Source organism: Chlorocebus sabaeus, chromosome 6 (assembly GCF_047675955.1).
Source record: "Chlorocebus sabaeus isolate Y175 chromosome 6, mChlSab1.0.hap1, whole genome shotgun sequence".
In the NCBI taxonomy this organism is placed as follows: domain Eukaryota; kingdom Metazoa; phylum Chordata; class Mammalia; order Primates; family Cercopithecidae; genus Chlorocebus; species Chlorocebus sabaeus.
The window spans coordinates 51,052,840-51,122,712 of NC_132909.1; the positions used below are offsets into that span (position 1 = coordinate 51,052,840).

General features: G+C 48.5%; 3 protein-coding genes and 1 pseudogene across 8 annotated transcripts in view; 2 read left to right on the forward strand and 2 right to left on the reverse strand.

The window, feature by feature from the left end:
- Positions 1-971: 971 nt before the first annotated feature.
- ZNF627 (zinc finger protein 627) lies at positions 972-31,412 on the reverse strand. The gene is made up of 4 exons (XM_007995340.3): positions 31,265-31,412; positions 9,376-9,502; positions 9,142-9,202; positions 972-7,007 (listed from the first exon to the last, which is right to left on the reverse strand). Exons 1-4 carry the CDS (start codon positions 31,265-31,267, stop codon positions 5,813-5,815), a joined length of 1,386 nt encoding a protein of 461 aa, XP_007993531.2. The 5' UTR covers positions 31,268-31,412; the 3' UTR covers positions 972-5,812.
- A 3,951-nt stretch (positions 31,413-35,363) lies between these two features.
- On the reverse strand, positions 35,364-38,369 carry LOC140711976 (glyceraldehyde-3-phosphate dehydrogenase-like; annotated as a pseudogene).
- A 6,857-nt stretch (positions 38,370-45,226) lies between these two features.
- On the forward strand, positions 45,227-49,807 carry ACP5 (acid phosphatase 5, tartrate resistant). Of its 3 annotated transcripts, XM_007995335.3 has the most exons (8): positions 45,324-45,360; positions 45,550-45,621; positions 46,007-46,116; positions 46,512-46,598; positions 46,860-47,120; positions 47,343-47,470; positions 47,599-47,944; positions 49,220-49,807. In XM_007995335.3, the coding sequence occupies exons 5-8, from the start codon at positions 46,860-46,862 to the stop codon at positions 49,460-49,462; spliced, it is 978 nt and encodes a 325-aa protein (XP_007993526.1). In that variant the 5' UTR covers positions 45,324-45,360; positions 45,550-45,621; positions 46,007-46,116; positions 46,512-46,598; the 3' UTR covers positions 49,463-49,807. The 3 variants fall into 3 exon arrangements, with proteins under 3 accessions (XP_072873027.1, XP_007993526.1, XP_007993530.1); XM_007995339.3 differs by lacking the exon at positions 46,007-46,116 and having other exon boundaries at positions 45,328-45,360; XM_073016926.1 differs by lacking the exons at positions 45,550-45,621; positions 46,007-46,116 and having other exon boundaries at positions 45,227-45,360.
- A 16,394-nt stretch (positions 49,808-66,201) lies between these two features.
- ELOF1 (elongation factor 1) overlaps positions 66,202-69,873 on the forward strand; it is a 6,311-nt gene continuing 2,639 nt past the window's right edge. Inside the window, exon 1 of one of the 4 annotated variants that reach the window (XM_007995333.3) lies at positions 66,202-66,310. The gene's annotated coding sequence lies outside the window, so the exon portion shown is untranslated. Of the gene's footprint in view, positions 66,535-69,873 lie in introns of all 4 variants that reach the window. The other 3 variants (XM_007995332.3, XM_037992069.2, XM_007995331.3) reach the window with 3 other exon arrangements.

Sequence of the window (69,873 nt, forward strand, 5' to 3'; positions counted from 1 at the left end):
AAGGTTACTCTGTTTGTTTATTTATTTATTTAAGACAGAGTCTCACTCTGTCGCCCAGGCTGGAGTGCAGTGGTGCGATCTGGGATCACTACAAGCTCCGCCTCCCGGGTTCACGCCATTCTCCTGCCTCAGCCTCCCGAGTAGCTGGGACTACAGGTGCCCGCCACCATGCCTGGCTAATTTTTTGTATTTTTAGCAGAGACAGGGGTTTCACCATGTTAGCCAGGATGGTCTCGATCTCCTGACCTCGTGATCCACCCTCCTCGGCCTCCCAAAGTGCTGGGATTACAGGCATGAGCCACCATGCCCGGCCTATCAGGTTACTCTATTTATTAAAGAACTTTTACAACCTTAAGCTCGCTCTGGACTTTGCAGCCTTCTGTTGCAAATATAGCCATCAATTTATGGGGTCGAGACTTACAGCAAAATAGGAGACTTACAAATGAAAACTTTGATAACCCAGGATTTAAAATGTTGAAGAACATAGGATATCAGAGTGAAAAAGGTTTAGGGAAATTTCTACAATGAAATCCTAACCCAATCTCAGTAACTGGAAAAACAGATAGAAAAGGGTTAGGACACCAGGATTTCTGACAGGGGTCATTGATATTTGATATTTCTCCTTCGCCCACTGCCTTACCATTAGAATGGCTCAGTGACAAACCTGTGTGGGTGGATCGATGGCCCCTAACACAAAAGAAGCTAGATCAACTTCATTTGTTGGTAAAAGAGCAATAGAAGGCAGGACATGTAGAAAAGTCAGCCCCTGGAATTCTCCAGTATTTGTTATTCCAAAAAGGTCCCAAAACAGTAATGACCTCTGGGGTTTCAGCCAACACTCAGAGCTAATTGCAGTCATTCAGGTTTTCCAGCTCACAGCTTCAGATCCTGTCAACATTGTCTGTGATTCAGCTTATGTTGTACATGTAGCCAGTTGCATAGAAACTGCTACAGTTAAAAGTACACTAGACCCAGAACTGCTTAATTTATTTCACTTATTCTCATATGCTGCATGCTACATGCCAAACAGGTGACACAGATGGTCATGTACGGTGACATTGTCTGTCATCATTTGCTCATATGGGAATACCTAAACAATTAAAAACAATGGACCCGCTTGTACTAGTCATGCTTTTCAAAATTTCTTACAGCTTTGGGCTATAACCCATAAAACAGATATTCCTTATAATCCTAGAGAACAAGGCATTATAGAGCAGGCACATCAAACATTACAACGCATGTTGAAAAAAACAAAAAGGGGGTATAGGAGGCCAATTACCATCTCAATCAAAACTACATTTAGTCTTATTTACTTTAAATTTTCTGACTCCTGGTACGGAAGGTAAGACTCCAGCAGAAAGACACTGGCAAGTGTTAAAGGAAAAGAGGAAAGTTCTTCCAAAAGTGTTACGGAAATCCCCAGAAGAAGGACAATGGAAAAGTCCAGTGGATTTACTGACGTGGGGAAGAGGGTATGCTTGTGTTTCTACAGGAGATGGACAAATCGTGTGGGTGGCACCCTCAAGGTGCGTGTGACCATGGAACAGGAGACTGGAGGAACCCACGGTGGCCAATCATGGGCCTGGTCCCTTCAGTACGAGCCATGAGCCAGCTGGGCCTGAATGCAAACACAGAGAGAAAGCCTAACAGAATCATGACACAGTTCTAATGCTGTTTTCTGTAAAATCGAATGGACCGCCAATTGGATAATGAGAGCTGCCCAGCCTGACCTTACATTCTCTCAATTAATACATAAAACAAAAAGGGGGATATGCAGGGAGCCAAAGGCCCGTGGGACTATGACCAACTCAGCATTCCGCTGGAGTCTATATGATCAAATAGCAAACTGTTTATCATGAATGCAGGATGTGGGCAAGCTCACACTGCCCTGCCACCAAAAGGTTTGCTGAGGGACATCACTCCCTGGCACCCAGCTCCTTGAAGTTATCTACTTGAGAAATCTAGCCCCTATTGTGCAAAGGATGCAGTCCGCAAGACTGCTGTGGACCCCAACTGACAATTACCTGCTTTTCTCACTATCACTTTTGCCTAATAAATACAGAGGGCTGTGTAAAGCTTGGGGCCCTTGTCCACTAGAGGCAAAGTGCCCCTTGACCCCTTCTTCCAAATATACTCTTTTGTGTCTTTATTCCTGCGTTCACCCCACTTTGTTCAGTCCAGTAGGTCCAAGGCAGGTCAGGCTGGTCTTGAACTCCTGACCTCAGGTGATCTGCCCACTTCAGCCTCCCAAAGTGCTGGGATTAGAGGCATGAGCCACTGCACCCGGCCAGCATTGCTTTTCTAATCAGATGAAGAACAGTGTATGCTGTCAACAGAGCATCAGGACTCAAACAGAAAGCGACATCACTGCCTTCCAAAAGTGGTGGCCTTCTGGTTTATGAGCACTCTCTGAGCCTGTGCTACGAGGTCCTCTCTGGGGTGTTTGTGAAGTATCAAGATACTCCCAGAGTCAAGGCCAATAATCAGGCTCAGCTGTGTCCTGTTCATCTCCCTCACCCTGTGCTTCCAATGTCCTCTACCTTCGCTGGCCATCCCAACACAGCACCTGCATCCTGGGCAAAATCACATTTGGAGTCACGTTGACGGTGGGGTTTCTACTCTGTGGCCCCCACTATCACTGTGGGTGTCGCCTTCAAGGGAGGAGGAGAAGAAGGTTGGATTCAGTAGCACCTAACTCTGTATTGCCCTCTCTAATCCAAATGACTGTAGAATCTGACAGGCAATGACTCCACCCTTCACTCATGTGAATACATCATCTGGAGCTGAATATGTCATCTCCACGTACAGTCATGGTTTGGTCACTGATTGCTACTCTATCCTGTGATACCTGGGCTTTTGACTCTGAGAAGTTTCAACAAGGATTTTCTCAACAAGTGCTTGCTGGACAGCTTCCATGAAGTGATTGGACTGTTCCATGGAAGTGTTCAGACAAAAAGCTGACTTTTGCATGTTGCTTTTTAATCTACTGTGCCGGCATAAGAGGCCTATTGATAAATTAGAAGCAAAGACATATATGCCAGGAACAGTGGCTCACACCTGTAATCCATTCCAGCACTTTAGGAGGCTGAGGCGGGCAGATCACCTGAAGTCAGGAGTTTGAGATCAGCCTGGCCAACATGGTGAAACCCTGCCTGTACTAAAAATACGAAAAAAAATTAGCCAGGTGTGGCAGTGGGCACCTGTAATCCCAGCTACTCAGGAGGCTGAGGCAGGAGAATCACTTGATCCCGGGAGGTGGAGGTTGCAGTCAGTTGAGATTGCGTCACTTCACTCCAGCCTGGGTGGTAAGAGTGAAACTCCGTCTAAAAAAACAAAAACAAAACAAAAAAAGCATATTATCTGAGCAACAAAGGCTTGGTTGGAATATTGATGCTGACTTTGTTCCTTCCTAGGCTTGCATTCAGATAATTTGCATAAATATATTAGTCTCATTAGACTCATACAGGAGCTTTTTAAAAGTATTGTACAGCCAAAAAAACTAGCCGGGTGAGGTGGTGGGTGCCTATAGTCCCAGCTACTCGGGAGGCTGAGGCAGGAGAGTGGCATGAACCCGGGAGGCGGAGCTTGCAGTGAGCTGAGATCCGGCCACTGCACTCCAGCCTGGGTGACAGAGCGAGACTCCGTCTCAAAAAAAAAAAAAAAAAAAAAAAAGTATTGTACAGCTTGCTAAGAAGTAAATTTACATATTTTAACTGAGATATATAATGGAAAACAGCGTCCAGTACATCACAGGAACCACTTCAGTGTTCACAGAATAAGTAAGGCAAAACAGGTCCACAAGTCCAGGAGCCAGCCTCCCCTCACTGCAAGGTCAGGTCTGGCACTGTTGGAGACAAACACGTCAGACACTGGCAATGTGAGACCATGCTCCTTGGTGGCTATGATGAATCAAGACAAAAAAAGGGCATTCTGTAACCATGTCTTTAAAACTGGTGAAAGAGAGCATGTTCCAAATCGTAAACATGACAAAAATTCCCCTCTTCTCACTAATATGACTGAGTGGTATTTCTCATGAATTACGTTTACCTCCACTCCATTCCTTTTCCTTCTGGATGAGAATAATTATGATGACCAAGTTTAGAATTAAGTTTACCTCATCACTGCATCAAATACAGAGAATCATCTTGCTTCCTTGAATAGAAATCAATCGACCTGGCCGGGTGCGGTGGCTCATGCCTGTAATCCCAGCGCTTTGGGAGGCCGAGGCAGGCAGATCACAAGGTCAGGAGTTCGAGACCAGCCTGACCAACATGGTGAAACCCCGTCACAACTAAAAATACAAAAATTAGCCGGGCGTGCTGGTGTGCACCTGAAATCCCAGCTACTCAGGAGGCTGAGGCAGGAGAATCACTTGAACCTGGGAGGTGGAGGTTGCAGTGAGTTGAGATTGCGCCACTGCACTCCAGCCTGGGCGACAGAGCAAGACTCCTTATCAAAAAAAAAAAAAAAGAAAGAAAGAAAGAAATCAACCTAAAACAAGCACAAAACTTGTAAGAAATTCTTCTGAGCAGCCTCTTACTGATACATCACACAGCCCTTTATGGTTTGTGGTCATAATTATTATTACAATTTATTACACCCTCTTTGACAACAGGTATGGTCTCTGTGGTCTTTAGCAAGAGAGCACACAAAACAGCATGACTTAACTTTTGGTATTATGAGTAGATGAGAAATTACTATGAAGATAAAAGTTGAAACTATATAAGCATGAAAAGTAAAATTTACATGAGGAGGAAAAAATTCCTTAAGTTGTATGCACATGGTTAACACTGACTTCACAGTGTCTTAACAAATAATTCGCCAAAATTATAAACTTGATGTAATCTAAGACTGAAGACAGTTAATAAACCGTTTCTAGGAAACATGTACAGAAGTCTTGTTTGAATAAAAAATACATATTAGTCACATATAATCAAACAACTGAAAATGAACTGAGGCATTACATTGAGCTATGAATAATAGGAAACACTTGAAATTTCCTGATAGAGGAAGGTGCTTATTCTCATATCAAAGTCCTGGGTGAGGCCAGTCACTGCACAGTACAGCAGAAGAACAAGCTCCCCTCTGGTTGGTTTTGACAGCAGCATGGTAGCTGTCAGGCTCAATCAAGAATACAGTCACTACTGGTAAGAACAAAGGTGCTTACCACACATATTAGACCTTCTGCTAATTCAGTCTACAGACTAGGGGAGTCAGAGCATCAGAGAATATTCCCAACCAGGACAGTCTGAATTAGTTGCCTAGTTCACACATGATAATGTCTGAAGGAAAACCAAAGTGTGGATAGATATTCAACGTGGGGCTTCTGGAGACCTGTGTGGAAACCTATCACCTCCGAGAAAATTAAAGTCAAGTCGTTTTGAGGATACTCTTGATTGGCAACCCAAAGAAGCAGGAAAATGGGATGGAAGCAGATGTCCATACAGCCTGTATTCACATTGCTGTCTCCCTGTATGGTGCTTCCAAACCATGACTAATGCCTTCTTAACTTCCTTCCAAACCTCATGTAAGATAGGTTACTGGTGAATTGCATCATGGAATCACAAATGGAATGGATTCTGGGAAATCTAGTTCCTAACCTACCAACACTGACATGACACAACCCAGAGATCCAACTCCAACTCTAGGTTTTACTGTCCTATCACAAGTCTCTCGTAATTTAAAGCCAATTCTCTTACAGGATCTTTCTCCACTGTGAATTCTTTCATGTAGTTGAAAGAAACAGAAAGGACTGAAGGCTTTCCCGAATTTCTTACTTTCATGGGGTTTCTCTATATGACTCCTTTCATGCTCATGAAAGAACTGGGACAAATGAAGGGTTAGGGTTGGGGTTCTCATAGGGTTTCTCTCCAGTATGAATTCTTTCATGTACTCGAAAGTAAGTGGATCGACTGAAGGCTTTCCCACATTGTTTACATTCATAGGGTTTCTCTCCAGTATGAGTTCTTTCATGGATTCGGAAGTAACTGGAACGACTGAAGGCTTTCCCACATTTTGTACATTTATAGGGTTTCTCTCCAGTGTGAATCCTTTCATGTTTTCGAAACGAACTGGAACAACTGAAGGCTTTCCCACATTGCTTACAGTCATAGGGTTTCTCTCCAGTGTGGGTCCTTTCGTGGATTCGAAATGAACTGGGGAAATCAAAGGCTTTCCCACACACCTTACATTTATAAGGTCCGTTGCCAGTGTGCTTTATCATGTGTCTTCGAACACTTGCGAGACAAGTCAAAGCCTTGCCACATTCCTTACATTCAAAAAGTTTCTCTCCAGTGTGAGTCCTTTCGTGACTTCGAACAGAACTGGCGCACCTAAAGGCTTTACCACACTGTTTACATTCGTAGGGTTTCTCTCCTGTGTGAGTTCGTTCATGGATTCGAATGTACTTGGAACAACTGAAAGCCTTCCCACATTGCTTGCATTCATAGGGTTTATCTCCAGTGTGAGTCCTTTCATGGATTCTAATGTAACTGGAACAACTGAAGGCTTTCCCACATTGCTTGCATTCATAAGGTTTCTCTCCAGTGTGACTTCTTTCATGTATACGAAATAAACTGGGATAATCAAAGGCTTTCCCACACACCTTACATTTGTAAGGTACACCTCCCCTATGCGTTAACATGTGTCTTCGAATGCTTACAAGAGAAATAAAGGTTTCTCCACATTCCTTACAATCATAGGGCTTTCCTCCAGGATGAGTCCTTTCACGTACTGGAAAAGAGCGATGATAACTCAAGGCTCGTCCACACTGGTTACGTGTATATGACTTCTTTCCAAATTCCCGATATGCATTTGGTTCACGTCCAGTGTGATCTCTGATGTGCCTATTAAGGGATGAAGGACCCATGCCAACTTCTCCACACACGCTGCGTTCGCATGGTTTTACTCCAGGAGTTTTCTTGTTCAGAACACCATCTGGAATCAGGCTGAAGGTTTCTTCACCTTGACTACCTTCTTTACTTTCACAGAGTCTCTCTGGAATATGACTTGTGGGAAAAATGAGAAGCACATTATTAATGTTTTGTTTATAAATGATTTTATATTCATTAATAGGTATTAGACTTACATTCACTTTTTTAAAACACAGAGACAGAATCTCACTATGTTGACCAGGTGTGAACCCTGAACTCCAAGGCTCAAGGGATCCTCTCACCTCTGCCTCCCAAAGTGCTGGGATTACAGGTGTGAGCCACTGTGCCTGGCCTTGGACTCACATTTTTTTTTTTTTTTTTTTTTTTTTGAGACGGAGTCTCGCTCTGTCACCCAGGCTGGAGTGCAGTGGCCTGCTCTCTGCTCACTGCAAGCTCCGCCTCCCGGGTTCGCGCAATTCTCCTGCCTCAGCCTCCCGAGTAGCTGGGACTACAGGCGCCCGCCACCTCGCCCGGCTTATTTTTTTGTATTTTTAGTAGAGACGGGGTTTCACCATGTTAGCCAGGATGGTCTCGATCTCCTGACCTCGTGATCCGCCCGTCTCGGCCTCCCAAAGTGCTGGGATTACAGGCTTGAGCCACCGCGCCCGGCCCTGGACTCACATTTTTAACATTATCAGGGAAAGTGTACATTTTATGCCTGTCTCAATTGTTTGAACATGAATGGACTAAATGGTCTGCAATAGGTCACAACCATACCTATTATCAAAAAATGATATTCATGGCCAGGCGCAGTGGCTCATGCCTGTATTCTCAGCACTTTGGGAGGCCAAGAAAAGCGGATCACCTGAGGTTGGGAGTTCAAGACCAGCCTGACCAACATGGAGAAACCTTGTCTCTACTAAAAATACAAAAAAAAAATTAGCCGGGCATGGTGGAACATGCCTGTAATCCCAGCTACTCAGGAGGCTGAGGCAGAAGAACTGCTTGAACCCAGGAGGCAGAGGTGCAGTGAGCCGAGATCATGCCATCATACTCCGGCCTGGGTAACAAGAGCAAAACTCTGTCTCAAAAAAAAAAGAAAAGAAAAGAAAATGATATTCATGGCCAGGTGTGGTGGCTCACATCTGTAATCCCAGCACTTTGGGAGGCTGAGGCAAGTGGATCACCTGAGGTCAGGAGTTCGAGACCAGCCTGGCCAACATGGTGAAACTCCATCTCTACTAAAAATACAAAAAATTAGCCAGGCGTGGTGGCAGGCGCCTGTAGTTCCAGCTACTCGGAAAGCTCAGGCAGGAGAATTGCTTGAACCCAGGAGGCAGAGGTTGCAGTGAGCCAAGATGGCGCCCTCACACTCCAGCCTGGGCAATGAGTTGTGAAATTCCCTCTCAAAAAAAAAAAAAAAAAAAGATATTCATATTCATATGAGGTTTCTTAATACTGTCTACAAGTGAACTATTTTGCAAACACTGAACATCTATATTACACTTAACTATGTTTTTGGAAAAGATTTTCTTTTCTTTTTTGAAACGGAGTCTCACTCTGTTGCCCAGGCTGGAGTACAGTGGCGCGATATCGGCTCACTGCAAGCTCTGCCTCCCAGGTTCACACCATTCTCCTGCCTCAGCCTCCCAAGTAGCTGGGACTACAGGCGCCCACCACCATGCCCGGCTAACTTTTTTTTTTGTATTTTTAGTAGAGACGTGGTTTCACCGTGTTAGGCAGGATGGTCTCGATCTCCTGACCTTGTGATCTGCCCACCTCAGCCTCCCAAAGAGCTGGGATTACAGGCGTGAGCCACCATGCCTAGCTTAGAGAAGATTTTCTAAAAACAAATCAGTTTGAAACTGGGCTTATATGTTGTTTGCTTGTTTTAAAAAATTCCTGCCAGGCACGGTGGCTTACATCTGTAATCCCAGCACTTTGGGAGGCCGAGGTGGGCAGATCACAAGGTCAAGAGATCAAGACCATCCTGGCCAACATGGTGAAACCCTATGTCTACTAAAAATACAAAAAATTAGCTGGGCGTGGTGGCACGTGCTTATAGTCCTAGCTACTCAGGAGGCTGAGGCAAGAGAATCACTTGAACCTGGGAGGCAGAGGTTGCAATGAGCCGAGATTGCACCACTGCACTGCAGCCTGGCAATACAGTGAGACTTCATCTAAAAAAAAAAAAAAAAAAAAAAAAAAATTTCCTAACAATATGAAATGCTCTCAAGGAACAGAGCTTTCTTTTGTGAGTGCAAATTACCTTATATTTCTCCTGGGAATTTTGAATGGGTCTTCAATGTTCTGGTCTTCCCATTGTTTTCCTAAAATTTAGACCCAGAAAAGTCATTATGAATTAGTACAAAATTATGAAAAACATGTTAGATTCTGTATTCACAATTCCCTGCACCCATGCCTGGTTTATTCCCCAAAGAGTTAAGGAGCTAGAAACACCTGTTCTCTAGTTTACTAAGTGAAGGTATATTGTCACCCTTACCTATAGAAGCCAGGTTCCTGAAGGTTTCCCGCATCACATCCCTGTAGAGATTCTTCTGGGAAGGATCCAGCAAAGCCCATTCTTCCAGGGTGAAGTTCACAGCCACATCCTCAAAGGCCACTGAGTCCTGAAACATCCCACATGTGTGGAGGAGGAAGGTTGAGACTGACAGCACTGGGGTCCTAGACTTTATTCCCAAGAAGTTCTCAGGATGCTGTGCTCTCCAAACATTTATTTCAAGATTCCACAGTCATCAAACTTACCCTCTGTCTAGACTCACTTCCTTCCACAAAGCAATTCTGCTGCTAGAACTGAACTGGCAACAGCAGAACAGGAACAAGCCTGTCTGGTGGGAGAAGTATGTACTGCCTGGGCCACCCCTAATGTCTCTCTGTAAGGTGGGTCTGTAGCATCTGTTGTAACAAACATGTAGTAACTAGTGTGCAGAAAAAAGTGAGCATTAGCCACCCTGAGACTGTGTATCTTTAGAAACGCTTGTGCACAAAGTTTGAGCTTTGACAGTATCTGGGTACTGGATTTTAGACAGGATCCCACCAACCTAACAGATAAAGAGTCATAACTTACTAGAACAGACTCCCATAGCAAAATCTCTGTGAGAAGCAGTACGGGGTAGGAAAACCTAACTTGCAACTGATGAATTACTGAAGGCTAAGTGTGGATAAATTTAAGAAGTAAAAATCTGGCTGGGCACAGTGGCTCATGCCTGTAATCCCAGCACTTAGGAAGGCTGAGGCAGGTGGATCACCTGAGGTCAGGAGTTCGAGACTAGCCTGGCCAACATAATGAAACCCTGCCTCTACTAAAAATGCAAAAAAAAAAAAAAAAAAAAAAAATTAGTCAGGCGTGGTGGTGGTTGCCTGTAATCTCAGCTACTCGGGAGGCTGAGGCAGGAGAATTGCCTGAACCCGCAAGGCAGAGGCTGTAGTGAGCTGATATCGCGCCAGTGCACTCCAGCCCAGGCAACAGTGTGAGACTCCATCTCGAAAAAAAAAAAACAAAAAAAAGTAAGTAAAAATCTGGCCAGGTGTGGTGGCTCATGCCTATAATCCCAACACCTTGGGAGATGGAGGCAGAAGGATCACTTGAGCTCAGGAGTTCAAGACTAGCCTGGACAACACAGCGAGACCTCTTGTCTACTAAATATTTTTTTACATTAGTCGTTTTAAAAAAAGAGGTAAGGTCGGGAGTGGTGGCTCACGCCTGTAATCCCAGCACTTTGGGAGGCCAAAGACCAGAGGATGGATTGAGGCCAAGTGGTCAAGACCAGGCTGGGAAACGAAGTGAGACCCTATGTCAGGAAAAGAAAAAGGAAAGGAAAGGAAAGGAGAGGAGAGGGGAGGGGAGAGGGGAGGAGAGAGGGGAGGGGAGAGGAGAGGAAAGGAGGGGATATGGGAGGGAAGGGGAGGGGAGGGGAGGGGGGAGGGGAGGGAGATGGGAGGGGAGAGGAGAGGGGAAGGGACACGGAGAGGGGAGGGGAGATGGGAGGGGGAGGGAAGGGGAGATGGGAGGGGAGGGGAGGAGATGAGGGGAGGTACACATACATAAATGGTAAAATGACTTTTGGCAAGTGTGCCCAGATTCATTATTGGAAAAAAATACTTTTCAAAAAATGGCGCTGGCATGGGAACAAAGATGAGAACAACAGACACTGGGGCCTACCTGAAGTGGGAGGGTTGGAAGAGGGTGAAGGTGGAAAAGAAACCTATCAACTACTATGCTCACTACCTGCGTGATGAAATACACCAACCCCCAGTAACACACAATTTACCCATGTAACCAACTTGCACAGGTACTCCCTCAACCTAAAATAAAAGTTGAAAAAAAAAAATGGTTCTGGGAAAACTGGATACCTACACGTGAAAAACTGCAGTTAGGGCCGGGCGCGGTGGCTCATGCCTGTAATCTCAACACTTTGAGAGGCCGAGGTGGACAGATCACCTGAGGTCAGGAGTTCCAGACCTGCCTGGTCAACATGGTGAAACCCCACCTCTACTAAAAATACAAGAAAATTAGCCGGGCATGGTGGGCTCGTGCCTGTAGTCCCAGATACTTGGGAGGCTGAGGCAGGAGAATCGCTTGAACCTGGGAGGCAGAGGTTGTAGTGAGCCGAGATCGCAGCACTGCACTCCAGCCTGGGCAACAGAGTGAGACACCGTCTCAAAAAAAAAAGCAGTTGGACCCTCAACTCACATACAAAAATGACATCAAAATGGATCAAAGACCTAAAGGTTAACAGCACAAACTAAACAACTCTTAGAAGAAAATAGTAAAAATTCAGCAGGCCAGCTGGGTGCGGTGGCTCACGCCTGTAATCCCAGCACTTTGGGAGGCCGAGGTGGGCGGATCACCAGGTCAGGAGATCAAGATCATCCTGGTTAACACGGTGAAACCCCATCTCTACTAAAAATACAAAAATATTAGCCGGGCGTGGTGGCGGGTGCCTGTAGTCCCAGCTACAAGGGAGGCTGAGGCAGGAGAATGGCGTGAACCCGGGAGGCGGAGCTTGCAGTGAGAGGAGATTGCGCCACTGCATTCCAGCCTGGGTGACAGAGCGAGACTCCGTCTAAAAAAAACAAAAAAACAAAAAATTATACAGGCCGTTTTTGGACTAAGATCCTATACTAGGCCCCAAGAAACGAGACCAAACAAAAATGGAGTCACTCATGCTAAGTGCCACATGATTAAACTAAAATTTTTAAAGAAGCAGGTAGAGCCTCAAACATACCCATTTCTTCCCCAAAACAGGAGACTCACAGCAACCAATAGGAAAGGGCCCAGTCAATCGCAGCTGGCATAATAAGGCCATCCCCTCTGCTTTACCCTTTTTTTTTTTTTTTTTTTTTTTGAGACGGAGTCTCACTCTGTCGCCCAGGCTGGAGTGCAGTGGCCGGATCTCAGCTCACTGCAAGCTCCATCTCCCGGGTTTACGCCATTCTCCTGCCTCAGCCTCCCGAGTAGCTGGGACTACAGGCGCCCGCCACCTCGCCCGGCTAGTTTTTTGTATTTTTTAGTAGAGACGGGGTTTCACCGTGTTAGCCAGGATGGTCTCGATCTCCTGACCTCGTGATCCGCCCGTCTCGGCCTCCCAAAGTGCTGGGATTACAGGCTTGAGCCACCGCGCCCGGCCTGCTTTACCCTTTTAATAAAAGTAACCCAATGTTAACCAATCTGCTTTGTTGCTGTTCTGTGTCCCTTGTTCCTTACAAAAACCACCCTTCTGTCATGCCCAACAGGAGCTCTTATTCTATTTTATAAAATGGGATGGTACACCAATTCATCAATCGCAAATAAAAGCCAACTAGATATTTTAACTGTGTTCAAACTTTCCCTTTTAAACAAAAACACAGGACAAAAGTTTCTATTGGGTTTGGCATTGATTTCTTGGATAAAACACTAGAACATGGTTCGCAAAAGAAAAAAAAGACTAATTTTGGCCGGGCGCAGTGGCTCACACCTTAATCCCAGCACTTTGGGAGGCTGAGGCGGGTGGATCACGAGGTTGGGAGATCGTGACCATCCTGGCTAACACGGTGAAACCCTGTCTCTACTAAAAACACAAAAAATTAGTCGGGCATGGTGGCCAGCGCCTGTGGTTCCAGCTACTCTGGAGGCTGAGGCAGGAGAATGGCGTGAATCCAGGAGGTGGAGCTTGTAGTTAGCTGAGATTGCACCACTGCACTCCAGCCCGGGCAACAGAGCAAGACTCCGTCTCAATAAAAAAAAAAAAAAAAAAAAAAAAGCCGGGCGCAGTGGCTCACGCCTGTAATCCTAGCACTTTGGGAGGCCGAGACAGGCGGATCACGAGGTCAGGAGATCGAGACCATCCTGGCTAACACGGTGAAACCCCGTCTCTACTAAAAATACAAAAAAAATTAGCCAGGCATGGTGGCAGGCACCTGTAGTCCCAGCTACTCGGGAGGCTGAGGCAGGAGAATGGCGTGAACCCGGGAGGCGGAGCTTGCAGTGAGCTGAGATCCGGCCACTGCACTCCAGCCTGGGCGACAGAGCGAGACTCTGTCTCAAAAAAAAAAAAAAAAAAGACAAATTTTATTTCATCAAAATTAAAAACTTGTGTGGGCCAGGCAGCTGGGGGAAGAGGATTCCTTGAGTCCAGGAGGTTGACACTGCAGTGAGCTGGGATCACATCATCACTACACTCCAGCCTAGGCGATAGAGAAAGACCTTGTCTCTAAATAAATAAAAAATAAATAATTCTGTGTGTCAGAAGACACTATCAACACTGGGAAAAGGCAACCAGGGAATTGTAAAAAGTATCAGCAAATCATATATCTGGCAAGGTGTTAGTATTAAGAACATATAAAGAACTCCTATGACTCACAACAAAAATTAACTACTCCAAAGAACAAGTGTTGGCAAGAAGGTCAAGAATTTGGGGTCAGGCACAGTAGCTCACACCTGTAATCCCAGCACTTTGGGAGGCCAAGGCAGACAGATCACTTGAGGTCAGGAGTTGGAAGACCAGCCTGGCCAACATGGTAAAACCATGTTTTTTCTACTAAAAATACAAAAACTAGTGAGGTGTGGTGGCACACGCTTGAAGTCCCAGCTACTCTGGAGGCTGAGGCAGGAGAATCACTTGAACCTGGGAGGTGGAGGTTGCAGTGAGCTGAGATCACGCCACTGTACTCCAGCCTGGGCAACAGAGCAAGACTCAGTCTCAAAAAAGAAAGAAAACATTTCAACAAAGAGTTCAGTGATCTAATTGGCTATTACTAGCGAGTCATGAATCAAGAAGCATCCCATCTATGAAACAGAAAGGCACTCCATAAGTTTGTTCATCTAAAAGGAAGAAACTTAGGTAAAATCAATATAAATGGATAGTCTACTGGGGCCAGAGCTGAGGACTGCAACCCAGGAATACAGATTCAAGTTGCCCTGAATATATACTCTAATTAGCAGCAGTTACACAAGGTTTTGTTGTTGTTGTTTTAGACAGAGTCTCACTTTGTACCCATGGTGCTGGCATGGGTACAAAGATGAGAACAACAGACACTGGGGCCTACTTGAAGTGGGAGGGTTGGAAGAGGGTGAGGGTGGAAAAGAAACCTATCAGGTACTATGCTCACTTGGTCATCCAGGCTAATATTCACTCGGTCACCCAGGCTGGAGTGCAGTGGTGTAATCACGACTTACTGCAACCTCGACCTCCCTAGGCTCAGATGATCCTCCAACCTCAGCCTCCATAGTAGCTGGGACTGCAGGTGCACACTACCACATCTGACTACTGTTTTATTTTACTTTTTGCGAGTCTTGCTTTGTTGCCAGGCTGGAGTGCCATGGCGCAATCTTAGCTCACTGCAACCTCCACCTCCTGGGTTCAAGCGATTCTCCTGCCTCAGCCTCCCGAGTAGCTGGGACTACAGGCACACACCACCATGTGCAACTAATTTTTGTACTTTTAGTAGAGATGGGTTTCACCATGTTGGCCAGGATGTTCTCTATCTCCTGACCTCGTGATCTGCCCGTCTTGGCCTCCCAAAGTGCTGGGATTACAGGCATGAGCCACCGCACCCGGTCTGTTTTATTGTTTTGTAGAGACAGGATCTCACTATGTTGCCTGAGCTGATCTCAAACTCCTGGGCTCAAGCAATCCTCCCGCCTCAGCCTCCCATAGTGCTGGGATTATAGGCATGAGCCACTATGCCCGGCCACACGGCCACGTGTGGATTTTTAAAGGCAAAAAGGGGACAAAGGGAGTGGGCTGATACAAAGTTGTCAGGAATTCCCCCTGGTTTACAGAAATTATATTCATTAATGACTGGCTATATACACTGTTATGCTATAAGGTGTAGGATAGGATGTCTGTGTGGCATTAGGTTAATTTATAGCTAGTTTTAGCAATAGCAAGCAGTTCCAATGAATGAATACATAGCTCTGAGGCGGCAGAAAGCGATTGCTGTCTCATTTCAATGCCTCTGGGCCTAATTTGAAAGAGCTCACGTTATTCAAATGAAAATTCTTTGCTTTCTTCAAATTGAGTAGAGGAGGTGGGCTTTACAGGCAGAAAAGGGGTGAAGAAAGCAGAAATAAAAACAAAAAGGGCTGGAAGCAGAGGCTCATGCCTGTAACCCCAGCACTTTGGGAGGCCAAGGTGGGCAGATCACGAGGTCAGGAGATTGAGACCAGCCTGGCTAACACGGTGAAACCCCATCTCTACTAAAAATACAAAAAATTAGCCAGGCGTGGTGGCACATGCCTGTAGTCCCAGCTACTCCGGAGGCTGAGGCAGGAGAATCGCTTGAACCTGGGACGCAGAGTTTCAGTGAGCCGAGATGGCGCCACTGCACTCCAGCCTGGGCAACACAGTGGACTCCATCTCAAAACAAAAACAACAACAACAACAACAGAGTCATATCATTTCAAAATTATTTTCCTTATAGGACTAAAGCAGAGGTGACCTCTTTATCATGTTGACTCAGGTTAGCTGGGACCCTTCTGATTGGCTGCTATGAATCCCTGGTGTTTTGGAAAACTGGCCTATTTTAAAGTTTCGTAGGATTATGTGACACCCTCCACGAGACGCCATTCTCGTCTAGGCTGTTTGGGCCTAGTGCAGACGCTTAGTTCAAGACAATGGCCTCCCATAAATTGTATTTAACAATACATACAATGAGATTTTTTTTTGAGACAGGGTCTTGCTCTGTTGCCCATGCTGGAGTGCAGTGGTGTGATCTCAGCTCACTGCAGCCTGGGCCTCCCAGGGCTTACACAATCCTCGCACCTCAGCCTCCCAAGTAGCTGGGACCAGGGGCATGCACCACCACAACTCGCTAAATTTTTTATCTTTTCTAGAGATGGAGTCTATGCGGCTCAGGCTGGTCTCAAACCCCTGAGCTCAAGGGTTCAATGATCCTCCTGGCTCAGCCTCCCAAAGTGCTGAGATTACAAGCAGGAGATACCATGCCCGACTTGAGATATTGTTTAGTATTTTTATCTAGGACAGGCAGTGGCTGATGCCTGTAACCCCAACACTTTGAGAGGCCAACGCAGGAGAACTGTGTGAGCCCAAAAGTTCAAGACCAGCCTAGGCGATATAGTGAGAGTCTGTGTCTACAAAAAAAATTTTTAAATTTTATTTGGTGGTTGGGGGTGCATGCCTGTAGTCCGAGCTACTCAGGAGGCTAAGGTGGGAGGATCCCTTAATCCCTAAAGGTTGAGGCTGCAGTGAGCTATGATCATGCCACTGCACTCCAGCCTGGGTGACAGAGTGAGACTCTATCTCAAAAAAAAAAAAAAAAGACATCTGTCACATGCTATAAAATGGATAAAATGGATGAACTTTCAGCACATTATGCTAAGTGAAATAAGCCAGTCAAAAATTATGTATTATATGGTTCTTCAGTAACTCCTGTGAAGTTGTCAAACACATAAAAGCAGGAAGTGGATGGTAGTTGCCACCAGTGCAAGGAGGGGGAAAGGAAGTTGCTGTTCAATGGCTATAAATTTTAACTTTTTTTTTTTTTTTTTTTTTTTTTTGAGGCGGAGTTTCGCTCTGTCGCCCAGGCTGGAGTGCAGTGGCCGGATCTCAGCTCACTGCAAGCTCCGCCTCCCGGGTTCACGCCATTCTCCTGCCTCAGCCTCCCGAGTAGCTGGGACTACAGGCGCCCGCCACCTCGCCCGGCTAGATTTTTGTATTTTTTAGTAGAGACGGGGTTTCACCGGGTTAGCCAGGATGGTCTCGATCTCCTGACCTCGTGATCCGCCCGTCTCAGCCTCCCAAAGTGCTGGGATTACAGGCTTGAGCCACCGCGCCCGGCCAAAAATTTTAACTTTTGCAAGATGAAAATTTTCTGCAGAATAGTTACATGAGATAAGTATAATTAACACTACTGAACTGTACACCTAATTATGGATTAATTTTCTGTTATGCATTTTTTTACAATTAAAAGTTATTTTCAAAAACCCAAACAAATAGATTTTTAAATAGGCAAAGAATTTGAATAGCCATTTCTCTATGAAATACACAAGTTGCCAACTGGCACATGAAAGCCAAGCAGGGTTAAGAACTGGCAGCAACTGGCCAGGCGCGGTGGCTCACACCTGTAATCCCAGCACTTTGGGAGGCCGAGACAGGCGGATCACGAGGTCAGAAGTTCCCGGCCAGCCTGGCTAACATGGCGAAATCCTGTCTCTACTAAAAAATACACAAAATTGGCCGGGCGCGGTGGCTCAAGCCTGTAATCCCAGCACTTTGGGAGGCTGAGACGGGCGGATCACGAGGTCATGAGATCGAGATCATCCTGGCTAACACGGTGACACCCCGTCTCCACTAAAAAATACAAAAAACTAGCCGGGCAAGGTGGCGGGCGCCTGTAGTCCCAGCTACTCCGGAGACTGAGGCACGAGAATGGCGTAAACCCGGGAGGCAGAGCTTGCAGTGAGCTGAGATCCGGCCACTGCAGTCCAGCCTGAGCGACAGAGTCAGACTTCGTCTCAAAAAAAAAAAAAATACACAAAATTAGCTGGGGTGGTGGTGGACACCTGTAGTCCCAGCTACTCAGGAGGCTGAGGCATGAGAATGGCGTGAACCCCGGAAGCGGAACTTGCAGTGGGCTGAGATCGCGCCACTGCACTCCAGCCTGGGCAACAGAGCAACACTCCGTCTCAAAAAAAAAAAAAAAAAAAAAAAAAAAAATTTGGCAGCAAGTGCTTGAAATGTCATAAAGTAAACAAAAACCCTGAAGCTACCTGGGCCAACAGATTATGGCTGAGACATATGATAGACCATCTAAAGCCTCGGAAGAAAAGCTGAGGAGAAAAATTTCTTTCAGAAATTAGGATACTCAAAAAACCCAGGTATGCTGGGGAATTGAGAATGCCCCCTTCATGCCCAGGAAAGAATGCATCTCCAGAAAAGACCTTTTCTGGGTTCAAAAGAATTCAAAGGAATTGAATTCAAAAATAATACAAAAGAATTCAAAAGAATTGCTTGAACCCGCGAGGCAGAGGCTGAGATGGCGCCACTGCACTCCAGCCTGGGCAACGAAACAACACTCTGTCTCAAAAAAAAAAAAAAAAAAAAAAAAAAAATTCAAATCCCATTTTTCAACAAAAACAAAATCACAAAGAAGACAGAAAAATATGGCTCATCAATGGGGAAAAATTGAGATAAACCATCTCTGAGAATCCCCAGTTATTGAGTTCACTAGAAAAGACTTTAAGCAACTGCCTTAACTATGCTCAAAGTAGTAAAGACAACCATGGAGAAAGAAATAAAGAAAACTAAGAAAAGGATGCATACAATAATATCAACAAAAAATTACAGGCGCGGTGGCTCACGCCTGCAGTCCCAGCACTTTGGGAGGCCAAGGTGGGTGGATCACAAGGTCAGGAGTTCAAGGCCAGCCTGGCCAACATGGTGAAACCCCATCTCTACTAAAAATACAAAAAAATTAGCCAGGCATGGTGGCAGGCGCCTGTAATCACAGCTACTCGGGAGGCTGAGGCATGAGGACTGCTTGAACCCAGGAGGTAGAGGTTGCAGTGAGCTGAGATCACACCATTGCACTCCAGCTCTGGGAGACAAGACAAGACTCAGTCTCGGGGGGAGAAAAAAAAATACATACATATATATATAAATTATTTTTTAAAAGACTACACTCAAAGTATGGATCTGGAAGATGCAAAGCACAACTAAAATGAAAATTTCTCTATAGGTGTTCAATGGCAAATTTGAGCAAGCAAAATAAGAATCAGCTAACTTGAAGATAAAATTAACCACCTTGAAGAAAGAAAAAATAAATTTGAGAGAATGGGAAAAATTGTTGGAGTTTGGTTGCATAAGATGAGAATAGTTAACACTACTAAGCTGTGCACAAAAATGCTTAAGATGGTAGATTTTTAATTATTTTTATAACCACAATTAATAATAATAAATCATTGGATGTGGTGGCTCATGCCTATAATCCCAGCATTTTGGGAGGCTGAGGTGGGCAGATAGCTTGAGCTCAAGAGTTCAAGACCAGCCTGGACAACATGGCGAAACCCTGTCTCTACAAAAAATACAAATATGAGCTGAGCATGGTGGCATGCCCTCTAGACCCAGCTACTCAGAAGGCTGAGGCAGGAGGATGGCTTGAACTCAGGAGGCGGAGACTTCAGTGAGCCGAGATGGCACCACTGCACTCTAGCCTGGGCAGCGAAGCAAGACCTTGTCTCAAAAAAAAAAAAAGAAGAAAAAAAGTAAGTTATTGTAACAAACCAGCAAAAAACACATTGATTAGAAAATGGGCAAAATTGGCTGGGCATGCGGGAACACACTTGTAATCCCAGCTACTCAGGAGCCTGAGGCAGAAGGATCTCAAGCCCAGGAGTTCAAATCCAGCCTGGGCATCGCAGCTCTTACAAAAAAAAAAAGTGAAAATAAAAATAAATAAATAATAAATGGGCAAAGAACTTGAATGGACATTTCTCCAGGATATATACAAATGGCCAATAAGCACACACAAAGATGCTTAACACCACAGATCATTAGGGACACATATTTTACACAATGTAATTTCAAATGGTTACTCACCACTTGAATAGCTTTTGTCTCATGTAAAATATACACTGACAAAAAGATAAATCTTTAAAATGGCTATTTATTATTCTATGGAAAATTATAAACAACTAAAATATTACAACTGCTTCAAATCTAGCATAGGGGAGACAAAATTGAAGATCGTGTCAACTGGAGAGGGGAAGTTGACATTTGGGATTGTGGCAAGGGAAACCAGAAACTTAGGAGCCTATTTTGAGCCTGATATGGTTTGGCTGTGTCCCCACCCAAATCTCATCTTAAATTGTAGTTCCCATAATCCCCACATGTTGTGGAAGGGACCCCATAAGAGGTAATTTAATCATGGGGGCAGTTACCTCCATGCTGTTCTCATGATAGAGTTCTCACAAGATCTGATGGTTTCATAAGTGGCTTTTCCCCCTCTTCGCTCTACGCTTCTTCTTGCTACCACCATGTGAAGGACACGTTTGCTTTCCCTTCCATCATGATTAAGTTTTCTGAGGCCTTCCCAGCCACGCTAAACTGTACATCAATTAAACCTTTTTCCTTTATAAATTATCCAGTCTTAGGTATGTATTTATTCGCAGCATTGAGAATGGACTAATACAGTAAATTGGTACTGGGTAGTGGGGTACTCTCCCATAAAGATACCTGAAAATGTGGAAGCAACTTTGGAACTGGGGAACAGGCAAGGGTTGGAACAGTTTAGAGGGCTCAAAAGAAGACAGGAAAATGTGGGAAAGTTTGGAATGTCCTAGAGACTTGGAGGGCTCAAGAGACAGGAAGATGTGGGAAAGTCTCAACTTCCTAAAGACTTCTTGAATAGCTTTGACCAAAATGCTGACAGTGATATGGACAATAAAGTCCAGGCTGAGGTGGTCTCAGATGGAGATGAGAAACTTGTCGGTAACTGGAAGCAAAGGTGACTCTTGTTATGTTTTAGCAGAGACTGGCGGCATTTTGCCCCTGCCCTAGAGATCTGTGGAACTCTGAACTTGTGAGAGATGACTTACAGTACCTGGTGGAAGAAACTGTTAAACAGCAAAGCATTCAAGAGGTGACAGAACACTGAAGTTTGGAAAAATTGCAGCCTGGCAACGCAATAGAAAAGAAAAACCCAGCCAGGCATGATGGCTCATGCCTGTAATCCAGCACTTTGGGAGGCCTAGGTGGGCGGATAACCTGAGATCCGGAGTTTGAGACCAGCCTGACCAACATGGAGAAACCCTTTCTCTACTAAATATACAGAATCAGCTGGCTGTGGTGGCACACGCCTGTAATCCCAGCTACTCAGGAGGCTGAGGTAAGAGAATCGCTTGATCCTGGGAGGTGGAGGCTGTAGCGAGCCAAGATCGTGCCATTGCACTCCAGCCTGGGCAACAAGAGCAAAACTCTGTCTCAAAAAAAAAAAAAAAAAAAAAAAAAAAAAAAAAAAAAACCACACAAAGAAAAGAAAAGAAAAGAAAAACCCATTTTCTGGGGAGAAATTCAAGCCAGCTACAGAAATTTGCATAAGTAATGAGGAGCCAAATGTTAATTGCCAAGACAATGGAGAAAATGTCTCCAGGACACATCAGAGACCTTCATGGCAGCCCCTCCCTTCACAGGCCCAGAATCCTAAGAGGAAAAATTGGTTGGTTTCCTGGGCCTGGTCCAGGGCCCCTTGCCGTATGCACCGTAGGGACTTGGTGCCCTGTGCCCAGCCACTCCAGTCACTGCTAAAAGGAGGCAAAGTACAATTCAGGTCATGGCTTCAGAGGGTGCAAGCCCCAAGCCTCGGCAGCTTCCATGTGGTGTTGGTCCTGTGGGTGCACAGAAGGCAAGAACTGAGGTTTGGGAACCTCTGCCTAGATTTCAGAGGATGTGTAGAAATGCCTGGATGTTCAGGCAGAGCTGTGCTGCAGGGGCAGAGCCCTCATGGAGAACCTCTGCTAGGGCAATGCAGAAGAGAAATGTGGGAGTTGGAGCCCCCACACAGAGTCCCCACTGTGGCACTGCCTAGTAGAGATGTGAGGAGAGGGCCACCATCCGTCCTCCAGACCCCAGAATGGTCAATCCATTGAGAGCTTGCACCGTGCACCTGGAAAAGTCACAGACACTCAATGCCAGCCGTGAAAGCAGCCAGGAGTGGGGGCTGTACCTTGCAAAGTCACGGGGGCAGAGGTGCCCAAGGTTGAGGGAGCCCACCTCTTGCATCAGCGTGACCTGGATTTGAGACATGGAGTCAAAGGATATTATTTCAAAGCTTTAAGATTTAGTTACTGCCCTACTGGATTTTGGACTTGCATAGGGCCTCGACCCCTTTATTTTGGCCAATTTCTCCCATTTGGAATGGGTGTATTTACCCAATGCCTGTACCCTGACTGTATCTAGGAAGTAACTAACTTGTTTTTGATTTTACAGGCTCATAGGCAGAAGGGACTTGCCTTGTCTCAGATGAGTTTGGACTTGTACTTTTGAGCTAATGTTGGAATGATTTAAGACTTTGGGGGACCGTTGGGAGGGCATGATTGTTTTATAATGTGAGGACATGAGATTTGGGAGGGGCTGGGGGTGGAATGATATGAGTTGGCTGTGTCCCCACCCAAATATCCTCTTATAGTTCCCATAATCCCTGCGTGTCATGGGAGGGAGCAAGTGGGAGATAATTTAATCATTGGGGTGGTTACCTCCATGTTGTTCTCATAATAGTGAGTTCTGATGAGATCTGGTTTTATAATGAGCTTCCCCAACCTTTACTCTGCACTTCTCCTTGCTGCTGCCATGTGAAGAAGGACATGTTTGCTTCCCCTTCCACCATAATTGTAAGTTTCCTGAGGCCTCCCCAGCCATACTGACCTGTCAGTCAATGAAACCTCTTTCCTTTATAAATTACCCACTCTTGGGTATGTCTTTATTAGTAGCATGAAAGCAGACTAATACAGAGCCCTGGGAAAAACTAGGCTGAAGAGGCCAGATGCAGTGGCTCACGAGGTCAGGAGTTCAAGACCACCCTGGCCAAGATGGTGAAACCTTGTCTCTACTAAAAATACAAAAAAATCAGCCAGGCGTGGTGGTGGGTGCCTGTTATCCCAGCTATTTGGGAGGCTGAGGCAGAGAACTGCTTGAACCTGGGAGGTGGAGGTTGCAGAGAGCCGTGATCGCACCACTGCACTCCAGCCTGGGTGACAGAGCAAGACTCCATCTCAAAAAAAAAAGAAAAGAAAAACTAGGCTGAAGAGGTCTCAAGTACTCCTTCCTTCACCACACTTGAGTCAAGCTCCTCAGAGCCCTCTTTTTGACTAGGTCTTGGCATTGGCCTGCAGAAGTCGGTTTCAGCAAGAATCCATCTAAAGTAGTTTATAGAGACTCCTCCTACCTTAATATCCAATCAAGTTCTTTGTCCACCACCTATGAAACCCAACCAAGTTCCATTCTCTCCCTCACCTTGTCCATTGGCTATAAATCCAATAATATTCTTGCTGCATTCAAGGTTGAGTTCAATCTCCCTCCCCTATTACAGCTGTCATGACTCACTGCAATTGTGCTGAATAAACTCTTCCTTGACATTCCTAACAAGTTTCCAGTGCAATCTCTCTTTAACAGGGAACAAGGCTGTAAACTTGAGACCCTGCTTCATATATCTAGAATGCATAGGGGATGACAGGCTCCCTCCCACTGGGGATGAAGGAGCTGGGAACCACACATGCCATTCTGCTGGGCCCACCCAAGTCTGACTCCATGGAGGGGGAGGTTGTCCTGAGAGTACCTCCCACCCACAAACCCAAAACACCCGGCTCAGATTTCTCTCTGGATGGCCACTCCCTGTTATCACCCCATGATCTGGGTGAGATCCAGGATTGCAGGTGCACAACTGTCCAGAGAGGTCCAGGAGGTAGACTGCCTCCTACAGTGATGGGACAGGATACCTGGGAGTCCTGGCTGCCAATTCAGCCCCCACTCTGATGGAGTGTGATGGAGGGGACTGAGACTTAGGCTGCTTCTGAATACGATTCCCCACCAGATACAGGATTTGCAAGTTGTTCTTCCACTTCGTGAATTATCTTTTCAAGTTCTTGGTGTCCTTTGAAGAACAAAAATTACCAATTTTGATGAAGTCTGAACTTTAGTTAGTAACATATTGGCTCACCAATTCTGATCATCATCATATATGATATATTGATTCATCAATTGTATGATATATATGATAAATATGACACCATATTTATGTACTTTGGGAGGCCAAAGTGGGAGAATCACTTAAGCCCAGGAATTAGACATCAGCCTGGACAACATAGTAAGACCCCATCTACAAAAAAAAAAAAAAATTAGCCAGGTGTGGTGGTGCACACCTGTAGTCCCAGCTACTTGGGAGACTGAGGCGGCAGGATCACTTGAGCCCTGGAGGTCTAGCCTGCAGTGAGCAGTGATTGCACCACTGCACTCAAGCCTGGGCGACAGAGCAAGACTTTGTCTCTTAAAAAAAAAAAGAAAAGTAGGGGAAAACAATGACCTGTGGAGGAGAATATGGAAACGCTACATATTATCTATTCAATTTTTCTGTCAAACTGCAACTGGTCTAAATAATAAAGTTTATTAAGTCAAATAGTGAATAAACTACCATTTCATGGAAGATTCATGGCTATGTGAAATAGACAGATGACATACAATATAACATATAGGATGATATCACTTGCACAAAAAACAGACAAAAATAAGGCCAGGCATAGTGGCTCACACCTATAATCCCAACACTGGGAGGCATAGCCAGGTGAATTGCTTGAGCCCAGGAGTTCAAGACCAGCTTGGACAGCATGGCAAAACCCCGTCTCTACAAAAAAAAAAAAAAAAAAAAAAATTAGCTGGTGTGGTACTGTGCACCTGTAGTCCTAGCTTGTTGGGAGGCTGAGGTGGGAGAATCGCTTCAGCCCGGAGGCAGAGGTTGCAGTGAGCCACCACTGCACTCCAGCCTGGGCTACAGAGTGAGAATCAAAAAAAAAAAAAAAAAAAAAGGCTAAGACTAGCCAAGATGTTGTACAAAACACAGTTAGGGTTGTGAACAGACTGAATGTTTGTATTCTACCACCATCCCCTGCCCAAAATTAAATTTCATTGGCTGAAATCCTAACCCCCAAACTAAATGCAGAAACCAGTATGCATGCAATAAACAGGCAAAGAAACCACAAAAAACCCTTTTTGGCATAATATTAATGGTAATAACTTACTAAAAACTCAAAAGAGGAAAAGCCAAGCAAAATTCAGCGTAATGATAAATAGATGGTAAAACTATTAAGAACCACCTTTTAAAACTGAGGACCTGGTCACCTGGGAGTACAGAAGGGAGATGAGATCAGGACATACCAGAAATGCCCAACACCCGTTTATGAACCTGGGTGGTGAGTCCATCGGTGTTTCACACACCCTACTCTCCTCTTCCCAGTGTGGAAATGCTCCCTCCTCCAGGGTCTCAGTTCTCACAGCCAACACTTACCCAGTCAGGTGAAGGTTCTGATCTGTAGTGTCTTTTTTCATATACCATTTTTGACACCAAATGTATGGTGTTTGCTGAACACCAACTAAATCTCCAATTCTCCAACACCAACTAAGCATTCAACAAATCAATTCTGACACTACCCAGAGTTAACAGGGACCCCACAGGTTCAGGGCTCAGACGATAACACTGCCCCACTGCAGATGCCAGTCACAAGCCCCAGGGATCACCCATACTTCTCAGCAACTGCACAGAAATCAGATATGGCCAAACAGAAGGGAAGGATGTAAGGGAAAATGGCGGCGGAAGATTGGGTAGGTAGGTAATCCTGGAAATAGCTATGGTTAAAGAAATTCCCCCATTTTTTGTAGTCTGCGGGAGTAGCTTACACGAAGAAACACTCTTCTCATTACGCCTTCGATGACACTTCTTTTTTACCTATGGCAAAGCCACACACAGACTAAAAATTCCCTTTCTTTTCCTCATAATTGATTAGCTGAACAGCTTTGTCTTCAGTGATCAGTCAGAACAAAGTACCTGTTAACCAAACTTTGGTTAAGTTTCTCTCCTTCCTCCAGCCCCTGAACTTTGACTCGCCCTCAGCCTGAGCCTATACACAAGCCCTCTGATGACCCTCCTAAGAACAGACTGCCTTCAAGATCTAGGTGGGATTGTGCACCCTGCATCCTGCCTTCCACCTCCCACCTTCTTTCTCATCATTTGCTCCTTCCTATGAAAGAAAATTCTTTTCTGTCTAAACTTTGAGATGCTTGCAGATTTATTTATTCATTTTGAGACAGAGTCTCGCTCTGTCGCCCAGGCTAGAGTGGAGTGGCGTGATCTTGGTTCACTGCAAGCTCCGCCTCCCGGGTTCAAGCCATTCTCCTGCCTCAGCCTCCTGAGTAGCTGAGATTACAGGCACGCGCCAACACACCTGGCTAATTTTTGTATTTTTTTATTTTTTTATTTTTTTTTTGAGACGGAGTCTCGCTCTGTCGCCCAGGCTGGAGTGCAGTGGCCGGATCTCAGCTCACTGCAAGCTCCGCCTCCCGGGTTTACGCCATTCTCCTGCCTCAGCCTCCCGAGTAGCTGGGACTACAGGCGCCCGCCACCTCGCCCGGCTAGTTTTTTGTATTTTTTAGTAGAGACGGGGTTTCACCGTGTTAGCCAGGATGGTCTCGATCTCCTGACCTCGTGATCCGCCCGTCTCGGCCTCCCAAAGTGCTGGGATTACAGGCTTGAGCCACCGCGCCCGGCCAATTTTTGTATTTTTAATAGAGACAGGGTTTCATCATGTTGGTCAGGCTGGTCTCAAACTCCTGACCTTGTGATCCGCCAGCCTTGGCCTCCCAAAGTGCTGAGATTACAGGCGTGAGCCACTGAGCCCAGGCTGAGATGCTTGCAGATTTTTTTTTTTTTTTTTTTTTTGGAGACGGAGTCTCGCTCTGCAGTGGCGCGATCTTGGCTGACTGCAAGTTTCGCCTCCTGGGTTCACGCCATTCTTCTGCCTCAGCCTCAGTCCCAGAGTAGCTGGGACTACTGGTGCCGGCCACTACACCCGGCTAACTTTTTTGTATTTTTAGTAGAGACGGGGTTTCATTGTGTTAGCCAGGATGGTCTCAATCTACTGACCTCGTGATCCGCCCGCCTCGGCCTCTCAAAGTGTTGGGATTACAGGGGTGAGCCACCGTGCCTGGCCGCTTGCAGATTTTATACTTGGTGCCTTCTTCCCTTTCAATTCTCCTTTAGAAGAAAGTCTTCTAAAGTCCTGTCTGGTTTGGCGGTGCGCCCCCCAATCCCGCCCCCTGTAATCCTGGCACTTTGGGAGGCTAAGGTGGGAAGACTGCTTGAGGCCAGGGGTTAGAAACCAGCCTGGGCAACACAATATCCTGTCTCTATTAAAAAAAAAACTTTTTAAAAAATATAAGCCAGGTATCTCACAGCATGTTCCTGTAGTCCTAGCTACTTGGGAGGCTGAGAGGTGAGAGAATTCCTTGAGTCCAGGAGATCAAGGCTACAGTGAGCTATGATTGCACCACTGCACTCCAGCCTGAGATAGAGTGAGACCCTGTCACCAAAAAAAAAAAAAAGAAAGAAAAAAAAAAAAACACTCCTTACCTAAATCCAGATTTATTTCATTAGAAATGTCTAGAAACAGACCCAAGATAATAGCAAGTACATTCTCAGAGGGCATCACCTCAACCCCTTCTGCCTGTGGATCCCCAGCTTTCCGGGGCTCTGAGCTTCTTTCAGTATAAAGGGCTCCACCCAACGTCAGTTGTGAGCAGCTGGGACACTGCAGGGGAGGCTCCCCAGCAAGAACAACTGGGCCGATAATGTCCTCTCTTTGAAGGCTCAAGATTGGCCTTAGTTTGAAGTCACTAGTCTGCTGTCTCTGTTTCCCAGCCAAGGTTATGCACTTAATTTTCAATGAGAAAATACCCAGGGTTTGAAGAATCCAGCAAAATCACTCACATTCACTGTTTACAGCAGGGAAGGAAATTGTTTAAGGCACTTATATTTCATACCTTAACAGAAAAAGTAAAAGTATCCATCCTCTTCAGACAATAAATGTTATTTATTCTCTCTATGGTAATAAATCATGTACTAAATCATATTTGAACACTTTTAGGAGTTGCCAAGTCCTGTCCCATTAGGACTTCGCATTAAACTCCGATGTCTAGATAACAGGAAGAGAACAGTTATCCACTGTCACAAGTTTGCCACATTGCAAAGCACAGGAATTGATGTTTTGGTGAATCTCTGTAATTCACCAATTTATTTACTACATTTACTTATGGAAATGTACTCATTTTTCTGCAGTCATGATAGAAGAGAGTTTTTCTCTCTTTCTTTTCCTTAGTAGTATTCCCAGCACTAAGCCCTGGAATTCCATTTGAAATTACCACCTCTACCCCCCTCCCCGCCCCAAAAAGATAACATACTTGAGAAACTTACTAGACTTGCTTTGGGAAAGAAAAAAGTAATAATTTTTTCTTTTCTTTTCTTTTTTTTTGAGACGGAGTCTTGCTCTGTCGCCCAGGCTGGAGTGCAGTGGCGCGATCTCGGCTCACCGAAAACTCTGCCTCCCAGGTTCACGCCATTCTCCTGCCTCAGCCTCCGGAGTAGCTGGGACTACAGGCACCCGCCACCACGCCCAGCTAATTTTTTTGTATTTTTAGTAGAGACGGGATTTCACCGTGTTAGCCAGAATGGTCTTGATCTCCTGACCTCATGATCCATCCCCCTCGGTCTCCCAAAGTGCTGGGATTACATGCGTGAGCCACCATGCCCAGCCGTAAGTAGTCATTTTTAACAAAGATAAGACTAGATATTGGATGTTTTCTGAAATCCACTTCCTTCTTGCCTCTTTGGAAAACTGTCTTGTATTTCAAGCTCTACAGATGAAATACATTTATAGTTACCTTAAAAAAAAAAAAACTAAACTAAAACTGCAATAAGTGAACAAATCTTTTGCAGGAGACAAACCCAGGAAGGGGCTGTGCTAACCTGGAACAGAGGTATATCTGATTCAAGTTTCAGGTCATTCTTTTTTTTTTTTTTTTTTTTTGAGAAGGAGTCTCACTGTGTCACCCAGTCTGGGGTGCAGTGGCATGATCTCGGCTCACTGCAGCCTCTGCCTCCCCGGTTCAAGTGATTCTCATGCCTCAGTCTCCCCAGTAGCTGAGATTAGAGGCAGCCGCCACCACACCCAGCTAATTTTTGTATTTTTAGTAGACAGGGTTTCGCCATGTTGGCCAGGCTGGTCTCGAACTCATGACCTCAAGTGATCCACCCACCTCAGCCTCCCAAAGTGCTGGGATTACAGGTGTGAGCCACTGCGCCTGGCCTAGGTCAGGTCATTCTATCACCTGGGATATCGCCTACCCCCTAAAATGCTCACTGAAGGGCTCAGTGAGCACCTTTCCAAGAGACATCGCATTCTGTCCCCCGTCTGCCTAAAGCACATTTTGCTTTTCAGGTTCTTGCATCACCTCAATAGGATGGCTTTTCCTGTCCTTGGGATAAGTTTCCTCACTTCACTAGTCTAAAAGAATCCAGAGGGCAAGAATCGTTATCTGTTTTTCCCCTCAATACCATCGTCCATTTGGCTGGACACCAATGTGTCCCACAAGGAATGGAATCTGGAATTAGGGGAAGAAAAAGCTGAGTGTCCCAGGGGTGAGCTTTGAGAGGGATGGGAGATCAAGAGACTCCTCCAACCCCAGGACACCCAGCTCCTCCACTAAGAGGCCCCAACCCATACTTCAGGCTGTCCAGTGGGAGGAGACTCAGCAGGCTGATATTCACTAGACCCTTGAAGACATCTGGCTGCTGTGGGCATCTTGTGTCAGCCCAAACAGCCCTGAAGCCCAGGACCAGGAAAGGAGGATGCTCTGAAGACACATCACAGTTTAAAGTTTCCAAAGGGGAACCCCAACCCAAGACACTGTTTTTTTTTTTTTTTTTTTTATTTTATGGTCCAGGTCTCACTATGTTGCTCAGGCTGGTCTCAAACTCCTGGCCTCAGGTGATTCTCTCGCCTTGGCCTCCCAAAGTGTTGGGATTACAGACGTGAGCCATGGCACCAGGCCAACCAAAAGACATTCTGAGAACATCCCTGTGCCTAGGAGAGAGAAAAGGAGAAGAGGCACAAAGGTTTTCTTACAGCAGGGTCTCATACATGTATTCTCTGGTTTCCTCTCCTGTGAAATGTTCAGAAACAGAAAACGAATATTTTTAAAAGACCAATCGCTCCTTGAAAAAAGTAATACAATTTGTTTGAAATGTGCAATAAAGGACAAAGAATTGATCATGTCATGACTGGAGTTAGCTTTTGGGAATATGGTGAAAGAAGTGGTATCAAGAATTATTTACAAGCCCTAGAGGAGTCAGGCTAGGGGAACAAGGTCAAGGATTTGGGACCCTGTCCCCTGGGGAGTGTTAAAATAATTAATTAGGAGGCAATTAGAAGGCTGTGGCTATGGTGTCCTGGTTACCTACCCAAGGAAACAAAAATCTAACTCAAATGAAATTCTTTTATTTGATTTTATATTTTTAAAAATTTTAGTAGTTTTTTGGTCTCAGTATGAATATGTTCATTTAAAAAAATTTAATAGAGATGGGGTCTCGCTATATTGCAAGGGTGGTCTTCAACTCCTGGGCCCAAGCGATCCTCCTGTCTTGGCCTCCAAAAGCGCTGGGACTACAGGTGTGAGCCACCACGCTCCAGTCTCAAATGAAATTCTTACAAATTACCAGTTTATAGAGAAATAAAATTCGGGGTTATTAAACCACAACCACTAATCCACCTCTGACTACATAAGCAGAAAATGTCCACCTGGATAGAGCAAATAAGGCGACTACATAACTGTCACCAACCAAGTACTGAATTTGGTTCGCTTTCTCCTGCACCTTACAGCCTTTCCTTCCATCCCCTCCAAAGGATCCCCAAGCCACAAACCACGACCGAGAGCTTCTCCACCGATGAACCGCTGTTTGCTCAAATAAACTCTTAATTTTTAAAGGGAGAAAGAAGGAACCGGGGGGCGGCCACAGACCGCAGCTCCTGCCACACGAACCCCGAGGCGGGATTCCCCCCATGACCCTCCCGCGGCCCCCGCACCATCTGGGGAGACGCGGGGCTGCAGGGCCGCAGGCGTCGCGCAGGGACGGGACAGGACGCCCGGGGTCCCAGCTCTTGGCCCAGCCCCACCTTGCGGCCGAGGGGACCGGGGGCCCAGCTGCGCCACGGAACTCGGGTCCCAGACCCCGGAGTCGCCGCAGGGAGGCCTGGGTCCCTCCACAGCCGGTTCCGGCCGGTTCCAACCAGCCCCTCCCCCCCGGTCTGGGGACGCCTGGCCCCTCACACGCACCATTTCTCGGCTTCCAGGTGTCCCAGCGCCTTCCCTACGACTCCCGCGACCTGTACAGGTCACGGTGCGACAGAGGCTGCAGCGGAGACACCTTGGGCCTCTCGGAGAAAGAGAGACGCGAGCCCGGGCGGGGGCTGACGCCAGAAACAAAGGCTCCGTGGGGAGGCGCAGGCCCTGCCTCCTCTCCCAGGCGCATCTGAATGGACAGTTGGCAGGGCCCCGCCCCGGCGCCCCTGATTGGATAGGGCTCCATGACCCGCCCCCTAAGGCCTGAGTGACGTAGGAAGCCATGGAAACGTGCCTGTGCGGAGCAGGGTTGACTGGCTCTAGCCACTGCCCCTGTCATGCCGAGTTTCCTCCCTACACCCAGCCCGAAGGATATTTAAGAGTTTGTTTGTTTTGGTTTTTTTTTTTTTATTGAGACGGAGTTTTGCTCTTGTCGCCCAGGCTGTAGTGCATTGGTGCGATCTCAGCTCACTGCAATCTCCGCCTCCCGGGTTCAAGCAATTCTTGTGCCTCAGCCTCCAGAGTAGCTGGATTACAGGCACCCCGCCACTACGCCCGGCTAATTTTTATATTTTTGTATTTTTAGTAGAGATGGGGTTTCGCCATGTTACCCAGGCTGGTCTCCAACACCTGACCTCAAGTGATACGCCGCCTCGGCCTCCCAAAGTGCTGGGATTACAGGCGTCAGCCACCGCGCCTGGCCTTGTTTTGGTTTGTTTCCTGCCTTTCTTTCCCCGTTCCTCCCTCCCTCCCTCCCTCCCTCCTTCCCTCCCTCCCTCCTTCCTTCCCTCCGTCCCTTCTTTTTTTTTTTTTCTTTCAGGGTCTTGCTCTGTCACCCAGGCTGGACTGCAATGGCATGATTTCGGCTCACTCCAGCCCCAACCTCCCGGGCTCAAGCGATCCCCCTGCCCAGCCTTCCTAGCAGCTGGGACCAAAGGCACGCCCCACCACACTCTGCTATTTTTGTTTTTGTTGGTGGCGGTGGTGTGTGTGTGGGAGGCGCAGTGGGTGGGTAGATGGGGTCTCACTATGTTGACCACGCTGGTCTTGAGTTCCTGGGCTAAAGTGATCTTCCCGCCCCAGCCTCCCCAAGTGCTGGGATTACAGATGTGAGCCACCGCCAGGCCAATATTTGCATTTAATGCAGAGCTTGCTTCTAGCTTGCCAGAGTAGGCACCGTCGTCTTCCAGCACTTCCTGGGCTCTTCCTTCTAACTCCTTCTGGACACAAGGTCACCAGTGTGTGCAGGGAACTCCTCACTCACTGTGAAATGGAGCAATCGCCTTGCCTCAGAACAGGAGGGAGCGCAGGCTAGGCCAGGGAGGACAGGAAGAGGAGGGAGGGCCTGATGTTCCGGGAAACGGGGATTTGGGATGAGGCCTGCCAAGGCTTCCTCCCATACCCTCTGGTCCCTGAGAAAACATCTATACGTGGAAAAAAAAGTAGAAGTAACTGAGGTGAGAGGAAGGATACTCTCTGAGGAAGTGATGTGGGATGAGACCCAAAGTAATGTATTAGTATAAAAAGGCAGGTTAGGCTGGGTGCAGTGACTCACACCTATAATCCAGCACTTTGGGAGGCTGAGGCAGGTGGATCACCTGAGGTCGGGAGTTAGAGACCAGCCTGACCAACATGGAGAAACCCGTCTCTACTAAAAATATAAAATTAGCTGGGCATGGTGGCACATGCCTGTAATCCCACCTACTTGGGAGGCTGAGACAGAAGAATCACTTGAATCGGGGAGGCTGAGGTTGCAGTGAGCAGAGATCGCGCCATTGCACTCCAGCCTGGGCAACAAGAGTGAAACTCTGTCTTTAAAAAAAAAAAAAAAAAAAGGCAGCTTAGGCTAGGTGCAGTGGCTCAGATCTGTAATCCCAGCACTTTGGGAGGCTAAGGCAGGCGGATCACAAGGTCAGGAGTTCGAGACCAGCCTGGCCAACATAGTGAAACCCCATCTCTACTAAAAATACAAAAAATTATTGAACCTGGGATGCGGAGGTTGCAGTGAGCTGAGATCGTGCACCAGACTGGGTGGCAGAGCAAGACTTTGCCTGAAAAAAAAAAAAAAAAAAAAAAAAGGGCAGGTTAGAGGATTCAGGGAAGATGGCAGAATAAAAATCATAAAGAATCTGTGGCCGGGCATGATGGCTCATGCCTGTAATCTCAGCACTTTAGGAGGTCAAGGCAGGAGGATCACTTGAGCCCAGGAGTTTGAAACCAGCCTGGGCAACATAGTGAGACCAACCCCTAACTCCATTAAAAAATATGAAAATTAGGCTGGGCACGGTGGCTCACGCCTATAATCCCAGCACTTTGGGAGACCGAGGCGGGCGGATCACGAGGTCAGGAGATCGGGACCATCCTGGCTAACACGGTGAAAACCCTGTCTCTACTAAAAAAGACAAAAAAATTAGCTGGGTGTGGTGGCGGGCGCCTGTAGTCCCAGCTACTAGGGAGCCTGAGGCAGGAGAATGGCATAAACCCGGGAGGCGGAGCTTGCAGTGAGCAGAGATCGTGCCACTGCACTCCAGCCTGGGCAACAGAGTGAGACTTCATCTCAAAAAAAACAAAACCAAAAACAAGGCCGGGCGCGGTGGCTCACGCCTGTAATCCCAGCACTTTGGGAGGCCGAGATGGGCAGATCACGAGGTCAGGAGATCGAGACCATCCTGACTAACACGGTGAAACCCCGTCTCTACTAAAAAATACAAAAATTAGCCGGGCGCGGTGGCGGGCGCCTGTAGTCCCAGCCACACGGGAGGCTGAGGCAGGAGAATGGCGTGAACCCGGGAGGCGGAGCTTGCAGTGAGCTGAGATCCGGCCACTGCACTCCAGCCTGGGCGACAGAGCGAGACTCCGTCTCAAAAAAAAACAAAAACAAAACAAGAAAAAACAAAAACAAAAACAAAACAAAACAAAAAAATCATTGAGGAAAGAGGTGGGAGGCAGGTAATATAAAGACCAACTCCTTGGCATGATAGACCCCACCTCACCTCTCCCCATTTGGGATTTTTTTTTTTTTTTTTTGACAGAGTCTCGCTCTGTCGCCCAGGCTGGAGTGCAGTGGCATAATCTTGGCTCACTGCAACCTCCACCTCCTGGGTTCAAGCGATTCTCCTGCCTCAGCCTCCCGAGTAGCTAGGCTTACAGGCGCACACCACAATACCCGGTTAATTTTTTATATTTTTGGTGGAGACGAGGTTTCACCATGTTGGCCAGGCTGGTCTCGAACTCCTGGCCTCAAGTGATCCGCCCGCCTCGGCCTCCCAAAGTGCTGGGATTACAGGTGTGAGCCACTGCGCCCGGCCCCATTTGAGATTATTGACCCACCTGGAACCTAGCCAGACTCAATTGGTGGCGGCAAACTACAACAGTGAACAGCTACGTTTACATCATGCCACCGTCTAAACCACCAGCCTGAGCCTCCACAGCTCATCCTGCCCTCCCATTCTCCAGACTGGAAATCAGTCCCTTAGTTTGTGTGAGTGAGGAAATTGCAATTTCTTGGGAATCCCGCTGCTCCTCATGTTATCATGCTATCCTACAAACATTCCAATCCCAGCGTACCTCACTCATCCCATCCCACCCCTGGGAGTTTCTCTGGGGCAGTCTCTGGCTGGATCCGCTGTAGAATCTGTCCATGCCCTGCACAGGCCTAGTAGCAAGAGAGGCTGGAAGGAGCATTCATTTGTTCTACAGAAGGGAAACTGGGTCTGCCGACGGTGCTGCAGTTCAGGCTGTGGCCACGCAGGGGCAGCAGTGGACAGGTAAAAGCGTCTGAAAAAGGCGCTCAGGCTGCGGGAACAGCAGAGCATCCTAAGGACTTCCCTGCCCAAGGCACCCACCTAATTATTCTATCTCTCTCTCTATCTATCTATCTATCTATCTATCTATCTATCTATCTATCTATCTATCTATCTATCTATCTATCTATCTATCAATCAATCATCTATCTATCTAATCTGTCTATCTTCTATCCATCCATCTATCATCTGTCTGTAGTAGAGACAAGGTCTCACTATATTGCCCAGGTTGGTCTCAAACTCCTAGGCTCAAGCAATCTTCCCGCCTGAGCCTCCCGAAATGCTGGGATTACAGGCATGAGAAATTTTTTTTTTTTTTTTTTTTTTGGCTGAGTACAGAGGACTTTATTGCTTTACTGATATGCCCCTCCCTGTTCTTCAGGGGGTCTGGCACGGAAACTGTGTCTTGGGGAAATTCTCTGTATGGCAGGGGCTGAGTGCAGAAGGGACTCCTGAGCAGCTGAAGGCCTCTGTCTTCCTCTCATACTCTCACTGGGGCTTCTGGTCTGAAGGTGTTAGTCCCTGGAGACAGTGTGGACCACCACCTTGTTGCTGAAGCCAAATTCATTGTCATGCCAGGACATGAACTTGACAAAGTGTCATCAAGGGCAATGCCAGCCCCAGCACAGAAGGTGGAAGGGTGAGTGTCACTGTTAAAGTTGGAGGAGATGGCCGGGCGCGGTGGCTCACACCTGTAATCCCAGCACTTTGGGAGGCCAAGGCAGGTGGATCACTTGAGGTCAGGATTTCAAGACCAGCCTGGCCAACATGGTGAAACCCTGTCTCTACTAAAAATACAAAAAATTAGCTGGGCGTGGTGGTGTGCACCTGTAATCCCAGCTACTCAGGAGGCTGAGGCAGGAGAATCGATCGCTTGAACTGGGAGGCAGAGGTTGCAGTGAGCCAAGATCATGCCACTGCACTCCAGCTTGGGCAACAGAGCAAGACTCCGTATCAAAAAGTATATATAATTTAAAAATAAAGGCAGAGGAGACAACATTGTCCTTAGTGTAGCCTGGGATGCCCTTGAGGGGGCCCCCCAATGCCTGCTTCACCACCTTTTTTTTTTTTTTTTTTTTTTTTTGAGGTGGAGTCTTCACTCTGTCACCCAGGCTGAAGTGCAGTGGCTAGATCTCGGCTCACTGCAAGCTCCGCCTCCCGGGTTAGCGCCATTCTCCTGCCTCAGTCTCCCGAGTAGCTGGGACTACAGGCACCCGCCACTGCGCCCGGCTAATTTTTTGTATTTTTTTAGTAGAGACGGGGTTTCACCGTGTTAGCCAGGATGGTCTCGATCTCCTGACCTCGTGATCCGCCTGCCTCGGCCTCCCAAAGTGCAGGGATTACAGGCGTGAGCCACCGCGCCCGGCCTTTCACCACCTGCTTGAGGTCATCATATTTGGCAGTTTTCTCCAGACAGCAGATCGGGTCAACCACCAACACATTGGCGGCAGGGACTCTTTGGAAGGCTGTGCCAGTGAGCTTCCTGTTCAGTGCAGGAATTTGCCCACAGCCTTGGCCGCACCAGTAGATGCAGAGATGATGTTTCTCATGCCAATTTCCCAGAGGGGCTGTGGTCACGAGCCCCTCCATGATGCCAAAGTTGTCATGGATGACCAGGGTCAGTGGCTCAGCCTGTAATCTCAGCACTTTGGGAGGCCAAGGTGGGAGGATCGCTTGAGTCCAGGAGTTTAAGACCAGCCTGGGCAACAAAGTGAGACCCCTGTCTCTATTTATTTATGAAATAGGGTCTCACTCCAGGAGGCGGAGCTTGCAGTGAGCTGAGACCATACCACTGCACCCCAGCCTGGGCAACACAGCAAGACTCCGTCTTGAAAAAAAAAAAGAAAAAGAAATAGGGTCTCACTCCATCACCCAGGCTGGAGTGCAGTGGCATGATCCCGGCTTACTGCAGCCTCAACCTCCCAAGCTCAAGCTACCCTCCCACCTCATCCTCTCGAGTAGCTGGGGCACACCCTACCATGCCTGGATATTTTTTTTTTTTTTAACTTTTTGTAGAGACAGAGTCTTGCTATGTTGCCCAGGCTGGTTTTGAACTCCTAGGCTCAAGTGAACCTCCCACCTCAGCTTCCCAAAGTGTTGGGATTGCAGGCATGAGTCAATGCACTTGGCCTCCATCCCTATAAGAAAGGAAGGAAGGAAGGAAGGAAGGAAGGAAGGAAGGAGGGAGGGAGGGAGGGAGGGAGGGAGGGAGGGAGGGAGGAAGGAAGGAAGGAAGGAAGGAAGGAAGGAAGGAAGGAAGGAAGGAAGGAAGGAAGGAAAGAAGGAAGGAAGGAAAGAAGGAAAGAAAACCAAACCAAGAAAACGTTGTCATGGATGACCTTGGCCGGGTGGTAGGCAGTTGGTTGTGCAGCAGGCATTGCTCACAATCATGGGGTTTTTGTACCTCTCATGGTTCATGTCCATCACAAACATGGGGGCATGGGCAGAGGGGGCAGAGATGATGATCCTTTTGGCTGCCCCCTCTAAGCGAGCCCCAGCCTTCTCCATGGTGGTGAAGATGCTGGTGGTGGACTCCATGACAAAACCAGTGCCAGCATCATCACCCAATTTGATTTTGCTGGGATCTGGCGTCTGGAAGAGGAGGATGAGATTCCCATTTCCTATTGATGACAAGTTTCCCTTTTCTTTCTCAGTCTTTTTTTTTTTTTTTTTTTTTTAGAGAGAGAATCTCCCTATGTTGCCTAGGCTGGTCCTGAACTCCTGGTCTCAAGTGATCCTCCCACCTCAGCCTCCTAAGTAGCTGAGATTACAGGCATGAGCCACCACACCCAGCCCACTTCTCAGCCTTGATGGTGCCGTGGAACTTGCCATGGGTGGAATCATATTGGAACATGTAGACCATGTAGTTGAGGTCAATGAAGGGGTCACTGAGGTGACAACATCGATTCTGCCAGAGTTAAAAGCAGCTCTGGTACCTGGTGACCAGGCACCCAATATGGCCAAATCTGTTTACTCCTGCCTTCACCTTCACCACAGTGTCTCAGGGACATGCCTTTTTCACTGCATGAAAAGATGTGGCTGTCCGTCAAATGGGAGGAGCAGAGAGGCTCTGCCTTTTTAATCTTTAAAAAAAATTCAGATGGGGTCTCACTATGTCACCCAGCCTGTTTCAAACTCCTAGGCTCGAGTGATCCTCCTGCCACCCAGCCTGTTTCAAACTCCTAGGCTCGAGTGATCCTCCTGCCTTAGCTTCCCAAAGTGTTGTGATTGCAGGTGTCAGCCACCATGCCAAGCCTGTCTTTTAATTTTAGTTGATTACTATTATTTTTATTTTTATTTTTATTTTTTTTTGAGACGGAGTCTCGCTCTGTTGCCCAGGCTGGAGTGCAGTGGCCGGATCTCAGCTCACTGCAAGCTCCGCCTCCCGGGTTTACGCCATTCTCCTGCCTCAGCCTCCCGAGTAGCTGGGACTACAGGCGCCGCCACCATGCCCGGCTAGTTTTTTGTATTTTTTAGTAGAGACGGGGTTTCACCGGGTTAGCCAGGATGGTCTCGATCTCCTGACCTCGTGATCCGCCTGTCTCGGCCTCCCAAAGTGCTGGGATTACAGGCTTGAGCCACCGCGCCCGGCCGATTACTATTATTAATTTATTATTATTATTATTTGAGACGGAGTCTCGCTCTGTAGCCCAGGCTGGAGTGCAGTGGCACAATCTCGGCTCACTGCAACCTCACCTCCACCTCCTGGGTCCCGGTTCAAGCGATTCTCCTGCCTCAGCCTCCTGAGTAGCTGAGATTACAGGAACGAGCCACCATGCCCAGCTAAGTTTTGTACTTTTAGTAGAGATAGATTTCACCATGTTGACAAGGCTGGTCTTGAACTCCTGACCTCGTGATCCACGCACCTCAACCTCCCAAAGTGCTGGCATTACAGGTGTGAGCCATCGTACCTGGCCTATTATTATTATTATTATTATTATTTGAGACAGTCTTGCTCTTGTAGCCCAGGCCGGAGTGCAGTGGCATGATCTTGGCTCACTGCAACCTCCGCCTCCCGGGTTCAAGCGATTCTCCTGCCTCAGCCTCCCGAGTAGGTGGAATTACAGGCACCTGCTACCATGCCGGGCTAATTTTTTTGTATTTTTAGTAGAGACAGGGTTTCCCCTTGTTGGTCAGGCTGGTCTCAAACACCTGACCTCAGGGGATCCGCCCACCTCTGCCTCCCAAAGTGCGGGGATTACAGGCGTGAGCCATTGCGCCAGGCCCTGTCTTTTAATTTTTAAAGGGTGGGGGACAACGTGATTCATCTTTGCCCACCTAAACCACCTATTCAGCACCCCATGCCCACAGCCCACAGCTAGGGGACATTATGCAAAATCTAAGTCAGATCTGTCCCTCTGATTAGAACCCTCTGTGGCTCCCACCTGACCCAGATAAAAGGTCCCTTCCTTGCAGCCCCCAAGAGCTCACGCAACCTGCCCCACCCACTCCCTTCTCTCTTCCTTGCAGCCCCCAAGAGCTCACGCAACCTGCCCCACCCACTCCCTTCTCTCTTCCTTGCCCTCAACCTTGCAGACTCAACCTTCCGGACTCACTTCCCCCTTGCTGACTCTGCTCCAGCCACAAAGGCCAATTTTTGGTTCCTCAAATCAAACTAACTCATGACAGTGTTTGGAATTTTGAAGGCTTGGGGCCCCAAAAAAGATGGATTTTTTTTTTTTTTTGGAAATCAAGTCTCACTCTGTCGCCCAGGCTGGAGTGCGGTGGCATGATCTCGGCTCACTGCAACCTCTGCCTCCTGGGTTCAAGCGATTCTCCTGCCTCAGCCTCCCAAGTAGCTGGTATTACAGGTGCCCGCCGCCACGCCCAGCTAATTTTTTTGCATTTTAGTAGAGACAGGGTTTCACCTTGTTGCCCAGGCTGGTCTTGAACTCCTGGGCTCAGGCAATTCGCCCTCCTTGGCCTCCCAAAGTGCTGGGATTACAGGCGTGAGCCACTGCCCCTGGCCCAAAAATTCATCTTTGTGGGTTCCTTTGTAAATGTGTAGTCAATTTAGAAATTTAGAAACACAGTTTCCCTTAAGGCTTTTTAGTTACAATCACAACTAACGCGTTACTTATACACCTGGCACAGTGAAACATCAAAAAATTAATTCGAGGCCTGGCCTCAGGCCTGTGTTCCCAGTACTTTGGGATGCCAAGGCAGATGAATCACTTGAGGTCAGGAGTTCCAGACTATCCTGGCCAACATGATGAAACCCCCCATCTCTACTAAAAATACGAAAAAGATTAGCTGGGCATGGTGGCACACACCTGTAATCCCAGCTACTCAGGAGGCTGAGGCAGGAGAATCTCTTGAACCCGGGAGATGGAGGTTGTGGTGAGCTGAAGATCACACCACTGCAGTCCAACCTGGGTGGTGACAGAGTGAGTGACACTCCATCTCAAAAAAAAAAAGAAAAAGAAATATCACTTTAAGAGGTCACTGGCTCATGCCTATAATCCCAGCACTCTGGGAGGCCGAAGCGGATGGATCACGAGGTCAGGAGATTGAGACCATCCTGGTTAATACAGTGAAACTCCATCTCTACCAAAAAAATACAAAAAATTAGCCAGGCGTAGTGGTGGGCACCTATAGTCCTAGCTACTCGGGAGGCTGAGGCAGGAGAATGGCATGAACCTGGGAGGCGGAGCTTGCAGTGAGCCAAGATCGTGCCATTGCACTCCAGTCTGCCTGGGTGACAAAGCAAGACTCTGTCCCCCCACAAAAAAAAAAAAAAAAAAGAGGTCATTGGATGCATCTTTGGGTCTGTTTATAAGTTTAGTGGATTTAAATTAACATTTTACAAGTGTGATGCACTTTATTCTATACTCTTTTACTACTATTATAATTATTATTATTATTATTTAGAGACAGTATCTCAGCTGTCGCCCAGACTGGAGTGCAGTGGTGCAATCATGGTTCACTGCAGCCTCGACTTCCTGAGCAATCCTCCCACCTCAGCCTCCCGAGTAGCTGGGCTACAGGTACACACAACCACGCCCAGCTAATTTTTTTTTAAAGAGATGAAGTCTCTACAAAAAGTGGTGGGATGACAGGTGTGAGTCACTGTGCCAGCTTATTCTTTAATCTTTTAATTTTTTTTTTTTTTTTTTTTTTTTTGAGACAGAGTCTTGCTCTGTCACCCAGGCCAGAGTACAGTAGTGCGATCTCAGCTCACAGCAACCTCTGCCTCCTGGGTTCAAGCGATTCTCCTGCCTCTGCCTCCCAAGTAGCTGGGACTACAGGCGCGTGCCACCACACCTAGGGAATTTTTCATATTTTTAGTAGAGATGGGGTTTCACCGTGTTAGCCAGGATGGTCTCGATCTCCTGACCTCATGATCTGCCTGCCTCAGCTTCCCAAAGTGCTGGGATTACAGACTGAGCCACCGCACCCGGCCTATTGAATCTTTTTAAATGTCTCCACCAAGTAAACACCTTGAGAAGTCCTTAGCAGTTTTTAAAAATCTACAGTGCAAACATACAAATAAAAGGAGAACAAGAAGTTCTCTTAGACTTTCTGATACTACTTCTAAACTTAGCCAATAAACTGAGAGTGAATGTTAATTTTTTAAATAAACAGGCCAGGTGCACTGACTCACTCCTGTAATCCCAGCACTTTGCGGGGCTGAGGTGGGAGGATTGCTTGAACTCAGGAGTTCAAGAGCAGCCTGGGCAAGGTGACAAATCCCCGTCTCTACAAAAAATACAAAAACTAGCTGGGTGTGGTGGTGTGTGCCTGTAGTCTCAATCCTCAGGAGGCTGAGGGACGTGGGAGGATCGCTTGAGCCCAGAAGGTGAGTCTGCAGTGAGCTGTGATCGCATCACTGCTCTCCAGCCTGGTGACTCTGTTTTAAAAAAAGAAAAAGAAAAAAGCAAAGCTTTCATTAACGGAAGACAGACTGAAAGCAAGATAAATTGAAAGCAAGATAAACGAGTGGGTAGTTTTTTCAAGCAGTGGTAAGTGCTGCAGAGAAAACGACAGCAACAGGAGAGTCAGACAATGATGGGGGCAGGGTGGTGCATTTCAGATAATTTCAGATAAATTATCTTTTTCTTTTTTCTTTTCTTTTCTTTTCTTTTTTTTTTTTTTTTTTTGAGACAGAGTCTCACTCTGTTACCCAGGCTAGAGTGCAGTGGCACAATCTTGGCTCACTGAAGCCTCTGCCTCCCAGGTTCAAGTAATTCTCCTGCCTCAACCTCCTGAGTAGCTGGGACCACAGGTTTGTGCCACCACGCCTGGCTAATTTTTGTATTTTTGTAGAGATAGGGTTTCACCATGTTGGCCAGGCTGGTCTCGAACTCCTGGCCTCAAGTGATCCACCTGGCTTGGACTCTCAAAGTGCTGGGATTACAGGCGGGAGCCATCATGCCCAGCCTCTTTTCAGATAAATTAAAGGAACTTGAACACAATGGGTGACCTCAGTATCTGACTAAGGAAGACCCCTCCAGGTAGGCGGAAGAGAAAGTGCCAAGACCCTGAGGCCAGAGTGTATCTGAGACAGTCAAGCAATGCGGAGGAGGTCAGAGGAGCAAGAAACAGGGAGAGCAGGATTGGCAGGAGGAAGGAAGGAAAGGGATTGGGTAGGGACGGCAGCGGAGAACAGGACCTGGATGTATTGGCAAAAGGAGGAACTCACTCGTGGGGTTGTTGACATCTGAGATTGACATTGATGTTGGGAAAATAGGCAAGGGTGGAGGTGGAGGGAGATTCTGAGTCACATCCTGACCTAGCCCCACAGAAAATCAGCAGAAGAGAGTTCTCCTGGGTGAATGGAGAGAGAAGAGCTTATTCAGAACCCTGGTGGAGACCAGAGAGAGATGGCCAAGAACCCGCAGGTTTTATTACATGCTCTGTGCAAGATCAGGTTTATTTTTTTCATTATGTGCACTCTCTCTCTCTGAGACAACAGTCTAGCTGTGTTGCCCAGGCTGAAGGCCAGTGGTGCAATCGTAGCTCATGGCAGCCTCCCACTCCCAGGCTCAAGTGATCCTCCATCTCAGCTTCCTGAGTAGCTGGAACCACAGGTGTGCACCACCACGCCTGGCTAATTTTGTTATGTTTTTTGTAGTGATGTGGTCTCGCCATGTTGCCCAGGCCGGTCCTCAACTCCTAGGCTCAAGCGATCCTCCCACATTGGCTGGGTTTACAGGCCTGAGCCACCACGCTTGGCCAGCTTTATCAATTTAAAAAATATAGAAAGTGCTAATATAAATTAAAAAGTTATAAAATAGTGCCAATAGTATCCCATTTTTCTGAAGACAAACATAGGCAGAAAAAAATTAATGCATACTGTCTCTCTGGGCAGGGGCATTTCTGGCTATTATAATCGTTTTCTTTCTTTTTTTTTTTTTTTAAGACAGAGTCTCGCTCTGTCGCCCAGGCTGCAGTACAGTGGCGCCATCTCGGCTCACTGCAAGCTCCTCCTCCCAGATTCACGTCATTCTCCTGCCTCAGTCTCCCAAGTAGCTGGGACTACAGGCACCCGCCACCACACCCAGCTAATTTTTTGTATTTTTAGTAGAGACGGGGTTTCACCGTGTTAGCCAGGATGGTGTCAATCTCCTGACCTTGTGATCCACCCACCTCGGCCTCCCAAAGTGCTGGGATTACAGGCATGAGCCAACACACCCGGCCTATTATAATCTTTTTCTTTGTGCATTCCAGAATTTACCAAGTTTTCTACAAAGATCATGTAGCACAATAAGATAATAAACATAATTTTGTGTGATCTCAAAATACAGGAAGCATAGAAGCTTCCAAAGCATGCCTGTACCCACCACGTGAAGAAACAGGTATTAACATTTGGTCATAATTGCTTCAGATTTCTTTTTTTTTCTTTCTTTCTGTTTTTTGGGGACAGGGTCTTGCTCTGTCGCCGAGGCTGGAATGGCATGATCTCGGCTCAGTCCAACCTCCTTCCTATTCCTCGGTTGGAGTGCAGTAGCACGATCTCAGTTCACTGCAACCTCTGTCTCCTGGGTTCCAGGGAGCACCTCCGGCTAATTTTTGTCTTTTTAGTAGAGATGAGATTTCGCCATGTTGCCCAGGCTAGTCTGGAACACTTGACCTCAGGTGATCTGCTCACCTCGGCCTCCCAAAGTGCTGGGATTACAGGCGTGAGCCACCATGCCCAGCTAAATAATAAGTTTTTTAAAAAACAGGAGACCAGCCGGACACAGTGGCTCACGCCTGTAATCCCAGCACTCTGGGAGGCTGAGGTGGGCAGATCACCTGAGGTCGGGAGTTGGAAACCAGCCTGGCCAACATGGAGAAACCCTGTCTCTACTAAAAATACAAAATTAGCTGGGTGTGGTGGTGCAAGCTTGTAATCACAGCTACTTGGGAGGCTGAGGCAGGAGAACTGCTTGTACCCAGGAGGCGGAGGTTGTGGTGAGCCGAGATTGTGCCACTGCACTCCAGCCTGGGCAGCGAGAACAAAACTGTCTCAAAAAAAAAAAAAAAAAAAAGGCCGGGCGCAGTGGCTCATACCTGTAATCCCAGCACTTTGGGAGGCCAAGGCGGGGATCACGAGGCGGGCGGATCACGAGGTCAGCAGATCGAAACCATCCCGGCCAACATGGTGAAACCCTGTCTCTACTAAAAATACAAAAAATTAGCAGGCGTGGTGGCGGGCGCCTGTAGTCCCAGCTATTCAGGAGGCTGAGACAGGAGAATGGCGTGAACCTGGGAGGCGGAGCTTGCAGTGAGCTGAGATAGTGCCATTGCACTCCAGCCTGGGCGACAGCGCAAGACTCCGTCTCAAAAATAAATAAATAAATAAATAAATAAATAACCAGGAGACTGAGGCTTAAGATGATGACAGACCTTACAAGAGCTTGGCCCCAGGGCTGGCTGAAACCCCACCCAGTGCTGTGGCCCTGGGGCTGTGGGCCCATGGGTACCCCCAAAGGGTCCCAGGCAGATGGAGGCTCCTGGTTGGCATGGAGGGAGGAAAAGGATGAAATCGGCTCCCCTGGCCATCCCTTCTGGTACAGCTGCAGCTGCAGTCGGTGGGTCTGAGCCGACCTCCCGGGTTCATTGGCCCATTTTACAGATGCGGAGCCCACAGCAAGGAGGCGTGGCGGCTCTGGGCGGTGCGGGTTCCGGGGCGGAGAGGCCGAGGCGCCCGCCCTCCCCGCCGGGGCACACCTGGGCCAGCCCCGAGCCCTCGAGCAGGAGGAATCGGCCGCTACCTGCTTAAAGCTGGGGCCGCCCAGGAATGCGATCGCCTGCGGATCTGCAGCTGGGCACCGGCCGCAGCGCCCGCCCCGCCGACGGCAGGTGAGATACGCGCAGCCCCGTGGGAGGGGTCTCCGCCTGCCCTCATCACCCACTTCCTTCCCCTTGGTCGCTGCTGCAAGCCTGGGGATGGGGGGAACAAGTACTTCGCAGGGTGACCCGGGGAGATCTCTGAGCCAGTGGCCTCGGCGTTGAATGAGGGCTCTCTCTCTCTCGGGTCCGCCCTCGCAGGGACTGAAGGGACTCGTGAACGTTCGCGGACGTGTCTCGGTGGCGCCCAGCACCGAGGAGGCAGGCAGGAAGGTGAGGAGCAGGTCTGACCGGCCGCAGGTGCAGGACCTCCTGTTCTCCGAGGCTGCGGTCCCGTGGAGGGCCTGCAGACAGCTGCCTAGACCATGAGGGTCAGAGGTCTGCGGTCACGCGGGCTGTCACCAGCTAGCTGCCTCCTGCCTGGTTCCTCCTGCAGGAATGGGAGTCTGGGGGGAGGGGAGGGTGTGGGCAGGACTTCCTGGAAAAGGGAGGCCCGTTGGTGTTTATCTGTGGGGTGGAGAGAGGGCAGGGGGAGGACAGGGACACACACAGAGTGCCACACTCAGATGTCAAACACACATCCCACACCAGACACACAACTCACCCTAGAGATGCAACCCAGGCACACACATGGACACTCACAAAATTCCTTCCGTAGGGATTCCCACCCAGTGCCACGTGAGAACGCAGGCGTCCATCGCAGACAGGCCACACAGGCTCGGGGTACACGTTTGCAGCAACCCGGTCAGGTACAGAGCCGAGGCCCAGGTAGGTATGCTCAGCTGCATGCAGGAAGCAAGACACACCCAGACATACACAGGCAAGCCCTTACTCAGAGAAAGAAGGTGCAGATGTGTCTTGAGTAATCCCAGCCACAGCCTCTCAAGCGTCACACACACATACTGACACTCAGATACACAGACATACAGAGATACCCAGGACATGTCAAGCCCACAGCACAAACAGGCCCCTGCAGGTTGACCCGGAGGCTGTGTGGGCCGAGGCTGCTGCACACGTGTGCCCAGATCCTCCCACCCCCACCCCAATCCCGTGTCCTGCTCCAGGGAAGTCCAGGCAGGGCTCACATGACCCAAGGGGAGGGCTCCCGGGACAGCCCTCGGAGAAACTGCATCATCCTCACGAATGATCCACTTCCTCCCCAGGGAATAAAGGCTCAGGGACCAGCAGTTCTGCCCTGGAGCCCACCAGCCTCTCAGAGCCTCCAGTGACTGGCCTGTGTCTCCCCCAGGGTGAGTGCTGGGCAGGCTAGGTGGAAGGAGGGTGAAACGGGCCTGCGAGGCCATCTTGGTGCAGCTCGCACTCTCACAGATCACCCCCCCTACCCTAAGCCAGCTTGTGCAGCCGTGTCCTGAGAACTAGGGCACCAAGGGGTTCCCACAGGGGCAGCCTGTAGCAAGCGGTCTCCCACTATCTCAGGGCAGGCGGGGGTCTCAAGGCCTCCCTGCCCTTGTCACAGCCCGGGCCACCTATGCTTGTCTCTCTTCTCCCAGATGGACATGTGGACGGCGCTGCTCTTCCTGCAAGCCTTGTTGCTACCCTCCCTGGCTGATGGTGCCACCCCTGCCCTGCGCTTTGTAGCCGTGGGTGACTGGGGAGGGGTCCCCAATGCCCCATTCCACACGGCCCGGGAAATGGCCAATGCCAAGGAGATCGCTCGGACCGTACAGATCCTGGGTGCAGACTTCATCCTGTCTCTAGGGGACAATTTTTACTTCACTGGTGTACAAGACGTCAATGACAAGAGGTTCCAGGTCTGTGCCCAACAGAGTGGGGCAGGAGGTGGGGGCAGACAGTGGGGAGAAGCCACCTTACCTAGTGACCTTCCTTTGGAGAGGGCAGAGGGAAGGCGATGGGGCACCTTTGGGTGCCAGGAACATTCAATGTCTCCCTTACCCCTGGTCCCTGACTTGGTAGGAGGATCAGGGTAGCCAATGACCCCAGGGAAGGGGCCTGCTCTTATCTGTTTGCTACAGGAGACCTTTGAGGACGTATTCTCTGACCGCTCCCTTCGCAACGTGCCCTGGTACGTGCTGGCTGGAAACCATGACCACCTCGGCAACGTCTCTGCCCAGATTGCCTACTCTAAGATCTCCAAGCGCTGGTGAGCCACCCTCAGCCCTGCCTCCCCCAGATCCTCACACAGCGGGGATACAGGGGCCCTGTGGCTTGAGCTGACCCTGGGACTTCTGTGCCCAAGATGTGCACCCACAACCTCTATCCCCTCCACAGGAACTTCCCCAGCCCTTTCTACCGCCTGCGCTTCAAGATCCCACGGACCAATGTGTCTGTGGCCATTTTTATGCTGGACACAGTGACACTGTGTGGCAACTCAGATGACTTCCTCAGTCAGCAGCCTGAGAGGCCCCGAGATGTGAAGCTGGCCCGCACACAGTTGTCCTGGCTCAAGAAACAGCTGGCGGCAGCCAGGGAGGACTACGTGCTGGTGGCCGGCCATTACCCCGTGTGGTCCATAGCCGAGCACGGGCCTACCCACTGCCTGGTCAAGCAGCTACGGCCACTGCTGGCCACATACAGGGTCACCGCCTACCTGTGTGGCCACGATCACAATCTGCAGGTGAGGGTCCTGTGGGCAGGGTGGGAGCTGGGTGAGGGGGCCCCCATCCCAGCTGATGTCCACATGGCTGGGGTCCTCCCGCTGTTTGAGGGGCTCCTGTGGCCTTCAGAATGTCTAGACTGTCCCTCAAATCTTGCTGTCTAACCAGGAAAACACTCCAAAGCCAGAATAATATCTTTGACTTGCCAATTTCTTTCTTTCTTTTTTTTTTTTTTGAGACGGAGTCTTGCTCTGTTGCCCAGGCTGGAGTGCAGTGGCCGGATCTCAGCAGCACTGCAAGCTCTGCCTCCCGGGTTTACGCCATTCTCCTACCTCAGCCTCCCGAGTAGCTGGGACTACAGGCGCCCGCCAACCCGTCCGGCTAGTTTTTTTGCATTTTTTTTTTTAGTAGAGACGGGGTTTCACTGTGTTAGCCAGGATGGTCTCGATCTCCTGACCTTGTGATCCGCCCGTCTCGGCCTCCCAAAGTACTGGGATTACAGGCTTGAGCCACCGCGCCCGGCCTCTTTTTTTTTTTTTTTGAGACAAAGTCTCACTGTTTTTCACCCAGGCTGGAGTGCAGTGGTGCAATCAGGGCTTTCTGCAGCTTCAATCTCCCGAGCTCATGTGATCCTCGCACCTCAGCCCCCAGAGTAGCTGACACTACAGGCGTGTGCCACCACGTACAGCTAATTTTGGCTTTTTTTTTTTTCTTGAGAGGGAGTGCAGTGGCACGATCTCAACTCACTGCAACCTCCGCCTGCTGGGTTCAAGTGATTCTCTTGTCTCAGTCTCCTGAGTAGCTGGGATTACAAGCATACGCCACTACACCCTGCTAATTTTTATATTTTAGTAGAGACGGGGGTTTCACCATGTTGGCCAGGCTGGTCTCGAACTCCTGACCTCAAGTGATCTGCCCGCCTTGGCCTTCCAAAATGCTGGGATTATAGGTGTGGGCCACCGTGCCTGGTCCTTGTGAATTTTTTTGTAGAGGCAAGGTCTCACTATGTTGCCCAGGCTGGTCTCAAATTCCTGGGCTCAAGCAATCCACCCGCCTCAGCCTCCCAAAGTGCTGGGATCACAGGCATGAGCCACCACACCTGGTCACCAATTTCTTAACTAATTGCTCTACCTATGAAATAGGATTAATACACTCCTAACAGTTGGGAAATTGAAGACAGGAGGGGTTACATACCTCAAGGTGACTCTGTGGTTAGGGCCAGATCAAGCCCTGGACCTTAGGCAGGCCCCTGCTCAAAGCTGGGTCTCCGCTGACCCCTTGTCCTCCATCCTCAGTACCTGCAAGATGAGAATGGCGTGGGCTACGTGCTGAGTGGGGCTGGGAATTTCATGGACCCCTCGAAGCGGCACCAGCGCAAGGTCCCCAGCGGCTATCTGCGCTTCCACTATGGGACTGAAGACTCACTGGGTGGCTTTGCCTATGTGGAGATCAGCTCCAAAGAGATGACTGTCACTTACATCGAAGCCTCGGGCAAGTCCCTCTTTAAGACCAGCCTACCGAGGCGAGCCAGGCCCTGAACTCCCATGACTGCCCAGCTCTGAGGCCCGATCCCCGCTGTTGGTGGGTGGGCCCTGCTGGGACCCTACTCACAGGGAGGCTTTTCCTCCAACCTGTGGCGCTGCAGCAGGGCAGGAAGGGGAAGCACAGCTGATGAACTGTGGTGCCACGTGACCCTTGTGGCACAGATGCCCACGTATGTGAAACAGATATGGACATGTGTCCCAGCCACAGTGTTACGCTCTGTGGCTGGCTCACCTTTGCTGAGTTCCGGGGTGCAGTGGGGGAGTAAGGGAAAGCTTCCTCCTAAATCAAGCATTTTTCTGTCACTGATGTTCAATAAAAGAATAGTTGCCAAGGCTGAACCAGTGCCACTGGCGTGTCATATTCTCCTGGTTAGAGTGGCTGGGCTCTCCTGAGCTGCTGTTCCTTGCCTCCATCTCTTACCCCATCCATAACCAAGTTGTCTCATCCATGGATGTGATTTTAAAATCCAAGCAGCGGCCGGGCGCGGTGGCTCAAGCCTGTAATCCCAGCACTTTGGGAGGCCGAGACGGGTGGATCACGAGGTCAGGAGATCGAGACCATCCTGGCTAACATGGTGAAACCCCGTCTCTACTAAAAAATACAAAAAAAACTAGCCGGGCGAGGTGGCGGGCGCCTGTAGTCCCAGCTACTCAGGAGGCTGAGGCAGGAGAATGGTGTGGACTCGGGAGGCGGAGCTTGCAGTGAGCTGAGATCCGGCCACTGCACTCCAGCCTGGGCTACAGAGTGAGACTCCGTCTCAAAAAAAATAAATAAATAATAAATAAAATAAAATAAAATCCAAGCAGAGGCCAGCCTCGGGGGTTCACATCTGTAATCCCAGCACTTTGGGAGGCCAAAGCAGGTGGATTATTTGCGGTCAGGAGTTCGAGATCAGCCTGGCCAGCATAGTGAAACCCCATCTCCACTAAAAATACAAAAACTTAGTCAGGCTTGCTGGCATGTGCCTGTAGTCCCAGCTACTCGGGAGGCTGAGGCAGGAGAATCACTTGCACCTGGGAGGTGGAGGTTGCAGTGAGTCAAGATTGCGCCACTGCACTCCAGCCTGGGCAACAAGAGTGAAACTCTGTCTAAAAAAATAAAAAATAAAAAAATAAATTGACCAGTTGTGGTGGCAGGCGCCTATGGTCCTAGCTACTCAGGAGGCCGAGGCAGGAGACTTGCTTGAACCCAGGAGGCGGAGGTTGCAGTGAGCTGAGATTATGCCACTGCACTCCAGCCTGAGTAACAGAGCAAGAATCTGTCTCAATAAATAAATAAATAAATAAACAAACAAATAAAGAAATCAATAAAATGGGCCAGGCACAATGTCTCTCGCCTATAATACCAGCACTTTGCAAGGCCTAGGTGGGTGGATCACTTGAGGTCGGAAGTTCGAGACCAGCCTGGCCAACATGGTGAAACCCCATCTCTACTAAAAATACAAAACTTATCTAGGCATGGTGACGCATGCCTGTAATCCCAGCTACTTGGGAGGCTGAGGCAAGAGACTCGCTTGAGCCCCGGGGGTTTGGGGGTGAGGGGGATGGGGGTGAGGGCAGAGGTTGCAGTGAGCTGAGATTGTGCCACTGTACTCCAGCCTGGGTGATAGAGCGAGACTCTGTCTCAAAAAAATTAATTAATTAATTAAATAAATTTCAAGCAGAAAGAAGGGTACAACATAAAGCAAGTCTTCCTCCTCCCCACGGGCAACTAATATTAATCATTTTCTTTCTCTATATAGTCTATGCCTCCAAAATCGTAACATTCCCTTTATTATTGTCTTTCTTTTTTTTTTTTTTTTTTTGAGATGGAGTCTTATACTCTGTCACCAGGCTGGAGCACAGTGGCACGATCTTGGCTCACTGCAACCTCCAACTCCCGGGTTCAAGCGATTCTCCTGCCTCAGCCTCCCGAGTAGCTGGGATTACAGGCACGCGCCACCACGCCCACGGAGTCTTGCTCTGTCGCCCAGGCTGGAGGGCAGTGGTGTGATCTTGGCTTACTGCAAGCTCCGCCTCCTGGGTTCACGCCATTCTCCTGCCTCAGCCTCCCGAGTAGCTGGGACTACAGGCCCCTGCTACCACGCCTGGCTAATTTTTTGTATTTTTAGTAGAGACAGGGTTTCACCATGTTGGCCAGGATGTTCTCAATCTCCTGACCTCGTGACCCACCTGCTTCGGCCTCCCAAAGTGCTAGGATTACAGGCATGAGCCACCGTGCCCAGCCTATTATTTTATTTCTTTATGGAGAGGGATCTTGCTATATCGTCCAGGCTGGAGTGCAGTGGTACAATCATAGCTCCCTGCAGCCTCAAACTCCTGGGCTCAAGCAATCCTCCTGCCCTAGCCTCTCAAGTAACTAGGACTACAGGCACGCACCACCACTCCTAACTAATTTTTAAATTTTTTTTGTAGAGATGGGAGTCTTGTTCTGTTGCCCAAACCAGTCTTGTATTCCTGGGCTTGAGCAATCCTTCTGCCTCAGCCTCCCAAAGTGTTGGGATTACAGGCATGAGCTATTGCTTCCAGACTGTTTTTCAGAGACAGAGTTTTGCTATGTTGCCCAGGCTGGTCTTGAACTCCTGGGCTCAAGTGATCCTCCTACCTCATCCTCCCAAGTAGATGAGATTACAGGTGCATGCCACTGCAAACACGTTCCCATTTCTCACACTAAAAGCAACACAATATACACATAGTTCTGCATGTGTTCCTGTTACTGGACTCTACTGTTTTTTTTTTTTTTTTCTTTTTCTTTTTCAAGATGGAGTCTCACTCTGTTACCCAGGATGGAGTACAGGGGTGCAATCTCAGCTCACTGCAACCTCCACCTCCTGGGTTCAACTGATTAAGCAATTCTCCTGCCTCAGCCTCCCAAGTAGCTGGGATTACAGGCCCCCACTACCACGCCTGGCTAATTTTGTGTTTTTAGTAGAGACGGGGTTGCACCATGTTGGCCAGGCTGGTCTTGAACTCCTGACTTCAGGTGATTCACCTGCCTTGGCCTCCCAAAGTGCTGGGATTACAGGCTTGAGCCACCACGCCCAGTCCTGAATTCTTTCTTGTATAAGATCCAAGAACGCTCTCTTGGGGCCTGGATCGAGACCCCTTTCCTGTAACACTCCCAACAATTTCGCAGTCCTCAATGCCATAACAAATGACCTTGTCCATGCATTACCTATGTGGCAGACATGTTTGCAGGATTCCCAGGGAAAAGGAACAAGATCGCCTTCTTTTTGACAGCCACGAAGCTTCTGCCTTATGTCACTGGCTCCTTGCTAGTGCCCCCTGCAGGATTTTATTGGTTTTGGGGGTTGTTTTGAGAGACAGAATCTTGCTCTGTCACTCAGACTAGAGTACAATGGCGGGATCATAGCTCACTGCAGCCTCAAATTTCCAGGGTCAAGTGATCCTCCTGCCTCAACCTCCCAAAGTGCTGGGATTGCAGGCGTAAGCCAAAGTGCTCAGCCTTGTTGAGGTTTTGTTTTTTTGTTTGTTTTTTTTTTTGAGACGGAGTCTCGTTCTGTCCCCCAAGCTGGAGTGCAGTGGTGAGATCTTGGCTCACTGCAACCTCTGCCTCCTGGGTTCAAGCAATTCTCTGCCTCAGCCTCCCAAGTAGCTGGGATTACAGGAGCCCACCACCACGCCTGGCTAATTGTTGTATTTTTAGTAGAGATGGAATTTCACCATCTTGGCCAGGCTGGTCTTGAACTCCTGACCTCATGATCCACCCACTTCAGCCTCCCAAAGTGCTGGGATTACAGGCGTAAGCCATGGCGCCCAGCTGTGGTCTTTTTACATCTTTCCTTCTAGGCCGAGCACAGTGGCTCACGCCTGTAATCCCAACACTTTGAGAGGGTGAGGCAGGTGGATCAACTGAGGTCAGGAGTTTAAGACCAGCCTGACCAATATGGTGAAACCCCAACTCTACTAAAAATACAAAAATTAGCTGGGCATGGTGGCGTGTGCTTGTAGTCCCAGCTACTTGGGAGGCTGAGACAGGAGAATTGCTTGAATCCAGGGGGTGGAGGTTGGCTGTGAGCTGATATCGTGCCACTGCACTCCAGACTGAACAACAGAGCGAGACTCTGTCTCTAAATAAATAGATTAAATAATAATTATTTCCCTCTTATCAACAAGGCTGCAGTGGTGGTACCTGGACCAATGCTGTAAAAGTAATGTGTAAGAAAACTTCTAGAAGCAGAATTATCTCAGGGCCAGGCACAGTGGGTCACACCTGTAATCCCAGAACTTTGGGAGGCTGAGGCAGGCAGATCATCTGAGGTCAGGAGTTGGAGACCAGCCTGGCCAACATGGTGAAATCCTGTCTCTACTAAAATTACAAAAAAATTAGCTGGGTGTGGTGGCACGTGCCTATAATCCCAGCTACTCAGGAGGCTGAGGCACGATAATCACTTGAACCCAGGAGGCGGAGGTTGCAGTGAGCCAAGATCACACCACTGCACTCCAGCCTGGGAAACAGAGTGAGACTCTGTTTCAGAAAAAAAAAAAAAAAAAAATATATATATATATATATATATATCTCATGGCCTGTTTCTTTCATAAACACCGAAAGTGGAGTGCTAGACCTGATGTGACAGCTGCAGGGGAACACAGTTCCCCTCTGAGGGAGAGTTAAGTAATACCCACCCCGAGGCAACCCAAGTCACCAGCACTAGGCAAGGCACAGGAACCCTTCCTTTGGCCCACCCTCAACCGCCACTTGCAACTGCTACATGGCAGGGACCCAATTGTTTGGCTCCAGCTGCTTGCCTAGTGGAGTGAAATGAACCTGGACAAAATGTAACAGGGCTGAGCATGGTGGCTCACGCCTGTGATCCCAGCACTTTAGGAGGTGGGGGCAGGCAGATCACTTGAGGACAGGAGTTCAAAACCAGCCTGGCCAACATGGCAAAAACCCACCTCTACTAAAAAATACAAAAGAATTAGGCCCAGTGATGCACGCCTATAATCCCAGCTACTTGGGAGGTTGAGGCAGGAGAATCGTTCTAGTCTGGGAAGCGGATGCTGCAGTGAGCTGTGATCATGACACTGCACTCCAGTTTGGGAGACTCTGTCTCAAAAAACAAAAAAACAAAAACAAAAAAAACAAAAAACAGGTTACTTCTGGGGAGAGGCACTTGGTGAAATTGTCACCTTTCATTTGTTATTTTACTGTTTTGTTTTTTTTTTTTTTAAACGGAGTTTTGCCCTTGTTGCCCAGGCTGGAGTGCAGCAGCGCAATCTCGGCTCGCAGCAACCTCTGCCTCCTGGATTCAAGCAATTCTCCTGCATCAGCCTCCTGAGTAGCTGGGATTACAGGCGTGTGCCACCACACCTGGCTAATTTTGTATTTTTTAGTAGAGACAGGGTTTCTCCATGTTGGTCAGGCTGATCTTGAACTCCTGACCTCAGGTGATCCACCTGCCCTGGCCTCCCAGAGTGCTGAGATTATAGGCATGAGTCACTGCAACTGGCTCATTTGTTACTTTGTGTGTGTGTGTGTGTGTGTGTGTGTGTGTGTGTGTGTGTGTATCTTGGTATTATTTGCTACTTTATAGATGTCAATACTGTTGAATTTGTTACAAGGTATATGTGTTACTGTTATAATTTTTTTTTTTTTTTTTTTTTTTTTTTTTGAGACGGAGTCTGGCTCTGTAGCCCGGGCTGGACTGCAGTGGCCGGATCTCAGCTCACTGCAAGCTCCGCCTCCCGGGTTTACGCCATTCTCCTGCCTCAGCCTCCGGAGTAGCTGGGACTACAGGCGCCCGCCACCTCGCCCGGCTAGTTTTTTGTATTTTTAGTAGAGACGGGGTTTCACCGTGTTCGCCAGGATGGTCTCGATCTCCTGACCTCGTGATCCGCCCGTCTCGGCCTCTCAAAGTGCTGGGATTACAGGCTTGAGCCACCGCGCCCGGCCACTGTTATAATTTTTTGGTTTTTTTTGAAACAGTGTCTCACTCTGTTGCCCAGCCTGGAGTGCAATGGTGCAATCTTAGCTCACTGCAGTCTCCACCTCCTGGGCTCAAGTTATCCTCTTGCCTATGCCTCCTGAATGGCTGGGACCACAGCTTCATTCCACCACTCTTGGCTAATTTTGTGTGTGTGTGTGTTTTGTAGAGACAGGATCTTGCTATGTTGCCTAGGCTGGTCTCAAACTCCTGACCTCAAGGGATCCTTCTTCCTTAGCCTCCCAAAATGCAGGATTACAGGTGTGAGCCATCATGTCTGGCCCACTGTTACAATTAAGCAGTTATCCTTCCAGAATGCAATCCTGGCCAGGTGTGGTGGCTCACATCTGTAATTCCAACACTTTGGGAGGCTGAGGCGGGCAGATCACTTGAGATCAGGAGTTAGAGACCAGCCTGGTTAACACGGCAAAACACTGTCTCCACTAAAAGTACAAAAATTAGCCAGCACGGTGGTGGGCACCTGTAATTCCAGCTACTCAGGAGGCTGAGACAGGAGAATGGCTTGAACCCAGAAGGTGGAGGTTGCAGTGGGCTGAGGTCGTACCACTGCACTCCAGCCTGGGCAACAGAGAAAGACTCCATCTAAAAAAGAAAAAAAAAAAAGGACAATTAGCCGGGTGTGGTGGTGTGTGCCTGTAGTCCCAGCTGTGCAGGATGCTTAGGTGGGAGGATTGCTTGAGCCCCGGAGACAGAAGTTGCAGTGAGCTGTGATAGCACAACTGTACTCCAGCCTGACAGCCTGGGCAACATGAGACCCTGTCTCGAAAGAAAAGAAAAAGAAAAAAAGAGAAAAAAATAAAAAATAAATTAAAAAAATAATAATTAATTAAGATGACTGAGTGCTGACTGGTGGTGTCTCCTCAGCAAGACAGAAGCTGCCTGAGGGCCAGCGCCCACTCTGATTTATTCCTCCCGGTGTCCTTGGGTTCCCAGTTGCCTGGCATAGAGCTTTGGTCCTTGGTGCTTGGTAGAAGTATCTGGCTGATGTAGAGGAGGGAGCCTGAGTTACAATCCCCCCTCTCCTGCCACTCAGTCTTTGTGTGACATTGGATGTGTCACTTCTTCTTTCTGTGCTCTGGGCCGTGGGAATGGGGTCTTTGGGCTCTGATGGTGACCTCTGATTCAGACTCCTGCCTGCCTGGTGCCTCTGAGTCAGTGAGAAGAGACGGGGTGGCTGTGACCTCCCTAGACTGTTGTGGTTAAGATTAAGGGACTGCTACTTCCTAGAAATGACCTTGACCACAGTGGTTAATCCGTCCGATCTAAGATAAATATTGTACAAAAAAAAAAAAAAAATCCACAAAAACCTGTCTGAGCTTCTGTAATATCCTCTGAGAAGCAAGGATGATTCTGGCCCCTGCCTCACAGGCCAGGATCAGAAGTGTATTTTAGTAGATGTGAGCCACTGCGCCCAGACAATTTTTGTATTTTTTGTAGAGACAGGGTTTTATCACTTTGTCCACGTTGGTCTTAAACTCCTGGGCTCAAGCAATCTGCCCACCTTGGCTTCCCAAAGTGCTGGGATTACAGCCATGAACCACCGCACCCAGCCTAATTTATTTATTTTAAGAAATAGGGGCCAGGTATGGTGTATCATGCTTGTAATCCCAGCACTTTGGGAGGCCAAGGCGGGCGGATCACCTGAAGTCAGGAGTTCGAGACTAGCCTGGTCAACATGGTGAAACCCCTCCTCTTCCAAAAAATACAAAATTTAGCCAGGCACTGTGGTGCGCACCTGTAACCCTAGATACTTGGGAGCCTAAGGTGGGAGAACTGCTTGAACCTGGGAGGTGGAAGTTGCAGTAAGTCGAGATTGCACAACTGCACTCCAGTCTGGGCAATAGACTGAGATTCTGTCTCCAAAAAAAAAAAAAAAAAAAGGCCGGGCGCGGTGGCTCAAGCCTGTAATCCGTAATCCCAGCACTTTGGGAGGCCGAGATGGGCGGATCACGAGGTCAGGAGATCGAGACCATCCTGGCTAACATGGTGAAACCCTGTCTCTACTAAAAAAAAAAAATACAAAAAACTAGCTGGGCGAGGTGGCAGGCGCCCGTAGTTCCAGCTACTTGGGAGGCTGAGGCGGAGGAATGGCGTAAACCTGGGAGACGGAGCTTGCAGTGAGCTGAGATCCGGCCACTGCACTCTAGCCTGGGCCAGGTGCGGTGGCTCACATCTGTAATCCCAGTAGTTTGGGAGGCTGAGGTGGGCGGATCACGAGGTCGGGAGATCGAGACCATCCTGGCTAACACTGTGAAATCCCGTCTCTACTAAAAATACAAAAAAAAAAAATTAGCTGGACATGGTGGCAGGTGCCTGTAGTCCCAGCTACTCGGAAGGCTGAGGCAGGAGAATGGCGTGAACCCAGGAGGCGGAGCTTGCAGTGAGCCAAGATTGCACTACTGCACTCCAGCCTGGGAGACAGGGCAAGACTCCATCTCAAAAAAAAAAAAAAAAAAAAAAAGAGATGGAGTCTCCCTAGGTTGCCCAAACTGGTCTTGAACTCCTGGCCTCAAGTGATACTCTCACTTCGGTCTCCCAAAATGCTGGGATTACAGGCATAGCCACCACACCAGGTTCAGCCATTTTTGGAAAGATGCCTTTTAACCTGCAAGAAACAAGACAGGAGAGTCCCTCAGGCAAGTGGCAGGGTTTCATCTCTTCTCAAACCTCCTGAGCAACCAACCACTCCTGATTTCAGCTGTCACAGATATTATCATCTTGCCACTCTACTTGTCAAACTAGAGGCTGGGATTCTCATGCAGCCAGTAGGCTGTCTGTCACTTGACACCCAGGCCATGTGCACTTCCTAAAAAGCATCCCAGGCCAAGAATCATGAATAAGAAGGTGAGATACCTGCCTTACCAAACAGCAAAACATACTGTCATCAAAACAATAAGACACTGGCTCAGGGTCAGATGTGGTGGCTCACGCCTGTAATCCCAGGACTTTGGGAGGCTGAGGCGGGTGGATCACCTGGGGTCAGGAGTTCGAGACCAGCCTGGCAAACGTAGCGAAACCCCGTCTCTACTAAAAATACAAAAATTAGCCAGGTGTGGTGGTGGGCACCTATAATCCCATCTACTCGGGAGGCTGCTGAGGCATGAGAATCATCACCGGAACCCTGGAGGCAGAGGCTGTAGTGAGCTGAGATTGCACCACTGTACTCCAGCTTGGGTGACAGAGCAAGACACTGTCTCAAAAGAAAAAAAAAAAAGACATTGACATTGACTCAGGGTAAGGTGTGGTGGCTCATACCTGTAATCCCAGCACTTTGGAAGGCTGAGATGTGAGGATCACTTGAGGCCAGGAATTCAAGACCAGCCTAGGCAACACAGCAAGGCCCCATCTCTTAAAAAAATACTTAGATTAACCAGGCGTGGAGGTGTACGCCTGTAGTTCCAGCTATTCAGGAGGCTGAGGTGGGAAGATGCCTTGAGCCCAGGAGCTGGAGGCTACAGTGAGCAATGATCACACCACGGCATTCCAGCATGAGCCTGGATGACGGAGTGAGATCCTGTCTCTAAAATAAAAAAGCAAACAAACAAACAAACAAAAACGACATTGGCTCAGGAAAATATCAAGAGAGAAAGTGGAAACAAATACAAAAACAATACAGCATTGACTCAGGAAAATACCGAGAGGGAATCCAAGAACAAATTCAGTCAGATTTATATAAGAACATAATATAGGTTCCAGGTGGCATGGCAACTTCATGGGAAAGGAGGTGTTATTTGCCTTGTCAGTTTGCACTGGAATGAGACAAAACCTGAACCCTACCTTAGACCATACACAAAAATAAAGTCTGAAGGAATCAAATATTTCAGGGAGGTAGGATGTGGTGGCTCCCGCCTGTAATCCCAGCACTTTGGGAGGCCAAGGCGGGCGGATTGCTTGAGCCTAGGAGTTCAAGACCAGCCTGAGCAACATAGTAAACCTCATCTCTACCCCCACACCCCCCAAAAAAAAAACAATTAGCCAGGCACGGTGGCTCACACCTGTAACCCCAGCACTTTGGGAGGCCGAGGCGGGTGGATCACCTGAGGTCCGGAGTCCGAGACCAGCCTGACCAACATGGAGAAACCCCATCTCTACTAAAAATACAAAATTAGCCGGTGTGGTGGTGCATGCCTGTAATCCCATCTACTCCAGAGGCTGAGGCAGGAGAATGGCTTGAACCTGGGAGGCAGGGTTGCTGTGAGCTGAGATTGCGCCATTGCACTCCAGCCTGGGCAACAAGAGCGAAACTCCGTCTCAAAAAAAAAAAAATTTAAACAGGCATGGAGGTGCTTATCTGTAGTTCCAGATACTCAGGGGGTTGAGAGGGTGGGGTTGAAAGGGTGGGGCAGCGGCTGAGGATCACTTGAACCTGGGAGGTCAAAGCTGCAGTGAGTCATGATCATGCCACTGTACACTGCACACAGAGTGAGACCCTGTCTCAAAATCAATCAAGCAAGCAAGCGATCACAGGGAAAGATGAAAATGAACATTCACACAAAGACCTGTGGAGGGAAGGCAAGATTTCTCCCTTACCCTCTTAGATCTCTGGCTGGGCCTAAGAATTAAACTAACGTTTGATCAATTAATAGGAGAAAAGCACAAAAATGTATTTAACATAAGTTCTAGGGTACACAGGAGCCCTGAAAAGGAATTGAAGACCCAAAGAGCCAGTTAGAGTCAAACACTTATTTACCGTATTGGACAAACAGTAGAAAATTATGGATGGGTATGGTGGCTCACGCCTGTAATCCCAATACTTTGGGAGGCCAAGGCGGGCAGATCACCTGAGGTCGGGAGCTTGAGACCAGCCTGATCAACATGCAGAAACCCCATCTCTACTAAAAATACAAAAATTAGCTGGGCATGGTGGCGCATACCTGTAATTCCAGCTACTCGGGAGGCTGAGGCAGGAGAATCACTTGAACCTGGGAGGCGAAGATTGCAGTGAGCTGAGATCGCACCACTGGACTCCAGCCTGGACAACAGAGTCAGACTCCATCTCAAAAAAAAAAAAAAAGTAGTAAATTATAGATGGGTGTGGTGGTTTACACTAGTAATCCCAACATTTTGGGAGGCCAAGGTGGGAGGACTGCTTGGGCCCAGGAGTTCGAGAACAGCCTGGACAACACGGGAAGACCCCATCTCTAAAACTACAAAAAATAAAATTAGCTGGATGGCATGCATTTGTAGTCCCAGGTACTCAGGAGGCTGACGTGGGAGGCTCGCTTGAGCCCAGGAGTTTGAGGCTGCAGTCAGCTATGACTGTGCCACTGTACTCCAGCCCAGGCAGCAGAGTAAGACCCCATCTCTAAACAAATACATAAATAAATTTTAAAATTATAAATAAATATTATACATAAAGTTTTAAAAGGGTAGTAAATTATGAAAATGTGACAAGACAAAGGGGTTTGGGCTAGGGCAGTTAATGGTGGAAAAATGACTAGAAAAATAAGGGTTTGTTTAACAAGGTTTGTTTGTACATTTTTTCCTCAACTTTGACTCCCTGTCTTCTGGTGATAAGAATTTTACGCTCTAGGGCTGCGTGCGGTGGCTCAGGCCTGTAATCCCAACACTTTGGGGGGCAGAGGCAGGTGGATCACTTGAGCTCAGGAGTTGGAGACCAGCCTGGGCAACTTAGTGAAACCCTGTGTCTACCAACACTACAAAAAATTAGCTGGGCATGGTGGTGCGTGCCTGTGATCCCAGCTATTTTGGGGATGAGGTGAGAGGATTGCTTGAGACTAGGAGGTGGAGGCTGTGTGCAGTGGCTCACACCTATAATCCGAGCACTTTGGGAGGCCGAGGTGGGCGGATCACGAGGTCAGGAGATGGAGACCATCCTGGCTAACACAGTGAAACTCCATCTCTACTAAAAAAAAAAAAAAATACAAAAATTTAACCGGGCGCGGTGGCGGGCGCCTGTTGTCTCAGCTACTCGGGAGGCTGAGGCAGGAGAATGGTGTGAGCCCGGGAGGCAGAGCTTGCAGTGAGCCAAGATCGGGCCACTGCACTCCAGCCTGGGCTACGACTCTGTCTCAAAAAAAAAAAAAAAAACCACCACCAACAAAAGACTTGGAGGTGGAGGCTGCAGTGACCCAAGATCACACCACTTCACTCCAGCCTGCAACAGGATGAGACCCTGTCTTAAAAAATAAAAAAAAAAAAGAATTTTACTTTCAGATGGGGAGGGCATCTTCCATATGGTGGGGGGGGGGGGTTTATCTCCTTTGCCAGAGAAAAGAGGGAGGTCAGAATGCTTTTCCTGCACCTGCTGTTTTTCAGGTACCCTTAGCTCAAAATAATCCACATACCAAAGTGGCATATTTTGGAGTGGCATCATCTGCCACCCTCAAAATGAAAGAGATGGTTCATGGCAGCTCTAATAATCGCTCAACACCAGCAACAATGCAAAAACAGGTCACTGACAGGTGAAAAGATAAAGTGTGGGACATTCATATAACAGAAAACAAGTGAATAATAAAAAGAAACAAGGCCAGGCACCGTGGCTCATGCCTATAATCCAAGCACTTTGAGAGGCCAAGGCAGGTGGATTGCTTGAGCCCAGGAGTTCGAGACCAGCCTGGGCAACATGGCAAAACCTTGTCTTTAAAAAAATACAAACATTGGCTGGGCGTAGTGGTGCACAGGTGTAATCACAGCTACTCGGGAAGCTGAGGTGGGAGGATTGCTGGAGCCTGGGAAGTTGAGGCTACAGTGAATTGTGATGGTGCCACTGTACTCCAGTCTGGGTGACAGAGGGAGACCCCATCTTAAAAGAAAACAAAAAAGAAACAAACCGCTGACACATCCAACAACACGAGTGACTTTCTTTTTTTCCTTTTTTTTTTTTTTTTTTTGAGACAGAGTCTGGCTCTGTCGCCCAGGCTGGAGTGCGGTAGCGTGATCCCGGCTCACTGCAACCTCTATCTCCTGGGTTCAAGTGATTCTCCTGCCTCAGCCTCCCAAGTAGCTGGGATTACAGGCACACACCAACAGGCCCGGCTAATTTTTGTATTTTTAGTAGAGACGGGGTTTTACCATGTTGGTCAGGCCGGTCTTGAACTTCTGACCTCAAGCAATCCACCCGCCTTGGCCTCCCAAAGTGCTGGGAAAATGAGTGAGTTTCAAACATCATATGCTGGGGAAAGAAGCCCAACTCAAAAGGCTACACATTGTCTGAGTCAGCTTATACGACTTTCTGAAAAAGACAGTTATAGGAACCACAAACAAATCAGTTAGGGCCAGGGGCTGGAGTAGGGGCCAGAGCACAAAAGGGCAAGAGAAAATTTCTTTTTTTTTTTTCTAAGACTGAGTCTTGATCTGTCGCCTAGGCTGGAGTGCAGTGCCACAGTCTTGGCTCACTGCAACCTCCGCCCCTCGGGTTCAAGCAATTCTCCAGCCTTAGCCTCCCAAGTAGCTGGGACTACAGGCATGTACCACTACGTCTGGCTAATTTTTGTACTTGTAGTAGAGCCTACAAGGGGTTTCACTGTGTTGCCCAGGCTGGTCTCAAACTGCTGTCTTTATGTGATTTGCACACCTCAGCCTCCCAAAGTGCTGGGATTACAGGCATGAGCCATCATGTTCGGCCACTGGTAAGAGGAAGTTTCTTAGGGTGATGGAAATAATTGTCTTGATTATGGTCATGTTTTAATAATATACCTGTAGGTCAAAACATGCAATTTCGACCAGGCATGGTTTAAATATGAGCAGTTTGTGTTCAGTCAATTACATCCCAACAAAGCTGGGAAGGAGGGCAGTAAGAGAGGGAAGGGACGAAAGGACAGAAAAAGAGAAAACTAATGTGGCAATCATTAACAAAATGAAAGATACATACATCCTGTGACTCAAATGTCTTTTTTTTTTTTTTTTTGAGATGGAGTTTTGCTCTTGTTGCCCAGGCTGGAGTGCAGTGGCGTGAACTTGGCTCACTGCAACCTCTGCCTCCCAGGTTCAAGTGATTCTCCTGCCTCAGTCTCCTGAGTAGCTGGGATTACAGGTGCCTGCCATCATGCCCAGCTAATTTTTGTATTTTTAGTAGAGACAAGGTTTCACCATGTTGGTCAGGCTAGTCTTGAACTCCTGATCTCAGGTTATCCACCCGTCTTGGCCTCCCAAAGTGCTGGGATGCACCGGGTACAGTGGTTCATGCCTGTAATCCCAGAACTTTGGGAGGCCAAGGCGGGCAAATCATGAGGTCAGGAGTTCGAGACCAGCCTAGCCAACATGGTGAAACCCCATCTGTACTAAAAATACAAAAATTAGCTGGGCATGTTGGTGCACGCCTGTAATCCTAGGTACTCAGGAGACTGAGGCAGGAGAATTGCTTGAATCTGGAGGTGGAGATTGCAGTGAGCCGAGATCATGCTACTGCACTCCAGTCTGGGCCACATAGTAAGACTCCGTCTCAAAAGAAAAAAAAAAAGCAAAAACAAAAAAGTGCTGGGATTATAGGTGTGAGCCACCGTGCCCGGCCATCATTTATTGTTATTTTATTTTATTTTATTTTATTTTTAGAGACAGGATTTCACTATGTTGCCCATGCCAGCCTCAAACTCCTGGGCTCAAGCAGTTCTCCTGCCTTGGCCTCCCAAAGTGCTGGGATTACCACGGTGAGACTCTGTACTCACAAATGCTGTTTTCTTTTTTTTTTTTTCTTTTTTTTTTTTTTTGAGACGGAGTCTCACTCTGTCGCCCAGACTGGAGTGCAATGGCCAGATCTCAGCTCACTGCAAGCTCCGCCTCCCGGGTTTACGCCATTCTCCTGCCTCAGCCTCCCGAGTAGCTGGGACTACAGGCGTCCACCACCTCGCCGGGAGGCTAGTTTCTTTTTTTGTATTTTTTAGTAGAGACGGGGTTTCACCGTGTTAGCCAGGATGGTCTCGATCTCCTGACCTCGTGATCCGCCCGTCTCGGCCTCCCAGAGTGCTGGGATTACAGGCTTGAGCCACCGCGCCCGGCCACAAATGCTGTTTTCTTGAAAACTATGCTTCACTAAAGATCCAGTCTTAGGGATATTGATTCAGGGACCTTTACTGCATCATCACAGTGGTAAAACTCAGGAAGGTCCAGGAATTGTCCATCAGTAGAATAACGGTTGATTATACTATGGCAGAGTTGCACTATGAATTCTGTAGCTACTAAAAACAAGAGCTAGGTATACTTGTATAGATGGTTAAGTGGAAATAGCAAGTTGCACGGTAACTGTATAGTATGATTCCATCCTGTGTGTATTCTAGTTTGCACCAGCACTGAAAAAGGGTCTCTCACAGGAGGGCAGTTCTACTGGTTACACTTGAAAGTTCCCAGGGTAACACTGCCCCCTAGGGGATATCCTAGAGATCCCTCTACAGACAGTCCCTGACTTGTCGGTTCTAAGATTTTTCAACTTTATTACGATAGGTTTACCAGGATGTAACTCCATCGTAAGTCAAGGAGCATCTGTACTTGAAATACATTTCATTACAAATTATTTTCCTGAACACTCTAATGCAACAGCTCTTATCAAGGTCTCCACGGACCAGATCCTTGCCAAACTCAACTGTCAATTCTCTTTCCTCATCTTCTTCAACTCGGGGACATGTGACACAGCTAATCCCTCTCTCTCTCCATCTTGAAATATCTTTTTCAGGCCGGGCGTAGTGGCTCGCGCCTGTAATCCCAACAATTTGGGAGGCCGAGGCGGGTGGATCACTTGAGGTCAGGAGTTCGAGACCAACCTGACCAACAGTTCGAGATGTGGTTTAGTAGAAAATTAAAAATTAAAGACGTGGTTTAGTACAAAAATTAGCCAGGCATGGTGGTGCGCACCTGTAATCACAGCTACTCAAGAGGTTGAGGCAGGAGGATCGTTTGAACCCAGGAGGCTAAGGTTGCAGTGAGCCGAGATCGCGCAACTGCACTCCAGCCTGGGCGACAGAGCAAGACCTTGTCTCAGAAAAAAACAAAAACAAAAACAAAAACAAAAACCAATAAAGGTCCATGGCCGGGCGTGGTGGCTCACGCCTCTAATCCCAGCACTTTGGGAGGCCGAGCGGGTGGATCACGAGGTCAGGAGTTCAAAACCAGCCTGGCCAAGAGGGCGAGACCCCATCTCAACTAAAAAAAAAAAAAAAAAAGCACAAAAAAACAAACTACAAAAATAAGCATGGCCTGGTGACCGGCGCCTATAATCCCAGCTACTCGGGAGGCTGAGGTAGGAGAACCACTTGAACCTGGGAGGCGGAGGTTACAGTGAGCCAAAATTGAGGCACTGCACTCCAGCCTGGGCGACAGAGTGCGACTCCGTCTCAAAAAAAATAAAATAAAATAAAATAAAAATAAAAAATAAAAGTCCTTAACACGGCCCACGAGGCTCCATGGAATCCGGCCCCCGCCTGTCCACTCAACTTCATCTATTACAATCTGGGCACTCAAAATATGGTCTGCGAATCGGCAGCATGGAAGTCACCTGGGAGCGAGTTAGCACTGCAGCTTCTCAGACCTCCCTCTTCATCTGCTGGATCAGAACCTGAACTTTTTAGTTGGAGCAGAGCGTCTCTCAAGCTTACAAGCTTCCCCTTCACCCTGATTTAGCCATAAGGGTATTTCATATTCCTCACTTGCCGTTCTTGGGAGCTGACCAGAAGTACTTGCAATGCGCGCAGCTACAGGTAAATACGCACCGACGCTTGCGCAGGCGCACTGCGCCCCCGTCGGAGCGCTCCTATTTGAGTACGCGTGCGCTCAGAGCACCGGCGAAGGAGGCAAGGCCTATTTGCGAGGCTGTCCCAGCTAGGGGTAGCCAGGACCTGAATGGAGGAGAGGGGTTTCCGCTTCCGGCAGGAGTCGGAAGTCACTGTCTCCCGGGTGAAGGGAGCTTTCGCAGCTAGAGAAGGTGAGTGCCGGTGCGGCTCGTGCGAGTGGGCGTTGGGGCCGGGCAGGACTGGGAGTTCCTCGACTCCGTGCGTTTACAGGGTCCTGGAGGAGGCTCCTGGGACCTCGAACTTGGGGGAAGGCAGGTCGGGGAGACTGACTTCCCCGGACCCCAGCCTTCCCAGCGCGACAACCGGGACGCCTGGCTCCTCCGGGCGGCCGTCGGGAGGCGATGCCGAAGCCTTAGTGAGTCTGGAGGAACAGCCAACCCTCCACCTCTTGGGTCCCAGCAGATTCGGGGGATGACTCCTCTACCATCCCCTTTTGGCGCGCTTGGACTTAACGTTGTCACAGGACAGGCCGAAGCCTCTGCAGTCCTTGTGCACGCCAGACCCCATTCATGGGATGGGGGGACTGTAGTCCCTGGGCAAAATGAGCTCCTGGGGCTCATCCGTAGATTTTGTTTGGACTTTTTTTTTTTTTTTTTGAGACAGAGTCTTGCTGTCTCTCCCCAGCTGGAGTACAGTGGCGCGATCATAGCTCATTGCAGCCTCGACCTCCTGGGCGCAAGCTTCTCACTTTAGCTTCCTGAGTAGGTAGGACTACAGACTCGGGACTAATTTTTGTAATTTTGTAGAGATGAGAGGTCTCACTATGTTGCCCAGGCTGATCTGGAACTCCTGGCTTCAAGTGATCTTCCCACCTGGGCCTCCCAAAGTGATGAGATTACAGGCGTGACCTCTCAAAGTGATAGTTACAAGCAAACTGATTGATTGATGTATTCAATAGTGGTTATTGCTGAGCACAATGGCTCATGCATGTGATGCTAGCACTTTGGGAGGCCGAGGCGGGAGTATCGCTTGAGCCCAGGAGTTCCAGACCAGCCTGGGCAACATGGTGGGTGCCCGTCTCTACAAAAAATACAAAAATTAGCTGGGCATGGTGCCGCGGCTAATTTGTATTTCAGAGGTAGAGGGGCAGGGGGAGGATCGCCTAAGGGATGTGTGAGAGAAAAAGGCATTGAGGATGAATCCAAGGTTTGTTTTTTTTCTTTTGTTTCTTTTTTGAGAGGAGAGTCTCGCTCTGTCGCCCAGGCTGGAGTGCAGTGGCGCGATCTCCGCTCACTGCAAGCTCCGCCTCCGGGTTCACGCCATTCTCCTGCCTCAGCCTCCCGAGTAGCTGGGACTACAGGTGCCCGCCACCACGCCCGGCTAATTTTTTGTATTTTTAGTAGAGACGGGGTTTCACCGTGTTAGCCAGGATGGTTTCCATCTCCTGACCTCGTGATCCGCCCGTCTTGGCCTCCCAAAGTGTTGGGATTACAGGCGTGAGCCACCACCCGGCCGAATCCGTTTTTGATTTGATTATCCAGAAAGATGGAATTGCTGTTAGCTGAGATGAGGAAGACTGTGGAAGAGCAGGTTGGAGTGTCAGGGCCTTGGTTTTTGACATGTTATATTTAGTATTAGGTGGAAGTTAGACATCAGGTGGAGGAGTGACTGAGGCAGATAGATCAGAGTCTGCAATTCAGAGGACAGACTCAAGGCTGGAGAAGCAGGCGTCCTCAGTGTAGAGCAGGCACCTAAGACTGGGTGAAATCTTCACGTAGGTGAGTATAGCCAGAAAGGAGAGGATCCAACAATTAAAATCACGGGCTCTTTGCTCTATTGCCCAGGCTGGAGTGCCTCGGCTCACTGCAACCTCCGCCTTCTGGGTTCAAGTGGTTCTCCTGCCTCAGTCTCCCAAGTAGCTGGGATTACAGGTATGCACCACCACGCCTGACTAATTTTTTATTTTTAGGAGAGATGGGGTTTCACCATGTTGGTCAGGCTGGTCTCGAACTCCTGACCTCGTGATCTGCCCACCTTGGCCTTCCAAAATGCTGGGATTACAGGTGTGAGCCACCGCACCTGGCCCAAACTCATGTGCTCTCTTCATGAGGGCAAGTTGGCAGACAGGCAGGAGCATAGGAGACTAGCAGGAGCCACCAGTGAGGCAGAGGACAGGGAGCACATGGGGTCCTGAGAGCCACATGTGCTTTCAGGGGAGGAAGGATCCCTCAAATCAGAAGACTGCCATTAGGATTTGCAGTATGGAGCCACCAGTGACCTCAGTTTGGAGGCAAGGGGCGTAGAGAGATGGACAGGAATGCAGATGGCTGTACACTAAAACAGTCTGCAAAGAAATGCATCATAGCTGGAAGAGGATGAAGAGACTTTCTTTTTTTCCCCCTTTTTAAATGAGGAGAGAGGTAATAACAAGTGTGTGAGAGTGATTCAGTGGAGCTGGAAAATTCGATGTTGCTCAAAGAAAAGGGGATGGGAGCCAGGGCAGAATGAACAAATTGTTTTTGCAGGAACATACTTCCATAGTAAAGGAGGCATGCCGAAGCTGGGAGTGGTGGCGCACACCTGTTGTCCTAGCTACTGGGTAGGCTGAGGCCAGAGGATTGAGGCTTCGGCAAGCTGTGATCATGCCACTGCACTCCAGCCTGGGCAACAGAGCGAGACCTCATCTCTTAAATAAATAAAGACAGTGGGTGGATGGCTGAATGAGTTGGTCCTAGGAGCTGTCTTTGGACTGCTTCTATTTACTCAGTGAATTGGAAGCATCACAGTTAAGAGCTGGGGGTGCAGTTAAGAGCTAGGTGCAATGGCTCACGCCTGTAATTCCAGCACTTTGGGAGGCTAAGGCGGGCGGATCACGAGGTCAGGAGATCGAGACCATCCTGGCTAACACGGTGAAACCCCGTCTCCACTAAAAATACAAAAAATTAGCCACACGTGGTAGTGCACACGTCTGTAGTCCCAGCTACTCGGGAGGCTGAGGCAGGAGAATCGTCTGAACCCGGGAGGCGGAGGTTGCAGTGAGTCGAGATCACACCACTGCACTCCAGGCTGCGCGGCAGAGCAAGACTCCGTCTCAAAAACAAACAAACAAAAAGAGTTGGGGGTGTTACATAGGAAGTGATCAGCAAATAATGAATGAAACTCCACTGTTTATTCTGGAAGATCCTGGCAGACTGCTGACCTCCCCTGCCACAGAGGAACGATGCTAGAACCAGGAGTCGTGTGTGTGTGTGTGTGTGTGTGTGTGTGTGTGTGTGTTGGAGGAGGTGCCATAGGAGGCTCAGGGATGGCAAGCACAGTGCCCTGACCACCGTGCCTAGCAGGGGAGTTGGGCTCAGTGGTAACTGCTGCTGTTTCCCCACCCACCTGCCTCCTGGACATCTGTTCCTGGATATCCCGGTGCCACCCAACCCCATCATTTTCTCCAAAACCCTGTTCTTCCTCTGTGTTACACATCAGAGAATGATGCCATCTTCTCCCTCTAGCCACTGTGTCCCCACCACAAACCTGGGAGTCATCCTGGACTTTCCTCCTCTCGTCATACTCACTCGCTCCGCTGCCATGTCTCGCCCTCTGCCATCTCTACCCCAACAACCCTGTCCTGGCTGTGCCTTTGTCTTCATCCAGATTGTGACTCACACCACAGTCCCTCAAAAGCCCAGGGTGACTTTACCCTTTCACTCCTTGTAGCTCCCAGGATCCATCCAAACACCCAGAACCCTCCCACCTGTCCCTC

Excerpts from the sequence above, each read along its gene's own strand:
- ZNF627 (XM_007995340.3), bottom strand. Across the intron at positions 9,203-9,375 it reads CAGGAACCTGGCTTCTATAG|GAAAACAATGGGAAGACCAG; the intron begins GTAAGGGTGACA and ends TCTAAATTTTAG. Across the intron at positions 7,008-9,141 it reads ATTCCCAGGAGAAATATAAG|TCATATTCCAGAGAGACTCT; the intron begins GTAATTTGCACT and ends TTTTCCCACAAG.
- ACP5 (XM_073016926.1), top strand. The coding sequence starts at position 46,860 with ATGGACATGTGGACGGCGCTGCTCTTCCTGCAAGCCTTGTTGCTACCC. Across the intron at positions 47,121-47,342 it reads TCAATGACAAGAGGTTCCAG|GAGACCTTTGAGGACGTATT; the intron begins GTCTGTGCCCAA and ends TGTTTGCTACAG. Across the intron at positions 47,471-47,598 it reads TCTAAGATCTCCAAGCGCTG|GAACTTCCCCAGCCCTTTCT; the intron begins GTGAGCCACCCT and ends TCCCCTCCACAG.